This window comes from Pseudochaenichthys georgianus, chromosome 3, assembly GCF_902827115.2.
Source record: "Pseudochaenichthys georgianus chromosome 3, fPseGeo1.2, whole genome shotgun sequence".
Classification (NCBI taxonomy): domain Eukaryota; kingdom Metazoa; phylum Chordata; class Actinopteri; order Perciformes; family Channichthyidae; genus Pseudochaenichthys; species Pseudochaenichthys georgianus.
Genome location: NC_047505.1, coordinates 43431445 through 43503533, shown reverse-complemented (window position 1 = coordinate 43503533; position 72089 = coordinate 43431445). Strand labels below are relative to the sequence as shown.

The 72089-nt window shown below is 41.3% G+C and overlaps 2 protein-coding genes and 1 long non-coding RNA gene across 5 annotated transcripts in view; all 3 read right to left on the bottom strand.

Annotated features, from left to right (window-relative positions):
- Positions 1 to 30505: 30505 nt before the first annotated feature.
- zfand3 (zinc finger, AN1-type domain 3) lies at positions 30506 to 54589 on the bottom strand. 2 transcript variants are annotated; one of them, XM_034075933.2, is made up of 6 exons: positions 54225 to 54589; positions 40096 to 40136; positions 39422 to 39619; positions 38128 to 38193; positions 35128 to 35334; positions 30506 to 32540 (listed from the first exon to the last, which is right to left on the bottom strand). In XM_034075933.2, the coding sequence occupies exons 1-6, from the start codon at positions 54305 to 54307 to the stop codon at positions 32386 to 32388; spliced, it is 750 nt and encodes a 249-aa protein (XP_033931824.1). In that variant the 5' UTR covers positions 54308 to 54589; the 3' UTR covers positions 30506 to 32385. The 2 variants fall into 2 exon arrangements, with proteins under 2 accessions (XP_033931824.1, XP_033931834.1); XM_034075943.2 differs by having other exon boundaries at positions 39434 to 39619.
- A 1075-nt stretch (positions 54590 to 55664) lies between these two features.
- LOC117439895 (uncharacterized) lies at positions 55665 to 56626 on the bottom strand. The gene is made up of 2 exons (XR_004551199.1): positions 56271 to 56626; positions 55665 to 56182 (listed from the first exon to the last, which is right to left on the bottom strand). It is a non-coding gene; the product is annotated as an uncharacterized lncRNA (long non-coding RNA).
- Positions 56627 to 71987: 15361 nt separating this feature from the next.
- Positions 71988 to 72089, bottom strand: part of LOC117439790 (b(0,+)-type amino acid transporter 1-like) — a 12516-nt gene continuing 12414 nt past the window's right edge. For both annotated transcript variants that reach the window (XM_034075869.2, XM_034075877.2), the window contains exon 13: positions 71988 to 72089. This exon is cut by the window's right edge and continues 272 nt beyond it. The gene's annotated coding sequence lies outside the window, so the exon portion shown is untranslated.

Here is a 72089-nt window from a genome sequence, read left to right as displayed (position 1 = left end):
GTCACGCGCATGCGCAGTGCCGGCTGGAGCCGTAAGCGTGATATCTCAGCTGGCTCTAAGGAGCATACAGCAGGAGATACTCACGACATCTACCTGGGCTTCTCAAAACAGTTATACTTTATCTGTTCTCACAAGCCCAGAGAGAGTCAACCCATATTCTGGAGAGAGAGGCTCTCTCTCTCCTAGAAAGAAGGGTTTTATCTATAATGCCCGCAGAGCAGAGTCAGATTACGCAGACAAATGTCCTCGTAAAACACCTGCTCAACATGGGTCTCATAATAAAACTAAACCCCGCGCGCCACGGCGTGCGGAGAGTATTGGTTATTATGTAATGCGTAGTGGCACTACACCCGACTTTTCTAGTGCGGGACGCGCCTACGGGTGCTGTCCTTTCACGGAAGGTGGTCACCACGGACGCATGTCAGACAGGCTGATAGGGTATTTACGAGGGTCGCCCGGTGAGAGGTCTCTAGAGCAGAGACCTCCAGCGGGCGCACGTAAATTACTCGGAGCTTTTAGCGGTGTTCCCCACCCTAAAACGCTTCCTGCCTTCTCTCAGAGGACACCATGTCCTCGTGAGGATAGACAACACGATATCGTGTATGAACCGCCAAGGGAGGCTGCGTTGTCTCCAGTCACACACACTGGCACACAAACTGATCCCTTGGAGCGGCAGACGTCTCCTCTCTCTGAGAGCGACACAGGTACCGAGAGGGATGCACCTCGGGACAGAACTACTGTCCAAAGGTGCACCACTCTATGCAGACTGGACTCCACATCCAAGGATCGTGAGTCCGCTGTGGGTGCGTTACGGCGGAGCCGCGTTAAATCTGTTTGCATACAGAAAAAATGCTCAATGACAGCTGTTCTCTTTAATGCACGATTTAAACGCACTGTTAGGCAGGGACGCACTCATACACGATTGACCTCCGGGTCCTCTGTACGCGTTCCCACCTCTGGCTCTGTTACCCCCAACTCTGGCCAGAGTGAAGGAGCAACGCCACACACTTACTCTGATGTTTCCGCCCTAGCCCGCAATGTACGGGCTGGCGGAGATATATCAGCTGTTGTGCGGGCAGCCATGGCAGCCCCCACCACGCAGGGACAGATTGTCTCAGGCGGGGAGGGCGATCCTTCACCCACGCCCAGAGCACGCACGGGGCACTATGGGCCTGACCCGTGAGTGGTACAATCTGAATACAGTGGGACTCCCTCAGAAGGTGATAAACACTATTCAGAGTGCGAGAGCTTCCTCCACCAGGTCTCTTTACGACTGTAAGTGGAGGGTGTTTGAGGATTGGTGCCTTCAAGAAGGACACATCTCTTTTTAATGTCCTGTCGGGGTGATTTTATCATTTCTATAGGACTTGATCAATAAACACAGAGCTTTCTCCACGATCAAGGTGTACCTGGCTGCTATTGCTGCATGCCATGTGGGCTTTGAGGGTAAGACGGCTAGCCAACATCCTTTGGTTTGCCGTTTTATGAAGGGAGCTCGCAGGCTCCTCCCTGTCTCCAGGTCGCTGGTGCCCTTATGGGACCTGGCAGTGGTTTTAAATGGGCTCAAAATGACCCCATTTGAACCCCTGGAAGGAGCTGACATGAAACATCTGTCACTCAAGACAGTGCTGTTACTGGCCCTGGCATCCACCAAGCGGGTCAGCGATATTCATGCACTGTCTGTACATCCCTCATGCACTCAGTTCGCCCCAGAGCAAACGAGAGTGTTGTTGAAACCCAACCCTGCCTTTACACCAAAGGTGGTTGGTTCGTGTACCCCAATTGACATTGAGGCATTTCCTCCGCCGCTGGTTTCCTCCGGGGAGCAGCAGCAGGATCTGTTGTGTCCAGTCCGGGCTTTACACACATATATGGACAGATCAAAAGAGCTTCGTCTTAATGACCAACTCTTTGTGTCCTGGGCTAACCCTCACAAGGGTAAGCCTGTTACTAAGCAACGGCTCTCCCACTGGATTGTCGAGGCAATTGCTTTGGCCTATACGAGTCAGAATTTGCAAGCACCTTCGGGTCTGCAGGCTCACTCGACTCAGAGCCTGGCTACATCCTGGGCTTTGTTCAAGGGTGTTTCCATCCAAGACATCTGTGCAGCGGCAAGCTGGTCTTCGCCGCTCACTTTTGTCCGCTTTTACAGGCTAGACGTCTCCGCTCCAAGCGTGGCCCGAGCAGTGCTGGGCACCTTGTTGAGTCGGGACTCCACCTGTTAAATTCTGGTTGATCGGTGATCTTCGAGATAAGCTCGTCTGGCAATACGGGAGCTACAATATCCCATAGTGAGACATCGAACGAAGTGTTATGAATGAGAACTATAGGTTACTTACGTAACCCCAGTCTTCAGAGTAACATGAAGTGAGATGTCTCACCAGACGGCCCTCCTTGTGAAGCGAGAAGTGGTGCTTATTTTGAATGACGCATGCGTTGTGGCGCAAGCTACTTATAGGGGGTGATTTCCCCTGACTCTGACGTCAAGATCACCAGCCAATCAGGATTGGCGTAATGAGATTGATGCTTCTGTTTGCTCCGCGATGAGGCGCATCCCATAGTGAGACATCTCACTTCATGTTACTCTGAAAACTGGGGTTACGTAAGTGACCTATACTTTTGGACAGTCTGCCGTGGTTCCATCCCATTTCAAAGTGCTGTTCGACGCTCGGCGTAACCCTCGGCGCACACTCAAACATCTAATCACAGAGCTTGAGGACTATCACGGGGTTTGTCAAGCGAAGCGGAGAGAATACTTACTTCCGTATGTAAAATTCTCTAAAGCAACTACTATGAGCTGCTCCGACCCTCGGTCCTGACGGACTCCAACTTGTGTTTATTAATCAAACAAATACATAAACACAAGGATAATTATGTGTTATTGTTGAGTAAATAACAGTGTGTGGTTTAGAAAATAATACAAAATTAGAAGGAAAAACCGATGAAACAATACAGATTTCAGTATTCTGAGCCCCTACTCTCCCCATAACTGACGGCAACAAAAGTCCTACATTATTCAATTAAAATAAAGACGTAAAAACAATAAGAGTGGCTTGATATTGTGTAAGAAAAAGGTTGATAAACGCTGTGAGAATGAATCTGCGGAGAGCATTTCGCCGCGATCCCAACTCGTCTATTACCAACGTTCAGGGAGCGCTATGCAAGTCAATGGGACGCCCTGCCCGTTGAAAACTGACTCTCAAGGGGTACCCTGTGCGTAATATGGTGACGGGGAGGGGCCCTGACCGCCCGTCAACATGTGACAGGTTGGGAGTGAGAACGTGTTGCTTCAATACATAATTTTTCCGAAATAAGGTCCCATGGACCGGAAGTAGATGGGTGTGACTTCGCCACTCTATAGTGTGTGCTGCCTGTGATCTTTAGTGTGAAAAAGCCTAAACAAGCAATAAAACACAACTAACCATTCCTCTGTTTAATGGTCAACATCAACATCCTGTTTTGCTTTTCCATGTTTACAGTTCAAGAGCGCTCTGTGCCTCTATTTGTCAAAGCCGCTGTCAGTTGTCATCAACAACATTATGAGGAATGAAACAATCGATTGACAAAGCACACGCCCATTGCCATTCCTGTTCGGAGCCAACACACATTATAGCCGAGTCAGGCTGCTATATTGCGATTCTGAACCACCACGCAATAAAGGCAGGCTCAAAATCCTGGCGCAAAATGTTTTAGGTTATTGAAATTATAGTCCATTACTTATTATTACTTATTACATATTTATATAAGACAACAGCCTGCTCACACACATCCTGAGATCCACACACACGCAAACTGCCTTCTCTGTGAAACCCAACCTGGATTGAGATGTCCCATATCAGTGATCACTCTGGATAAATAAATGTTGCTTTACCACTCCCGACTTAATCTCGTCCACACACACACACACACACACACACACACACACACACACACACACACACACACACACACACACACACACACACACACACACACACACACACACACACACACACACACACACACACACACACACACACACACACACACACACACACACACACACACACACACACACACACACACACACACACACACACACACACACACACACACACACACACACACACACACACACACACACTACAGGCCTCTGCAAATTGTTAGCACCCACTGCCTGTAATGTGATATTACAACAATTAGCAATTAGACATTATACAACACTGGTACATTGAATTTATGTTTCTGTCTACGCCTTTTGCAGATGCGATGGTGCTGGGTGTCATTGGGAGATTTTATCACTGCCTGGGTAATGGAATCGGGGAGGGAGGTTGGAGGGTCTGAGAGATTGTGTTGTCAGGGCTTCCTGACAGACGAGCAAAGCTTTCCGCTGCAGACCTTTCCACCCTCTCCCCCCCCACCATCCCCCCGACTCCTGCTCCCTCTATTCACTTATAATTTAATGAGCTTTATTAGTATTAAAGTTCACAAACAATATTGCCAAGGCAATTACATGCAATTGACATATCATGTGAATAATGATTAGAACTTCTCAGAGTGCACGCTTGTGGATTTTTGTGTGCAAGTAAGAGCAATTAAAGAAAAAATAAAACGATATAATAATTACAGCAAGCCATAGCTCATGAGGAAGAAAATAAATGAACAAATAATGTTGTTTCATATGTTGTTAAAATGGTTTTCTCATAGAAAATAGAAAATATAATATTCAGAAAAGACAAAAGCAACTTTCTTGGGGCAGCCAGGTTTGTTTTAGTCTATAATAAGATTGTGTTTAATTAATCTCTTGGGTTTTTATATCAGTTTAAATTGGTTCCACTGGTCAGGTATTCTGCTCTATGTGGGACATGAAGATATATAGCACTGAAGTTTGCGATGATTCATTGTTGATCGATTGTGCTTATCTTTGTTTATAATTTGAATGGGGCAGTTTGTATGAGGCTTGTTGGTGGAGGTGGACTCAGGTTCAAATATAACTGTCACTGGAAAATAAACATTTGCAAACAAAGAAAATGTGTTCATGTATAAGAACAGCAGATAATGATCTGAACTTCGTCTAATTAACAAACCAAACTTTCCCAATAAAGGGTCTAAAATCAACGTTTTATTTCACTGACTACATCATCTCATACCTTTATCGTGCAACAAGCAGCTGTTTTCAGGAAAATAAAAGCTATGACAGACCCCCGGATATTACTTGATCAGCAACAAATGGCAGACAGACGCAGTTTCTAACTTTCTTGTGAATATAATTGAAGAGTTTGCAGCTAAAGAGATATATATTTCCCCCAGGAGTCAGTAGAGACCAAAAACAGAGTTGAAAGAGAGTGGATATTCGTCGTACATTTGTTATTTGAAAAGAAACATAACTCGAAATGAGTGATGATGTTAGTCTTTAGCCGCTTGTTATGTATATAAACAAATGATTTGCCTATCCTACTTGTTAATGTTGCTCCCAAGTTGCCAAGAAAATCGTTATTGGATGTTTAAATCACAGAACACTCAATTCATTCATTATTTGGGCCATCCACATCAGACTTTCAAAATAGCCCGGAGTGTAATCTGCAGTGAAACCGATTGCCAGAGGCATAATGCCAACTCATATTATTATGATCGAGGGTCATGAACGTTACCTGCTGAGCAAGGCTGAGTAATTTCTGGTGATTACAGGGGAGTAGTATTATTCATGCTGTTTCAATCACATTGGTATACATGAAAAGTGACAGGTGGACACGCCCCCAATTATGCAAATGAGCTAAGTCCCGCCTCCCATTGTTCGAGATCCTTTGATGTGAGTGGGTACAATCATGTTAATGAGCTAAGTCCCGCCTCTCATTGTTCGAGATCCTTTGATGTGAGTGGGTACAATTATGTTAATGAGCTAAGTCCCGCCTCCCTTTGTTCGAGATCCTTTGATGGGTGTTATAACAGGTAGGTGTGAAAAGCCCCCCCCTGTGTAGTGCCTTTGTTGTCTAATTCTTTGGTGTGTTGATTAACCCTCTGGAGTCTAAGGGTATTTTCTCGATTTTTAGATGTTTTCTTAAATCACCTTTTAAATGTATTTCTTCTAACATGGCACCCCATGTGTTACATATCAAAATGTTCAGGACAATCTCTGGTCTTGCTATATATGCAAATTACTCACCTTAGAGCACTGTTTGATGAGATAAGTAGCTCAAAAGCTTAAAATTTGACATCCGATTTTCGGAAAATCTTCAAAACTGTTGTGAAAACACAAATGTACTCATGTGATCGAATTCTTTTGGTGTTTTAGATTTGGTTACCAAAGTCTTAGGATCACAAAAGCAGTGAAATATTTGAATTACACTGTATAGAAATATGTTATTCATGTCTAAAATGAAAAGAAAATCATTTGAATTTTGAGTAAAATAGGTGTTTATCACTCTACTTTCACCACAGCAGGGACTGCGATACATTAGGACTGAATAATGACTTCATATTACATACCAAGGTTCATGTGATATGTAAAAATACAAATTGAGCATTCAACCTTTTTTTTCAACCAACAATTTATTATAAATATGTTTTTTTCAACCAACTATTTATATAAATATAAGAAACTGGAAAATCTAACTATTTACAATATTGAACATCAGAACTTTCAACCAACTATTATTCATTATAAATGTCAAGACAGTGTCAAGGTCTTTGTCTGTCTTCCAAGACAGTGGGTCTGGCTGCTGTGTAGGTGGAGTGATGGTGCATGGGCTGCTGTGTAGGTGGGGTGTACAAGTGCTATACAAGACCTCCACGAGACCTCCTTGCTGGCTGGGTTGATCGTGATGGCTGTAGTGGAGCCTTTATGCTGAGGTGTATCTTGACCTGGTGGCAGCCGCAGATGGAGGTGGAGGCAGCTGTAGTGATGCTGGTCTGCTGGTCCTTGGTGGTGAAGGCTCTGGTGAAGGCCCTTGAGCCACAGTAGATCTTGACCTGGGGGCCGGCACATATGGATGTTCTGGCTGCTGGATAAACGCTGCCTGTGGGCCACTAGGCCCAGGCAGCTGTGAAACATCTCTGTAAAACAAATTAAAATGTAGGACAATAATTACAACTAATTTCATTGAAATAAAGTTCAAGTAAAATGTTACTCAAGCACAAATAACAATGCACACATAAAAAGAAAGTTTGGGAGGTTGGATAAGGACACACACACACACACACACACACACACACACACACACACACACACACACACACACACACACACACACACACACACACACACACACACACACACACACACACACACACACACACACACACACACACACACAGGTATTTCCAGTTACTTTACATTCAGTATAAAATCACAGACACACATATACATAGGCTACATCTGATTACAAAGTCTCATCTGTACAGGACGGTAAAATAACAGGCACACATATAAATAAATCTATGACAAAATCTCATCTGTACAGAACAGTATGATAAAATAATCGATGGCAAAAACATGTCACTGTAAATGTCTCCGTTGTGGGACGAATAAATGATTAATTTAAATCATCTACACATGTAATCTCACTTTTACACACCAAAATAACGTTAACACAGAGTAAACGTTTGCTAATGGAGAGTCTATTTTGTCCAATAAATAGTTCATGACTATCGATAAAAAATATATATCAATAAACCTATTGTTCATTTTCGCGGTATTCCCCACACATTGCCAGTTGACACTTACCCATGTCCAAATGGATCTTCTTCAGAAGAGTCGAAGACTTCAGGTTCTGAGGCTCTATCTTCACTGCTGCTAGCGAAAAAAATCTCTAGCGAAGTCGGCAACTGTAAAGTTTTTTTTTAGCCATTTTCTCTGTCTCTCTCTCTCTCTCCTCATAGACGTAAACTGATGGGAGACACGTGGTTTATGTTTTTTTTACTTGGTGGGTAGGTCCTTAGTGATTTCTCAATATCCATTGGTCATTTCAGACCATGATGGCAGCCGGCCGAGATTTCCTTGACGGACACACGAATCCACCAATCCCACACAGTGTGAAGTCAAGCTGCTTTGAGCGGCCATATTGGGTGCTGTGCCCTGGTTACAGTCTCACAGGAGATACCGCTGGAAAGCTACTCTTCCAGCGATTCCGCGGATATCTGAATCATATTTCTATTCCTTATAATCGAAAATATATGATTAATTACGTAAAATTATGCGCACCTGGACACGCCGGCGCGTCCACCGACTCCAGAGGGTTAAGGCAGTCTCTTTGAAGTTATGCTGTCTGGCCCCTGTCTCCTCACACCCCTTTGTAGTCTAATCCTTTGATGTGAGGTGTTATAACAGGTAGGTGTGATATAAGCCTCTGATGTTAATCTAGGTGTTGATTAAGGCAGTCTCTTTGAAGTTATGTTGTCTGGCCCCTGTCCCCTCAGAGTTGTCTAATCTAATTAGCCTTTGATGTTTGCCCTTTGATGTGAGGTGTTATAACAGGCAGGTGTGATTTCACACTGGTGTGTTATAAGCCTATGATGTTAATCTAGGTGTCTTTTTGAAGTTATGCGTGAGACTGTCTAGCCCCCCTCCCCCTCCCAGCCCAAGCCTCTCCCCTTTCTCCACCCCTTCCTTTGGCTATGACACCAGCAGATAGTGGGGGGTGGAATTAGGTGAAAATAGAAATATGCTCAAACTAAATAAAAAGCCAGTCATTTCCACTTACCAAGTCACCTTTTTAAAAAAGAAAAATGGCCAAGAGACGCCTCGATATGGGTTTAATTAGCGAGAGGCCTGTGACAATTTACCGCCATCCGTCTGGAGCGCCAGTCAAGAAACGAATGCAGCATCTGTGCGGGGTTCAGACGCATACAGCCGAAGATCTGTGCACAAACTTATCTCGTGCCCTCTTTTGGTCATGTGCGCACGTTCATGTGTGTTGGAGGAGGGGCTCTGTGAGGAAGTGGCAGATTTTTCCCGGTTGTGTATTTTCTAATTCTAGCTCACTCGAGCTGGTTTCTCCAAAATGACCTACCCCTACCTTTAAGAACAATTAACACACACACACACACACACACACACACACACACACACACACACACACACACACACACACACACACACACACACACACACACACACACACACACACACACACACACACACACACACACACACACACACACACACACACACACGTTGGAGTTGGCCTTTGATGTGAGGGTTTGAGATAAGCCTGGGATGTTAATCCACTGTCCATGTTAATCCCACTCTCTGTGAGGTGAGAAGCGAGGGGATGGAGTTAGTTTTTAAAAAATAAATACACTCAAACTAAATAAAACAGCCATTATTTTTCACTCACTAAGACACCTAAAAACGTTATTGTCCTCTCTAGATTTGATTCAGGGTTTGTTTTTAAATGATTTGTGCTTGCTAAGGATGTTTCTTTTCAAGTTTTTGTGAAACTGTTAACTACAAGGAAGTATCTGTTTGCAAAGAGGGTATTCATATTAATTTTTGAAAAGATCTTATTTAGGTTTTAATAGTGATAACTAAGGATATTCTCTTTAGTTGTAGGGCTTGTGAACAAAGAAAAGCTGTAAACACCTTAAAACAGTCACCTTACACTTTTAGTTGTCCTCTCTAAATTAGATGTAAGGTTTTTTTAAATGACTAGTGTTAATTAAGGGCTATTGTTATTTTGGTTTATAAGGGGATAGGAGTTCCACTTTTAAAAATTACACAGGATCATTCTAAGAAGAGTGAGAGGGCTAATGAGCCAGCACCATACCTCCTCTATGCATTTTCTTGACCTGTATCTGATCTTGAAAAACTCTGGTAAGTACTTTTTATTTTATAATATCATGTCATTATTAAATGTTGTTTTTTTGGTAGGGGTTAAACTAGTATATTATGTGGATAGTATATTATTAGATACTTAAAAATGTTATCTTTTTTCTGTTTACAGTAGAGACCCTGTGTGCTGAAATCTACTCAAACAGAGTACTTCATGGTAGTGGTCAGCTTTTATACACAAAAGTGTATCTTTCAGTAACTTTCTGAGAGAATTTAAACATAAATCTGTCAAATGTTCAAAACAGCCTTGTTTCACTGAAATAGCCTCAAAATCACAAACTGCCATTAAGAGTCAGAATCTTAACGAAATCTCCTCAAACAGAGTACTTCATGGTAGTGGTCAGCTTTTAAACACAAAGTGTATCTTTCGGTAACTTTCTCAGAGAATTTAAGCATAAATCTGTCAAATGTTAAAAACAGCCTTGTTTCACTGAAATAGCCTCAAAATAACAAACTGCCATTAAGAGTCAGAATCCTAACGAAATCTACTCAAACAGAGTACTTCATGGTAGTGGTCAGCTTTTTATACACAAAAGTGTATCTTTCAGTAAAATTTAAGCATAAATCTGTCAAATGTTCAAAACAGCCTTGTTTCACTGAAATAGCGTCAAAATCACAAACTGGCTGAAACTGTACAGTGAATCGGAGAAATTACAGCACAGAGTGTTTCTACTACGACACAGATAGTATAATCTATGTGACAAGACAGGGGCAGTGTCCAGTATTTTCATGGTAGTGGTCAGCTTTTAAATACAAAAGTGTATCTTTCAGTATCTTTTTGAGAGAATTAAGCATAAATCTGTCAAATGTTCAAAACTGCCTTGTTTCACTGAAATAGCCTCAAACTCACAAACTGCCATTAAGAGTCAGATGCTTTACGAAATCTAATAAAACAGAGTACTTTCTACAGATGAGTCTTCCCACTCAACGCAATAAGTCCCACCCCACTCAGCAAATCATATAAAACTAAGGACCCCACTAAGACGACCGTTGAAAACTAGCCATGGATCTGAGAAAAACCAAGTCTGATGTAGCCTCCCCTTATTATCACCAGGATAACGGATATGGGCTTAATGATTGGATGTTACAAAGTAGGGGAGAGGATGTTCCCAAAAAAGAGCTCTCTATATCATACCCATGTAAGGTCTTTAGGACAAAAGAGGACCATGATAACATGACATATGAAGAATATCTTTCTTTAAAAGATGGTATTATAGATAACCTTTATAGAAACAGTATATCTCATACCACTCGCCAAGATCGCAAATGACAATTAGCAGAAAAGAAAAGAAAAAGTTAAAAAAAACGAAGAAAAAGAAAAATGAAAAGGAGAAGAAAAATGAAAACAAACGCAGAATGCGAATGAAAAGAAAAGGGGCAAAAGGACGGAAAACGAAAAAGACAAAAAGAAGGAAGGTGAAAAGAAAAAGGAACAAAGTGAAGAAATTTAAACTAGAGGATGCTGATGGTGTTGTAGAGCCATTACCGGATCATAATAATCTTATAGATCATCTACCGCTAATCGACTGCTGCGAATGTGTTGAACAAATACCAAAGGCAATGGCAGAGCTTTGCTTCAGTATAATGAGAGAAAAAGCGCATGGAATTGCCCAAATTGGCGACAGTGCCAGCACATGTATTAAAAGACTGTTGGAGGATCTCTATTCTAGTATCGGTTGTCTTTACATCGAAGGATACGCCAAAACGTGTGATGACATAGACAAAGCTTTTGAAGACAATTATATGGTACCTGTCCTTACAGCTAAATAAATCCTATGCCAGGTATTCAACAGACCACAAGAAGCACAAGAAGCCCCAGAAAGGATTACATTCAGAGCTAATAATGGTGAAACTGAAGAAGAAGCAAAGCAGATTATAATCGTTGCGGGTGAAAGGATAGAGAATTTGCATGTGATGTTAATGCATTTATCTGATATAAAAAATGCATTCGTATACTTCCAAGAGACTCCTTTGACACAAAGATGCATTACATCTAAAAACAGAGCATACAATGAGAGCACATGATACACTTTAAATGTTTCGTTTACAATACTATTACTATATATGAAAGCAACAAATAAAACACATTTTCATTTTGTAATGGTTGTTTAATTGAAAACACAACATTCAACACATTTTCATAAAAAACACATTACATTTTACCAAGTTAATGTCGTAGTGCATACAAGGTAATAGACTTAACGATTTTCACTGCTGCTTCTCTCCGCCTTTCATTTACAGTGATCAGTTTATCGTTCAATTCACACTGCCCAAGTAGATGTTTAGGAGTCTCTTGGTAGTATACGAATGCATTTTTTATATCAGATAAATGCATTAACATCACATGCAAATTCTCTATCCTTTCACCCGCAACGATTAATATCTGCTTTGCTTCTTCTTCAGTTTCACCATTATTAGCTCTGAATGTAATCCTTTCTGGGGCTTCTTGTGCTTCTTGTGGTCTGTTGAATACCTGGCATAGGATTTGTTTAGCTGTAAGGACAGGTACCATATAATTGTCTTCAAAAGCTTTGTCTATGTCGTCACACGTTTTGGCGTATCCTTCGATGTAAAGACAACCGATACTAGAATAGAGATCCTCCAACAGTCTTTTAATACATGTTCTGGCACTGTCGCCAATTTAGGCAATTCCATAGTATCGCGCTTTTTCTCTCATTATATTGAAGCAAAGCTCTGCCATTGCCTTTGGTAAGTTCAACACATTCGCAGCAGTCGGTTAGCGGTAGATGATCTATACGATTATTATGATCCGGTAATGGCTCTACAACACCATCAGCATCCTCTAGTTTAAATTTCTTCACTTTGTTCCTTTTTCTTTTCACCTTCCTTCTTTTTGTCTTTTTCGTTTTCCGTCCTTTTGCCCCTTTTCTTTTCATTCGCATTCTGCGTTTGCTTTTCATTTTTCTTCTCCTTTTCATTTTTCTTTTTCTTTTTCTTCGTTGTTCTTTACTTTTTCTTTTCTTTTCTGCTAATTGTCGTTTGCGATCTTGGCGAGTGGTATGAGATATACTTTTTCTATAAAGGTTATCTATAATACCATCTTTTAAAGAAAGAGTCCGCAGAGAAGAGGGAATTCCCACGCCCACAGCGTCAGCGATGACTCAAGGGGAATCCCAAATGGCCACACCCCGAAAGAGAAAGAGGGATTTGTCAGAGCTACAGCGGGAACTGACGGAGAAAGAAATCGTTCGTGTGGAGGTGGAGACCGTCAAATTGAGAGCGGAACACGAACAAATTGAGCTGGAGAAGGAGAAATTGAGACTCTTCTTAATGCCCTTTCATTGTTAAAAATGTAAACAAGACGCCCTGCCATCGTTAATATCCTTCTTGGCTGTTTTACATTACTGTAGATACTAGTCTGTCTTTCCGATTTACGCCTGCTCCATACTAGGCGTAAAAGTTACACCCGGGCGCAACGCATACAGGGCTTAAGTCTAAGTGGTACACTAGTCATAACTTTAGTTTGGTCTTAACCTTCGGTTCTACGTCGGACGTAGAGTTACGCCCAGCTTACACCCAGCTGGTGCACTCCACTCCTGACTCTTAATAGCAGTTTGTGATTTTGAGGCTATTTCAGTGAAACAAGGCAGTTTTGAACATTTGACAGATTTATGCTTAATTCTCTCAAAAAGTTACTGAAAGATACACTTTTGCATTTAAAGGCTGACCATTACCATGAAAATACAGGAGACTGCCCCTGTCTTTTCACATAGATTATACTATCTGTCGTAGTAGAAAACTCTGTGCTGTAATTTCTCCGATTCACTGTACAGTTTCAGCCAGTTTGTGATTTCGACGCTATTTCAGTGAACCAAGGCTGTTTTGAACATTTGACAGATTTATGCTTAAATTCTCTCAGAAAGTTACTGAAAGATACACTTTTGTGTTTACAAGCTGACCACTACCATGAAGTACTCTGTTTTAGTATATTTCATTAGGATTCTGACTCTTAATGGCAGTTTGTGATTTTGAGGCTATTTCAGTGAAACAAGGCTGTTTTGAACATTTGACAGATTTATGCTTAAATTCCCTGAGAAAGTTACTGAAAGATACACTTTTGTGTTTAAAAAGCTGACCACTACCATGACGTACTCTGTTTTAGTAGATTTAATTAGTATTCTGATTCTTAATGGCAGTTTGTGATGTTGAGGCTATTTCAGTGAAACAAGGCTGTTTTGAACATTTGACAGATGTATGCTTAATTCTCTCAAAAAGCTACTGAAAGATACACTTTTGTGTATGAAAGCTGAAAAGTAGATAATGAAGTACTTTGTGTGATTAGATTTCGTTAAGAATCTGACTCTTAATGGCAGTTTGTGATTTTGAGGCTATTTCAGTGAAACAAGGCTGTTTTGAACATTTGACAGATTTATGCTTACATTTTCTGAGAAAGTTACTGAAAGATACACTTTTGTGTATAAAAGATGAAAAGTAGATAATGAAGTACTTTGTTTTAGTAGATTTAATTAGGATTCTGACTCTTAATGGCAGTTTGTGATTTTGAGGCTATTTCAGTGAAACAAGGCTGTTTTGAACATTTGACTGATTTATGCTTAAATTCTCTGAGAAAGTCACTGAAAGATACACTTTTGTGTATAAAAGCTGACCACTACCGTGAAGTACTCTGTTTGAGTAGATTTCGTTAAGATTCTGACTCTTAATGGCAGTTTGTGATTTTGAGGCTATTTCAGTGAAACAAGGCTGTTTTGAACATTTGACTGATTTATGCTTAATTCTCTGAGAAAGTTACTGAAAGATACACTTTTGTGTATAAAAGCTGACCACTACCATGAAGTACTCTGTTTGAGTAGATTTCGTTAGGATTCTGACTCTTAATGGCAGTTTGTGATTTTCAGGCTATTTCAGTGAAACAAGGCTGTTTTGAACATTTGACAGATTTATGCTTAAATTCTCTCAGAAAGTTACTGAAAGATACACTTTTGTGTTTAAAAGCTGACCACTACCATGAAGTACTCTGTTTGAGTAGATTTCAGCACGCAGGGTCTCTACTGTAAACAGAAAAAATATAACATTTTTAAGTATCTAATAATATACTATCCACATAATATACTAGTTTAACCCCTACCAAAAAAAACAACATTTAATAATGACATGATATTATAAAATAAAATAAAAAGTACTTACCAGAGTTTTTCAAGATCAGATACAGGTCAAGAAAATGCATAGAGGAGGTATGGTGCTGGCTCATTAGCCCTCTCACTCTTCTTAGAATGATCCTGTGCAATTTTTAAAAGTGGAACTCCTATCCCCTTATACACCAAAATAACAATAACCCTTAATTAACACTAGTCATTTAAAAAAAACCTTACATCTAATTTAGAGAGGACAACTAAAAGTGTAAGGTGACTGTTTTAAAGTGTTTACAGCTTTTCTTTGTTCTCAAGCCCTACAACTAAAGAGAACATCCTTAGTTATCACTATTAAAACCTAAATAAGATCTTTTTAAAATGAATATGAATACCCTCTTTGCAAACAGATACTTCCTTGTAGTTAACAGTTTCACAACAACTTGAAAAGAAACATCCTTAGCAAGCACAAATCATTTAAAAACAAACCCTGAATCAAATCTAGAGAGGACAATAACGTTTTTAGGTGTCTTAGTGAGTGAAAAATAATGGCTGTTTTATTTAGTTTGAGTGTATTTCTTTTTTAAAAACTAACTCCATCCCCTCGCTTCTCACCTCACAGAGTGTCTTAATCAACATATAGATTAACATCCCAGGCGTATCTCAAACCCTCACATCAAAGGCCAACTCCAACGTGTGTGTGTGTGTGTGTGTGTGTGTGTGTGTGTGTGTGTGTGTGTGTGTGTGTGTGTGTGTGTGTGTGTGTGTGTGTGTGTGTGTGTGTGTGTGTGTGTGTGTGTGTGTGTGTGTGTGTGTGTGTGTGTGTGTGTGTGTGTGTGTGTGTGTGTGTGTGTGTGTGTGTGTGTGTGTGTGTGTGTGTGTGTGTGTGTGTGTGTGTGTGTGTTAATTGTTCTTAAAGGTAGGGGTAGGTCAATTGGAGAAACCAGCTCGAGTGAGCTAGAATTAGAAAATACACAACCGGGAAAAATCTGCCACTCCCTCACACAGCCCCTCCTCCAACACACATGAACGCGCGCACATGACCAAAAGAGGGCACGAGATAAGTTTGTGCACAGATCTTTGGCTGTATGCGTCTGAACCCCGCACAGATGCTGCATTCGTTTCTTGACTGGTGCTCCGGACGGATGGCGGTAAGTTGTCACAGGCCTCTCGCTGATTAAACCCTATCTTTTTTAAAAAGGTGACTTGGTAAGTGGAAATGACTGGCTTTTTATTTAGTGCGAGCATATTTCTATTTTCACTTAATTCCACCCCCCACTATCTGCTGGCGTCATAGCCAAAGGAAGAGGTGGAGAATGGGGAGAGGCTTGGGCTTGGAGGGGGAGGGGGGCTAGACAGTCTCACGCATAACTTCAAAGAGACACCTAGATTAACATCAAAGGCTTATAACACACCAGTGTGAAATCACACCTTCCTGTTATAACACCTCACATCAAAGGGCAAGCATCAAAGGCTAATTAGATTAGACAACTCTGAGGGGACAGGGGCCAGACAGCATAACTTCAAAGAGACTGCCTTAATCAACACCTAGATTAACATCAGAGGCTTATATCACACCTACCTGTTATAACACCTCACATCAAAGGATTAGACTACAAAGGGGTGTGAGGGGACAGGGGCCAGACAGCATAACTTCAAAGAGACTGCCTTAATCAACACATCAAAGAATTAGACAACAAAGGCACTACACAGGGGGGGGGGCTTTTCACACCTACCTGTTATAACACCCATCAAAGGATCAATCAATCAATGTTTATTTATATAGCCCAATATCACAAATGTTACATTTGTCTCAGTGGTCTTCACAGTGTGTACAGAATATCAGTATGACAATACGACACCCTCTGTCCTTAGACCCTCACATCGTACAAGGAAAAACTTCCAAAGAAAACCCAGTTTAAAGGGAAAAATGGGAGAAACCTCAGGGAGAGCAACAGAGGAGGGATCCCTCTCCCAGGACGGACAGACGTGCAATAGATGCCGTGTGTAAATTGAAAAGATAATACATTTGCAACATAGGTAGTCCAAATGTTTGGAAATGCATGTGTGTATAATAGGAAGATGAATCCACGAGGATATCCATCCAGGACCTATGATCCAGGACCACAGCCACGACTCAAGATCCAGCGCTCGCGATCCAGGACACAGGACCGCAGGATCATCCATGACTCCGGATCCCAGCGTATATAGACACCAAAAAGAAAGACATTTGGGGAAGCTGGGTTAATCGGAACATGAGTGTACACGGGTATAGACAGAGAGAAGGAAGAAGGAAGATGTCCCCCGACAAACTAAGCCTATATCAGCAAAACTAGGGGCTGAATCTAATCAGCCCTAACTATAAGCTTTATCAAAAAGGAAGGTCTTAAGCGCACTCTTAAAAACGGATAGGGTGTCTGCCGCCCGAACACAAACTGGAAGCTGATTCCACAAATGTGGAGCTTGATAAGAAAAGGCTCTGGCTCCCATTGTACTTTTAGAGATTCTAGGAACAACCAACAACCCTGCATTCTTGGAACGCAATGCCCTAGTAGGACAGTAGGGTATAATGAGTTCTTTAAGGTAAGATGGCGCCTGCCCATTAAGGGCTTTGTAGGCGAGAAGAAGAATTTTAAATTCTATCCTGTGTTCTATAGGGAGCCAGTGTAAGGCAGCCAGAACAGGAGTAATGTGGTCCCTTTTCCTAACTCTGGTTAGTACACGAGCCGCAGCATTTTGAATCAGCTGAAGCGACTTGATTGACTTCTTGGTACTCCCTGATAATAAAGAGTTACAATAATCCAGCCTAGAAGTAACAAATGCATGGACTAGTTTCTCTGCATCGTTTTGAGGCAAGATATGCCTGATTTTTGCAATGTTACGTAGATGGAAGTAGGCGGTCCTTGAAATTGATTTTATGTGGGCGTTAAAGGATAAATCCTGATCAAATATAACACCAAGATTCCTTACAGTCTCACTGGAGGCCAAATTAATGCCATCCATAGTTAGTATGTCTTTAGATAATTTGTTTCGTAGATTCTTCGGGCCAAGTACAATAACTTCAGTTTTGGTCGTGTTTAACATCAAAAAGTTTAAGGTCATCCACGTTTTTAAGTCCTTAAGGCAGTCTTGAATTTTATTTAGATGATTAATTTCATCAGGCTTGATTGATAAATATAGTTGAGTATCATCCGCATAACAATGAAAGTTTACAGAATGATTCCTTATAATATTGCCTAACGGAAGCATATATAATGTGAACAAAATAGGTCCGAGCACTGAGCCCTGTGGCACTCCATGGCTAACTTTGGTTTGCGTGGAAGATTCATCGTTAACACGTACAAACTGAGAGCGTTCAGATAGATAGGACCTAAACCAGCCTAAAGCAGTTCCCTGTATGCCAACTAAGTGCTCTAGTCTTTGCAATAGGATATCATGGTCGATAGTATCAAATGCAGCACTGAGATCGAGCAAAACAAGAATAGAGACAAGTCCCTTGTCTGAGGCTATTAGAATATCATTTGTGACTTTAACCAGAGCTGTCTCTGTGCTATGATGTGTTCTAAAGCCAGACTGAAAATCTTCAAATAAATCATTGTTTTTTAAGTAATCACACAACTGTTTTGCGACCGCTTTCTCAAGAATTTTTGAGAGGAACGGAAGATTAGAAATAGGTCTATAGTTGGCTAAAACCTCTGGATCGAGGTTGTGCTTTTTAAGAAGCGGTTTTATCACTGCTACTTTGAATGATTGTGGAACATAGCCTGATAATAAAGACATATTCATAATATTTAATAAAGAAGTGCTAATTAATGGAAAAACTTCCTTCAACAGCTTAGTTGGAATTGGGTCTAACATACACGTTGATGGTTTAGAAGAGAGAATCATTGAATGTAATTGTTCAAGGTTAATGGCTGAAAAGCATTCTAGTTTACTATCTAGTGTAATATTAGAACTTACGTTTCCGGGAGCTGTTGATAACACTATACTGGTCGAAGGCAAGAGGTCATTAATTTTGTTTCTAAGAGTAACAATTTTATCGTTAAAAAAGCACATAAAATCATTACTACTGAGTGCTAAGGGAATAGAAGGCTCAATGGAGCTGTGGCTCTCTGTCAGCCTGGCTACAGTGCTGAAAAGAAATCTTGCATTATTCTTATTCTCATCTATTAATGAAGAGTAGTAGGCTGCTCTCGCTTTACGCAGTGCTTTCTTATATTCATTGAGAGTAATATGCCAAATTAAACGAGATTCTTCAAGTTTAGTGGAACGCCATATCCTTTCAAGTTGTCTAGACTTTTGCTTTATTTTGCGGGTTTCGGCATTATGCCATGGAGCTAATCTATGTTGTTTTATTTTCTTCTTTTTCAAAGGAGCAACAGAATCTAATTTTATTCGCAGCGCATCTATAGCACTATCAACAACATGATCAATTTGAGGTGGTGTACATTTTGTATAAGTTTCCTCCCCTACATGCAGACATGCTATCGAGTTAAGTATTGGTTGAATCTCTTCCTTAAATGTGGCTATAGCACTAACAGATAGGTTTTTGCTGCAAGAGCTTTTGACTAATGCTTTGTAGTCTAGTAACAGTACTTCAAAAGTTACTAAGAAATGGTCGGATAAAGCAGGATTATGTGGTTCGACTAATAGTTGCTCAATTTCAATACCATAAGTCAGAACAAGGTCGAGAGTGTGATTATAACAGTGGGTTGGTTTATTTACACTCTGACAGAAACCAACAGAATCTAATATAGAGTTAAATGCAACAGTAAGGCTATTTTTATCATCGTCAACATGAATATTAAAGTCACCTACGATAATTACTTTGTCTGTTTTAAGAACCAAAGTTGATAAAAACTCAGAGAATTCTGATAAGAATTCTGAATAAGGACCTGGTGCACGATACACTGTAACAAATAAGATTGGCTGCAAAGTTTTCCAGGTCGGATGCGTAAGACTAAAAACGAGGCTTTCAAAAGAGGTCTCGAACAAAGGGAAGCGGGACTTAGCTCATTAACATAATTGTATGCACTCACATCAAAGGATCTCGAACAATGAGAGGCGGGACTTAGCTCATTAACATGGTTGTACCCACTCACATCAAAGGATCTTGAACAATGGGAGGCGGGACTTAGCTCGTTTGCACAATTGGGGGCGTGTCCACCGGTCACTTTTCATGCATAATAATGTGATTGAAACAGCATGAATAATACTACTCAGCTGTGTTATTATTTGTGACTCTCAATCATTCTTGAATACTTGTGCGGGCAGCTGAATAGCAGAACAATATGTCAAAGACAATACTTGTTGTGTTTGATCAGCTTTAATGAAAAACAAAACAAAGATGTTACAAAGGGTAATACTACTACTACAATTTGTGAGCCATGTTTATTAGTTTGCATTATCAAAAAGGATTAGACTTGGAGTTGCTCAAAAGCTCGATATTGGTGGCCAAAAATACCAAAGTGGGGTGGATGAAAAGCCCAGAAAAGAGCAATTCTGCTCTCCGATTATATGGTTTAGACATGGTCTTAAAAACACACTGTGGTTGTCTCTCTTTCTGTCCTATAAAGTTGCAAGATCAGCAGCAGATAAGGGGAGAAGTGTGTGAGAGAGATTATGGTGAATATGAAAGGTAAAGTGTGTGTGTGAGTGTGGCGTGAAATACAGAGTTTTAGCATATAATTTGATATGCAAGATTATTAGTGGCCAAATTTCCCCCAGTACAGGATGATGGGGTTCATACTGTAGGACGTGTTTGAGACAGAGGAAAAGGTTATGGATATATATGTTCGTCATGGTGTCTTTGTATGCATAGTTTTGTCTGATGTCTTTTATAATCTGGGTTTAATGGAAAGAAAATGCTGCCTCTATTGATGGTAGCTTGGCTATTTGAAAATGGCTGTTTTGTGCGGGAAGCCCCGTGTCACACTAGTGATGATTTTCTCTGACCAGTCGGTGATCTGAGTATGTGTGTGCCAGAGTTCCTGTTAGAATATTTTTTCGCCGGTCAACATGTCCGTTAAAGTTTAAATCTTCCGGACAAAATGAGAAAAGTGCCGGTCAAAGGTCTTATTTGTTATTTATTGTGCTATAAAACAAATTGATATGTTTCGATATTAAACAAACTAATCATAGTAGATTAACTATTCAAAAGTGTACAGTAACTTATAATAACACGGGAATAATAAACGGAGCGCTCTCTCCTTCTCCTGACAGCCTGTCAGTATCATGCAGCTCGCGGATCAGTAATGAGTGACCCGACAGTAAAACTAAACTTATCTATAATTAGTTTAGGTAGTTTGAGAGGTCATTAAAATAGCTACGCGTGTGTTATTCTAACCTGAAGTGTGTGTTTTGTTCCGCTCACCGCTGCAGGTGATTATGCAGAGCTGCGTGTCGACTCGTCAGCAGTGCTGCTGACGAGTCGACACGCAGCTCTCCCGCCAGTTTAGACTTTACTCGCGTTTATGTCCATATCGATCAGATCTAGCTAGTTCTAGCTAATGATAGGACTACCTGCTTATTAAAAGACACCTAAACAATAAGCGTGGCTATGCCACCGGGCGAGGCCATAAAGTATAGCGCAGCATTATGCATTTGTTTACATGCCCACCGGAACCCCGAGGCATTACCAACAGATCAACGCACAATCAACCCATACAGGACATCTCTTTCTCCACATTAAGTGTTAGACATTAGAATGGACTATTCTTGTCTGTCACATACTCTTTTGTCTGTCACATAAGTGGTGCAAGTTGCGCAACTGATGCGGTATTGCACTAAACGGAAATTATTTTGAACGGACACTTTGACCGGAGAGATTTAGATTTGCCGGTCTTCAGCATATTTTACCGGTCGTAGTCCGGTAATTACCGGCTAACGGAAACTCTGGTGTGTGCGTAAAGGTGAGGTGGTGGGAAATGGAAGTCTTTTAGATGGAGCTGATACTGAAGGACTCTTGACATGATGTAGCAGTGTGTGTGTGCAAAATTGCGTGAGTTTATCCGGTTTATCCACTTCTTTCATTCAGCTCTTGCCAAGCTTCTTCTATCTAAAGAGGGAGTAAAAGTAGGAAAGCCACTCTGTTGTGTCTGCATTGTCAAAGGACATCAATTCACAAGAGCTTAATTTGTCCCTCTCACACAGCACAAATACAAAGCTTAAATCCTTGTGATTGGACATGAACCAACAAAATGCCAACGGCGCAATAATTGGTACTGTTCTCCTAGTATTCATATTTGAATTTAAGTGTAATCAAAAGTAACCACACGCATTAAAATCAAGTTATGGACTTGATGACAGGTAAGATATGGATTGTGGTGTGCTTGATATTTTTTGGGAGAGGATCACAAGAAAGGTCTCAGAAGGGACTGTATAATATGGTAATATAATAAGGATTTCATTTGGTACAAACATATTTTTGCAGCTGTGTTTTTGTAGGCATGCAATACTCCACTAGTGGGGTTACTCAGGACTTACAGTAACTAAGCTATAGGTATTTTGAAGCCATTAAACACCAGCTGTGCTCAAAGGAACACAAAGCAAAACACCTTGTGAGACTGAACATAAATGATGGGGAAAGTATGCAGGCATTTCACTAAATGGTTTTGTAGACGTTCTAAAGCATCTTCGAATCAACATTAGATCACTTCAACTTGCCAGTCTACTGCAAAAGAAACATGTTCCCTTAACTGCAGCCCATTGTCCAAACAGTCCCTGGCTGGTTCTGATTGGATCAACACTACACAGAAAGTAATGAGGGATCTTTAACAGGAGTAAGTACTCAGAATAAAATGTAGAAATATAGTCAAACTCTCACTAGTAGGAAATTAAAGTACATAAAGTCAGATAAAGCCCAGTCAGCGTGAGATAGGAAGTGTTTACATGGCAAGAGGGACACTTTCGACCGTAAGCATTCAATGAATAAATGATGTCACCGTGCTGATGTAAAATGGCTGTCCTTACGATATTGGATATGTGTTTTTAGCACTTAAAAAAGCACATTTAAATAGTTTCTAAAACTGGAGTCAGGGTATTGTTTCTTTCACTAAGCACATAAAGTGACTGAGTAACATTATCCGTTCTTTCAGCAGCTGTTGGCATCCCAAGCTGCTGCTATACCTTAACTGACTGGTGTGCAGCAGTGTTTACTCTGTATCAAATATGTATGAAAATTATCCAAATAGCAATGGTAAACAAAGTATTCCTTTAAGTTCACTGTTGTGGCTTGTGATTTGCATATACCACAAATGGGGCGAAGCAGGCATTCAACGAGCACCAATGATATATTTACACGTGACGCACCTCGTCCCTCTTACAACCAACCAAACACATTCTCCTACAGTAAATCTACCGCTCCATTTAAACTGCCAGATCTGCTGCCTCTGACTCGCTATTGCTGCTGCTGCTACTGCTAGATAGTTATCTAATCATCACTCAATGTTCTATGTAAATATGTGGAGTGATGAGGCCCGAGCCTAAATGCCAAACTCAAACTATATGCTGCTTCTAATAAACATATCAAAGAAACACGTGAGTTGTCTGACTGAAATCCCAGATGTAAGCTAATACCGACTGCACAGTATTCTTTCACACACACATACGGGTATTGGGTCGAGCGTGACACCGTACTTCCGGTATCCGCCGTTTTACACGAGGTGCAAGCAGCCGTACACCGTCTAGGTGTAGCTAAGCTTCCTGTACTGAATATCATAGTATATTGCCTTAATCAATAAAGTCAACTCTAAAATACCACATATATGCAATGGCATGATAATATTATTGTGACAAGTGGGGTATTCACCTGGTGTTTCCAGAAATTAGACGTAGATGCAGCCAAAATCGACGAAGGCCACTGTCGTTTTTCCATACATCTGCAGGCAGTCTGTAAGGGCAATCCGACAACCCACACAGCTCTAGTTTATGCTGGTAACGACCTAAAACACACCTCTCAAGTCCAGAGATGTAATCCGAAGACATGCAGCGATTTCTTCGGTCGTTAATTCAGAAAAAAAACCTAGTGCGCTCTGCCTGGCTACGTTAGCTAGCTGTTTATATTTGCACTTCCAGGATATTTGCACCTCCAGGAAAATGGCGTATTTATATATATATATATGGCGCGTGTTGCATTGTGGGTAGCTCGTGACGTCACTGTGTGAAAAAATCTCCATAAAACATTTACCCATAACTGCCAACCACGTACTAAATGGAAAACAAACTAAAAAAGTGTTGAATGCACACGTCTTCCATTAGATGAAGTCCAACTTTTTTTATCATCTTCACAAAGTTAAATATTTGTTTAAATATCAAAAATGTAATATACGACGTAATGTGTACGTTTAGTAAATAGGATATCTATAAAAAGAAAATTGATGAATCTGTAATACATGTAATATGCATGGTAAGAAATGCAAAATACATGTCAAGCGTTTATATGATCAATCATTCATGATGTATTATAATTTGTTGTTGAAACAAGTCTTAAAGCATTGTAATTAACAAGTAATTACATTTTGTGAATAAATGTAGCCTGCTTGGTGTAAAGTAAACCCTTGCTGTATGTTACGTATGAGCCATTGTACATGTTTGCTGCTCCTCACGTTTACTACACAGTAACACAATGTCCAGATCTAACACATGAACACATCCTTATTAAACACAAATTGTCTGATGAATATGAGCGAAAGAAGAAGATAGAAAAACAGTTGTATTATGAGATTCTCTTCAATCAATCAATCAATGTTCATTTATATAGCCCAATATCACAAATGTTACATTTGTCTCAGTTGTCTTCACAGTTTGTACAGAACATCAGTATGACAATACGACACCCTCTGTCCTTAGACCCTCACATCGTACAAGGAAAGACTTCCGAAGAAAACCCACAGTTTAAAGGGGAAATGGGAGAAACCTCGGGGAGAGCAACAGAGGAGGGATCCCTCTCCCAGGACGGACAGACGTGCAAAATATGCTGTGTGTAAATTGAAAAGATAATACATTTGCAACATAGGTAGTCCAAATGTTTGGAAATGCACGTGTGTATAATGGGAAGATGAATCTACGAGGACATCCATCCAGGACCACAGCCACGACTCAAGATCCAGGGCTCGCGACCCAGGACACAGGACCGCAGGATCATCATCTTCAGTTCATTGACATTCATACTCATATTTGTTTTAGTTATTTTGAGACAAAAATGGGTCTCAAACAGCCAGTTATCTCAGTCAGTTGGAGATGTTACTTTAACGAGGCTGTTAACGAGATGTTACTTTAACGAGGCTGTGACTCACCACATTTCCACTTTGAATGTCTGTCATGCTCTTTGAGGATGTGAATGATGTCTGTGGTTTTGGGATCTACAAACAGCATGATGGCTGTGTCCTGCCGGTGTCAGAGTGTTTACTAAATACCAAACCAACATAGCCTTACTTAACATGAGGCAGAAATTAAGCTTCAAAAAATGTGTCCTTCTTTATGGCAACAGAAAGAACACTGATGTTCATGAAGTTATGAAAAATGTTTTCTAATGATAGATATCCTACGACTGATAATGCTTTATTCTGCATTATGAAGATGTAAAGCCATGATTATTGTCCCTGACACATTATTACAACCTACTAAATTGGTATAATGAATACAATGGGCTTCATATTGGATGTTTCCAAAACCTTTAAACAGTAAATTAAGTTTTAATAGAGGGAAGAAGAGTACTTTTTTTATAATACATTTGCAGGGTGTTGTTGTTCTTAACCACCATAATGAAAACTAGATTGTGCTATGCTAACGCTTGTGATGATAGCACGAGCTGCAGCTGACAAATTACAATTTTAACACAAGCGCACAGTTCATAACAATTAAGCTGTTCTTCTGTATTGGAGATTGTTTAAGGTCCAGTATGTAGGGTGTAATGGCATCTAGCAGTAATGTAAGTCATTTGATACTGGTCCCCAAGGGGGAAAAAGCAATAGGTTTATCTCTTCCTTTGTTCGAGGTACAATAAAGGCACGCCATTTGCACTGAACTTTGACTTGACTGCAACGCTTAGCAACACTTTATCACGGCTGTGATTACAATGGTTTGATTTGAACAATACATTTTTTTCTTTACTTATTTGTTTGTTTTAACTGTTATGATTAACGTCCCCATTCTTCTTCTATGTTGTGTTTTTGCCCTCTACCGTAAACCAATCCCCTTGAGAGACAATAAAGATTAATTGAACTGATTGCCACTGAACTGAATATCCCTCCGCTCACCCTGCTCGACTCTGTGTCAGAGAATATAAAGTGGCCTTCAGGTAATGTAAACACACAAAGGCTAGATGTCTAGACCTATTATTTCGTTTGTCCATTATGGGCTACTATAGAAAATGGCAGTGTGGAAGAGGACTCTATCTCTATATGCGAATAATGCTTAGTTTCAGCTGATAATATCCTATTGAAAACTTGTGAATACGGTATTTTATTTCTGCAATGAGATTAGGCTAAATCCTAAACACTGGACCTTTAAATGCATTTGTTCAAAGGAAGCACTGCATCTAAAAATATGGGAGGACTTGGAAAAAATGTTGCTTTCAATGGTCAAAATGTGTCAAGGAGAGGCAAGGTTGTCCTTACTTTTAGCCATGGATAATTGGGTCAAGCTTCAAAAAGTCTTGATAGATTTCATAAAGCACTAAGGCTAGCACCACCAAAAGAGATCATACAATTGTTTTCAGACGCTGAGTTGTCTCGAATAAGCAAATGTAAGTGTAGAAAACCGTGCCCCTTTCATTTTGTACCTCTTAGCACATGTAGTTTTTACTGAACAATGTATGAAGAGTCATATAGCACTTAAAGGTGGGGTAGGTACGTTTGAGAAACCGGCTCGAGATCGCTAGAATTTGAAAATACACAACCGGAGAAAATCTGCCACTTCCTTATAGAGCCCCTCCTCCAACACACACGAATGCGCACATGACCAATGAGGGCACGAGATAAGTTTGTGCCCCGGAAGGCTGACAGGCAGGTAGGCCATCCAATCTGTTTAGCCGGCCCGGCTAAACGGATTGGATGTACTTTTTACAGTATTACGGCTTCTACAGATGACATTTTTTTATGGATTTTTTGTCAAAGCACTTAAGATATTCATTGCTATCGGGATGTTAAGAACATTCCATGGAATATAACAAAAAGTGTATCTCGAGCCGGTTTCTGAAACTTACCTACCCCACCTTTAATGTTGTTATATAGCAGTTTTAAATGTTCTTCTCATAAGATGTAAGAAAGTTGATAAAGGGGGTATTTTGCATACAAAAAAGTCAATGTGGTGTTTTAAATCTACTGAAGCAAAAACTGCAGTATGTTTGTCTGCTTGTTCTGCTGCAGCTGTCAGAGCTGTTGCTTCAGTCCAAACTGGATTCAACTTTTTTTAACCTCTGGGTCCTAGCATACCAGGACAGAAGTAGAGCAGAACATCACACCAATGAGTAAGAAAGAGGAGAAAGCTAAGAGAGGACAGTTCAAAGATAAAGATTAGGAAGACAAAGGATAAGTGAGAAAGACAGTTGGGGAGTGAGAGGCAGAGAGAAACAGATAGAGAGAGAGGAGAGATCCATAAGCTGCCCAGTTTGGCTTCAGTTTAGAGAATTGAAAAACAGGAAATCAATAGTGGAGGCCACCCAGGCAGCCAAATAATGGAGGCTTTAGAGAGGCAAAAAGGAGAAGATGACCACACATTAATAAGGACAATGCTATTTGGGGGGAATGAGACGCTTTGGAATGTGTGGCTTGGGTGTGGGATGAGAAATAGACAAAGAATGGGTTCTCTACAAATGTGCATGCAATGAAAACATCTTCACATTAAAAAAGACTCATTACTTCGTGCAAGTAATTAAAACATAACAATGTAATGTTGTTTTCCTTTTGGCGTCAAGTCATATACTGTAGCTCTAATGTGAAATCAATATTACTATGTGCAAGATTGAACTGAAGGAAATGTAAAGGAAAATTAAAAGGACAGAAAGACTTCACAGTATCTGCAACCTATCCATAAATGTCTGCAAAGTCTTGAACTATTTGAGTAAGGGTCTAATTTGACTAATATATAATGTTAGTTGTAATGAATGTGAAATTGCATGTGTGTATTGTTATGACAGTGTGTGAATCAGGGCATTCAATCAGGTAAATAAGAGCTGTGTGTATAATATCTCTCTGTATACCTAACTGTTTAATTGACACAAAATCAAACCAGAAAGGTATACACACAGCCGGGAACACTCAAGATAAAAGCTGTGAAACCGGCAACCCTCTCTGCTTGTATCCTTTACACTCCTCTCACTCTGTAATAGAGACCTCCCAATTCGTCAGTAATTCTTCATTCAAGTCTCACCCTTTCCGCTGGTTTTCCTCTCTCTGTTGAAGTCATCCAGTAATTGAAGAGAAGTGTGCAGTCAGCTTCCTCCTTAAAGGTCACATGGAAACAAAAAAAATGTCCGACTGACAGTAATGACTACGCCGGGATTGGATCCTGCGAAGTCGCTGCTAATTTCCCCCTGAACCTGACCAAATGTCAGCAGCACGTCTGTCTGCTGATGGCAGTCAGGACTGGAGTCATTAGATATGGTATAACAGGGGATTATACTTATGTGTCTCACAGAGTTACACTCAAAGAATATTAAATAATCTCAACACAGGATGCATGCTAATAACAAATAGGATGGAGAGTGATTATTTAATGACACAGTATAGTTAACATAGGAACTTGTACTTTACCACTGAACAAATATGCAGTCCTCTTAAATAGTGAAAAGTGGAATTCAACCGCCTTTTACTTATATGGTATGTTCATGGCTTATTTCCAATTGTTGCCACATTTGAAGCATAACAGTATTTGTTGTGTTTAGGTATTTGGTGTTTTGTGAAGATCTGAGGTTCTTGTGATCTATTTGCATCATAAATCATGCATATTGTCTGAGTATAAGTGGATGTACAGTAATGCATCTGATGTCATTACAAGGGCTCAACATATTAAATAACACTAATACATTTCACATGGGTTACACCAGCGCTGCCTGGAAATGTGTGTTTTATGACACATGAGAATGAAACTGATCCTGTGATTACTTTGGACATTGTTACCTTCTATTGCATTTACTGTATATCTGAGATCAATCTCCACTAATGGATGGTTCGACATGGTGCAAAGTAGGAACTAACACGTCATAGCTTTCCTAACAAATGTTTACCCACACTTGTACAGTCGAAGATGTAACAGTTATAACAGTGCGGAGAATCAAAGTGTCAAATAAAGCTACAATGACGGTGTGTATAACTGGTGTAAGCCAATCGAGGCAGTAAGAATGGCAGCTTCCTTGTTTGTTGAGCTGTAAGGAGATTACTTACCAACGGCCACAACATCTTGTCCTCAAAATCCCTCTCTAAAATAGGCAGCCTCCAGCAAATACAAATCTCAGCCTCCTTGATACCACCCAATCCGGCACTACTCCTTCCCCGGTGTCAGGATAGAATCAAGACAACATAAAACACAATAGATTGGAGATACTGACAACCACAGCAAAGAGACAGCTCTAAAAAGACTGAGGGGGATTTCAGAGATTAAAAGGAAAACCTTACTGTATTTCAGCCGACCCAAAGAAGGAAAAAGAAGGATCACATAATCTTTCTAACTAACTGGGAGACAGTGCAAGTCAAGAAAAGTCCCTGTATGTCCACATATTGCATGTATTATTACCATGAAAACATTGATGGTTTATATAGAAATGATACGATTTAAGTTTGTTTTTTTAATCAAGATTTCTGGATCTATTTTTGGTCTATGGGTCTCAGGAGATGTCCGTGTGCATCTCAAATGACCCAAGGATGTGCAAAACCAAGGCTCAGAAACTCTGGAGGAAAAATCGACATTGGATGTAAAACGAGCATTACACAAGGACACACAGGGCAGGTTTTAAGAGATCTAAAAGCTGTCTGTAACACAGCAGGGCTCTTCAAAGTTTCAACCACCTTGACAGAGGAGACACTTCTTCACATTTAGATGCTAACTTCCTTAGTTTTGTCTCACTTTGAGCAAGGAGGAGGGTGAGAGATTACGTTCAGCCTGGCAGCCGGACAATTTCAGTGATTGAAGATGTCTTTTGATCATCGCTACACGTTTTCCTTTGCACAACATTAATTAGTGTAGCCGGCCCACAAGACTCTCTGCTGCCATGTGAAGCCTCTTCTGTTACATTTCTCCATTAGCGAGCAAACATGATCACATGCAAACACACACCCAAACACTCTCAAACACATTTGTTAAAGTAAATGAGATTAGCTTTATAGCAGCCCTCTGTGAGCAGTAAACAGACGTCTGCATTACTTTAAAACATCAGCAGGATGTTAAGACATGGCAGAGAGCCAGGAACATGCTGTAAGAAGACCGCTAACCAACCTCGGCTTACACTCGCATCCATTGCATTTAAACAAAAAGTGTATCATCTGATTCTCATGTCTGCAAAATCTAACACAGTAGAAATATATAAATAAAACCTCTCTGCAAACAATCCTTCAACTTTTCATCCATCACGTCAATAAGCCCACTACAGGTGTTCACACTTTGTCTAATCCAGTTTATTCTTTCTCAGTAAAAGAAACTGTTGGAAAGGGTAAGCATTAAGTAAAGCAATGGAAACAAAAATATAGAATTTGTCCACGTTCATCTTCCCATATTATAACCACATTACAACCAAAAACAAAAAAGCAGCTCGACAAAAGCAAAAAGGAGTTAAATAAGGTTTTCTTTAAAGATACAGAATATTCATTCATTATGCATTTTCTCTTCATCCCTTCCATAGTCCACCAGGAAAACATTTGGAAAGTAATTATTTGCTGATTTTAACTTTCAGTACTCTGCTCGCCCTATCCTCCTCCTCCCTCTCTATAGCAAGAGAGAGAGAGGAGGGGAGACAGAGCGGCTGAAATAAGGAGAAATAGAGCAATCAATAAGGGGCGAGGTGAGAAAGGAAAGTGAAAGGCAGGAGAAGGAGAACGCATGTGAGTTCATCATGCTGGCTGGAAATGAAAACATGGGGCATTGAAGTACTGAAAACCCAAGAACAGTCTTGTGTTAAATCCCCTTCAAAATGTGGATAATTGAAGACAATATTAGAAACCTGAACTACAATAACCATCACCCATCTTAAAACAGGAACCTCTGAGTGACGCTCTGCCAGCTCAGCTTCAGCCCAAACTCAAAGTGTACAGCAATGTGTGATCTTGCCCTCAATGTGAACCGCTGAGAACAAAAAACATAAAAAGGTGTGTGAGTGTGTGTGTATTTGGAAAGCTCTAAGATGTGTGGAAGTGTACAATACAGACATTTCAGGTCCAGTCATGAATCATACGCACACTTTAATACAAGACATGCCCTGTAAATGTTGTCTTCCTGTTTGTTTGTACACACCAGCACATGGAAACCTCATGTTGCTGGGAACAGAAGACATGTCCTTATGTAAGAGGGAGTAAAGAGAGAGAGACAAAAAGAGGAAGACAGAGGAAATCTGCGACAAATCAAGCCTCGATAAATCACATCCGAGCATTGAACACAGATCCGTGTGCGATCTCAGGACGCCAGCTCACTCCCACCAACATAATGTGTTTGAGTCCATCTCATAATGCAAGTCCTGAATATTGGAGTTACCGACGCGGTTTCATCGTCCACAGAGAAGAAACCTTTCCAGAGTAATCTTAAACCAAACAAAAGGAGTACAAAGGTGTGGAAGAGAGAGGGATGCAAGTCAGTGAGGAGAGGGTTTAATATCCTTATAACCTGAGGTGGATGATTAACAGGTCTTTCTAAAGGAGTATGGGTAGTGGACGGCCAGGGGGTAAGACACTGACTTAAACTGAGTCTGGCTTGCTTCACAAAGTCCATGCTTGGAGTACAAAGCAGCTCTGTCTGATTTTGAGGTAAAGAGCACAGCGCCATAGCAGAAGTGTACACAAAGGGTAACAATCCTTTTCTCCTCCTTCTTTTCATTCTTTGTTTTCATTTTTTGAGGTAAAGAGTATAGTTATATAGTATAGAAACTGGCTTCTGGGACAAACACCTGTATAAAGCATTTGATATCTTCTCATCATCCTTTTCTTCCTTCTTACTCTGCTCACACTTGAGTTGTCAGGAGTTGCAAAAAAGTGAAGAAATGGTATATTTCCTGTTGCTCTGTATTGTTCTGTCATTCCTGGGTTTGGATTTTCCAAAAGGCGTCTTAGCAGCAGGGATATGATCAAGCAGAACAAAAACGAGTGTGGGTGACAGGGGCAATTCAAAGGAGCGAGCATAATTTAAAAGCAAAGTGTGGAGGTTTGTATCCAAAAAAACCTGCAAAAATGTTGATAAACAAAATGAGAAGAAAACTCTAATTTAAAATCAGATCCCTGTTGGTGCTAAGACACCGTCCGACCACGGAGACTCTTCCGAGGGAGCAGCTCAGGAGCACTCCTCTCCGATGCGCTGGCAGGAGCGGCCCACCTTGCGGTCGAGCTTCACCATCTTCAGGACCGCCTCCTGGCGCCCCCGGCCCAGGTGGTCGAACAGACACTCGTGCTGCTCCGGGAGCCGGTGGAGCATACAGAAGACATACCCTGTGGGGCGGGGCGGGGGGTGTAGGAGAGGGAGAGTGTTAATATGCTTAATGTCCATTTACTAAATTAACTAACTGAATTTTACTTACCGCAATTAACCGTATTTCATTTTGTCTTAATTTACATTATTTAATTTCATATTCTGTTCTTGTACATATCCCATATTCTATTGACTTTTTGCACTACCTTTTATTTTGTATTTTATTATTTATGTTGCATTGTTGGAGGAGATCAGGTCAGAAGAATTTCATTGCCATTTCTACACTGTAGCTTTGTGCATATGACAATAAAACCTTTGAATTGAAGAAGGAGACACCGCATGCAGAATAGAGAGTACGATATGTAGACAGTACATAAACCATGCATCTATACATATTGAAAAAACTGTAGTTAATACAAAACGTTAAAAAACAACCCTGTAAATGCAAATACAGGTTGATTTTGCAAGTCTTTTTCAATAGCCAAGGGCTGATAATATGTATTGCTTTTCAACCATTAAAAGGTATTGTAACCAGAGAAGACTATCGTTGATAGCCTCCTCTTTTGACTCAGTTCCACAAAGCAGAGTACCCTCATCTCTCTCATTGACTCCCTGTCTCTACTGTATCACTCTAAACAAAGGCTCTGCCGCTGTAGGAGGCTCGTTAAGCTCACAGAAGCTCGTTAGCTCGCATCGTCTTAAATTCATTCATTAATACACATAATAACACTGCTGGCACTCAATGAGCGGTGATTAAAAGCCCAGTATGACAGCTGGTTGCTATGCAATTAAAAAACGATGTCATTACAGCGCACACACATGGAGTGGAAAGTTGTTTAACATTTCATGGTTTAAAAATGAATGCTAGGCACGGTAATAAACCATGTAAGGGGTGGGCAACAGTCGAAATCGGAACTTTGTGTTGCCTATTGCAATAAGTGTACAGAAAAATGCTTTGATGACAAATAATGATGATTCTTAAAGCACTTTTTATAGCTGCCTGAAACTCATTTCCATTACACCATTTGTCTCAGAAGTAACTGCCCCCACAGAAATAAACTTCCTTTAAAGGCACTGATAAGATATTTACCACTATTTAACTACACTATTTTCAAAAGTAAGGAAGAACAAACTGTGATTCCTCCATTAGAACTACTTTTAAAACATTTAACACCATGGTCACTTCGGATGATTTATTTAACTGAACCAAGAATCCAGCCGAGTTGTAAAACATCAAGAGGAAATGTGGTGATCATTGGAATGGGATTTATGCCTAAACTTATGTGTGTTCAGTGAGCTTCAAGTTTCCAAAGTTTTATTGCATAAAATCCAAGCTGTGTTAAATATTTATTCTACCTAAGGTGAAAATGAAGAAAAGCAATTTCATAAAAGTAGCTTAATAATGCACACACACACGAATGCACACACACACACCCACACTGCAGAAAACCTTTAAACATAGTTATTTTAGGAAAGACATGAATTAATAAACGTGTTATGTAATTGAGCATTTTTTGTTGTTGTGTGATAACATTTAACGGTGATTGAATGATAACTTACTCAATTTACAATGCATTCAAAATACCACAGCTTAATATCCCATACTGGAGTCAGATAAGCAACACAGTTTACTGGTTATTGAAAATGAATTGTAGGGTTTTTCTTATTTTAGGACCATTGCAAAATGAAAGAAATGGAAAACTGCCAGGCCAATGCAGACTTCTGAATGTCAGAGGAGAATCTGTATGATCTAATGAGCTTTTTAAGTCTTTGTGCCTTCCCTCTCTGACATACTTACATCTAGTCAGATGAGTATTATAGTCACTGTGTAACAGCAGAAGTCACCGGCTGTGACAACATTGGATCAGATACTCTGCTCTATTTTTTCCCTCTCATTTATTATCTGAGAATCGTTCGTGCTTTCAACTCATTATCAGACCTTCTTGGCTTACACTGAGAAACATTTTGCAGACCCATTAGCAAAGTAATCTGCAATTACCGCAATAGTCAGAAATCACTATAATTGCCACCATTTCCCCTTCAGCGTGTAAAAAGCATGTTTTCATTTTTTCAGTATTGGGCTATTAAGGATGGATGGTGAATTAGGCAGCGCCTGGTGGAAAAAAAGGAAAGTCAATTTCCAATTTAGAAATGATTGCGTGGGTTTAAGCAGATGGTCTTTAAGAAGTGAAGAGTTGTGACTTTTTAAGTACTTTGATTTGTATGCAAACAAGTTGATTAGCAAGCCAAGTATTGCTTTCAACTGCATTAGTGTTCGTGGTAATTGGCTTATGTTTTATGTGCTATTTGGAACATTCAGGCTTTCTGTAATGCTCCCCTAAGGCTGGCAAAGGCACTCTGGTCATCGATGTTTCCATCAACAGACAGGTAGGAGATGCATTTCATTGCACTGGATGTAAAATGAACTAACCTATAACCAAAATTAACTAACATCTTTCATGTATTTGAAACAAAATAAAAGACAATAATAACTACCAAATGCTCTTGTGTGTGAGTGGGCCTGTGTATGGAAGTGTATATATCAGATCATGAGTTAATATACGTGTTATAAGCTATGCTTATACGTGTAGAGTTGTATCATCGTACCACAGCGACAGGAACCCAGCTCTTGCTGAACCAGCTCCAGTTTGGTTTGGCAGCGATGGCAACGTTTGCGGCTCCGCTGTTTGGAGCCACTGCGAGACGAGGTTGATGATGATGCAGACATAGATGACGATGAAGACTCCTCACCCTCTGGCACGTCCCCCACTCTTGCTCGCTTCTCGGGTGAAACATCGCTTTCTGACTCTGAGGCTAAGAGAAAAAGAGAAAACATGGCTGTTAGCTGCACGTGGAGCTCCATAACTGCAACTCTTAAATTATGTCTTGGATTAAGATTGCGCTGAAATGTGTCTACAATGCAAAAGTCTGTCACATCTCTTTACTCACTACTGATAGAGAAAAGATGGTCTACTGAAGATTTGTGTAATAATGGCAACAGAAAATATCTATCTCTGGCAGAATATACGTAAGTAATGTGTTAGAAATTGACCAATTGATGTCACCCCAGCATTACCATGCGGCAGTGTTAATCGAAACAGCCAATTATGGTTTTAAGATTTAAGCAAATAGATAGCTATGAAGAAATCTGTATTCTGTTGTGGAAAGATATAAAAGCATGTGAAGGTTAGTGTTATGTTTTGCATGGGGTTTTTGTTGTTGTGTTTTACTTGTTGTTTGCTCCTTTTATCCCTCACTACTCTGTCTCTCCGTCTCTGCAGGGCTGGTGTGTGACAGGGGGCGTGGCTGGTAGACTCCTGGCTGCAGATGAGGCACACCTGTCCCCACTCACATGATCAACCTGCTCTTTAAGAGCCTGGCCCTCATCTCACTTACATGCTGTTCCGTGGTCCGGAGTGCCTTACTGCAGCCTGGAGTCTGTTTTTGTTCACTTCACAGTTTGTTAAGGAGTTTTCTTTTGAGTTTTTGTCGGGAACATTTTCCCGCAGCTTTGTTTTTGGACTTACTACGGCCAGCCAGCTCCCTGTCGTCAGTACCTGCCTTGGACTACCTTCGTTTATTAAACACATTGAAACTTTATTTTTGTCAGTCTCTGCTTTGGGGTCCAAGTAATATCCAAACGTCACAGTTAGTCGACCTCCAAGAGAATGTTTTAAATAATGAATCTAGCAATATACTTACAGCCAAAGCTTTTTAACCTCTTATTAGACCCCTTTCCCATATAATAATCTTAAAAAGCATTAATCTCCTGTGTGTCCGGGATAGCAGCTTTTAACCAGAATTTAAAGAGAGAGACACTGACGACCTTCATAAATAGGCTCCAAAAACTTCAATTTAATATAAACTAGGAGAGAACAGATGTTGGCACGCTGGGGCAAAAACAAATCTTTATGTTAAATAAAAAGGTGCTTTGGAGATGAATGATTATCCTGCATTAAATTACATTCCACCTCGCACCTGAGACAGTGAGAGTGTGTGGCGAGGTTCCACTGGTCGGCTGGAATTTAAACTCAGCGTTTCTCATCAATCCTGCAGACTTTTTCTCTGGCCCGGCCGAATGCTGATCAGCGCTCAATAAATCTCTGAGAACTAGGCCAACCTGAGCAGCCAGATCCCCCCAGCCCCCCCATCGATCCCTGTATGTGTGAGAGCATGTGTGTCGGTACATGTGCAAGTGCGTGTTGTGCACTGCCTCCTGTTATCCTACTAAATCTCCGTGGCCAATTTACACCAGGGGAAATGTCAACAAGTAGTTTTTTCTGTGTGTGTGTGAAATATTTGAGCTACAAACTGATTTAATAGTGTAATAGCTTGCACAAAGGTGTATGCAGGCTTTCAACTCAAATACCTTTAGATAGTCTCAGGCACATGGATGCATGTGCTCACAAGATCCGGCTGCATTAGACAAGGATCAGCATGTTCACACACCATCGCTGAGCTTTGCCTACTCTGCACTTGTCCTAAGGCATGTGCCAGTTTTTCACGTGTGTGAGTGCAGTAGGTTGTGTCACCCTAGGGTCAAAGCACAATCAAATACATGTACACTAGAAGAAAGTGTGCAGTGTATAAGGTTAGTTTAAAGAGGCCTTTGATGCTTTCGGAGCTTTTCCCTTTTCCTGTAATATGTAATGAGCAGGTCTCCCTTGAAAAAGAGATCAATGATCTCAATGGGATTTATCTGTATAAATAAAGGTTTGAAATGAAATGAAATGTAATATAGGGCATGTAAATGGTCTGCAGAGGCTCAAATCCCACAGTTCCCTCCTGAGGGAGTTTCTCTCCCACACACTCCCCCCCTGCTTGAAACGCCTTGATTGAACTCCTTAGTATACTTCCGCGACATAGTGACATGACTAAGTAATACTTGCGCTTCTATTGGCTAGCGCTCCAACACATTATACGTGATAGGCTAAGGGGCGGGACATCTCTAATCACAATACAGCCGGCCAGCTAACCAATCAGAGCAGACTGGGTTGATTTTCAGACAGAGGGTGAAAAGAGGTGCAGCAGAACAGCCAGTATGAGAAAAATAAATACTTTTTTGAACATTACAGCATGGAAACATGTCCCAGCAGAGGCACAAAATACACATATGAACATTTAACCCTTTTTTATTTATTATTTCAGTTCAGATCTCTGCATGCTCTATGTTTTAGCTCTCTCAGAAGTGTGTCACTTGTTCTCTTAAACAATGACAAATATTTCTTAAATGTTTGGGAAATGGACCTTATTGTGGTGAAATGACAGTGACAACCATTGAGCTACATTGCTCCCATCTGTGTGACCTTCACAATTTGTATCTGTATTGTAAGTCTATTTTATATATGTACTGTATGTATATGTTTATATATTTGTAGCCAACATTTCCCCTAGTAAGCACTTGATTAGCTTTACACATTTTCACAGATACACTCTATTGCGTCCCCAATATCCTTCCCTCTGCTGTTTCCACTGGAAGTACAATTAACCTGGCTATTTGCGATCGATCCACTGGCGTTTATGCTAATGGTCCCCCAGTCCAATACCTTAAGTGGACATGGCAAGCAGGCAGTGAAAACACAATAATGGACGTTGTGCCATGCCTACCTGACTCAAAGGAGCGTTTTGTTGGAGTGGAGAGTGAACTGAAGACTGTGTCTGTGCTCGATGCTTCTGAGAGAGAGAAACAGGGAGAAAAGGGAAAAGAAAAGGAGAAATTATGTGAAGAGAAAATAGAAGAAAAGAGAGGACCTAGGAACATTAGTTTCTTACTTGTAAGACTTTGTTGTAATTCATATCACAGGTGTACAATAATATAAAATGTGCTCTGGCTTTATTGATTTAGAACAAGGCAATAAATAACTCAACAATAAATCATCTAAAGAAACAGATTAAATTGCAAACTGCATAAAAGTCCTGAAAATTCAAACTTGAACCACGAACACCAAAAATAGAAGCAAAACAACGGTATAAAAACATGATACCTCTCACTGCCACTGATTGACAAATGAAGTTGAGTTGTTAGGTTACTCTAAAAAAGGGACACAGTTTATAATTGTTACAGCCAGAGGACAGAAATGCTTTGAGAGTCTTCTGTTGGTTGCTTGGATATTTTCTTATTGATTTCCATACGGTAAAAAAAACATGACTGGGTTGTGTGAAATCCTTAATAATGCTGTGAGCAATTTTGTTTTGTTGTTGAAGTTTTTTAAAGAGAATGTGACAGACACAGACACAGTTTGAATGTTATCAGATTAAAACAAGCAGAGGGACGGCTGACCTATTCTTTAATAGAGTTTAACTTGAAAAAAGATTAATGTGTTTGTCAGGTTGAAAATTAATTACGATGAAGGTCTTTTTCTAGCAAAAAATCAGCAACAATCACCTACTTTGTAAAAAGCCTTTGGACCCTTTTAGTATGGGCACATTTGTTTAGTACATTTATTTGGTAGCCACTTTATTGTCTTGTCCTGGAACGGCCTCCACAAATAACCTTGTCATTGTACAGCAATGACCGATGAACTGGCAATTGCAGGTGTCCTCTTAAAACCTTCACTTCTGAATGGATACCCTTTCCTATCATTCTCTCTATCTGTGCCATGAGGACAAATATAGCCGGAGCAGGGGCACTGCAGCTGCTGCTCGTAGAAATTGGTAGTTACACAGAAAGGTGCCCTGGACTGAAGCTACACTACTCTACTGGTTAGACCTTTAAAATGAAAGAATATACATTAAAACACACTTCAAACTGTGGAAGCAAGTATTACACACCAGAGATCGCATGACATAGACCTACAGTTCTACAGGAGACCATAGTTTAAAAGAAAAATGGAGGCCGCCAAGATGCCCTTTTCCTAAACAATTTCAGATGAAAAGACACATTTTATTCCTGTCAGATTACCTGCTGTCTTACCGTCCTGAGTGGGTAGAGATGGCGCTCCCGTCTCCTCTGGCGACGGGTCCTCAGATGCTTTTGGCATCGACATCAGTGTCTGACTAATGCTGCTGTTTGGTTCATTACAGAAGACGTCTGCTTGGCTACTGGAGCTTGAGGAGGCCTTTGGGGCACAATCATTGTCTGGCTGTTTCTTCTGAATGTCTGTGAAAAAAAGTCAAATGATAACACATTTGTGTGCCTCTCTGAAACATTTTTGAGTGCATCTATCAGATATGGGGTATGGATTGTTTATTTATTTGTGCAGCAGATCAGTGAAGTGTGGCATATGGGGAACTCGGGGGCACCTTTCAATTTCATTTAAATATTCTTATTTAAATGGACATAGTTTTCTACTTATATTGCAGTTTGTGATTTAGTAAGAGAATTAACTATAGCAAACTGAGTAAGACGGGACAACATATTCTGATGTGACCGACATGAAAATGTTTCAAAGAGTATTGAATTAGTTAGAACCATGGTTAGAACATAACACTCCACTTTCTCTCTCAGACTTTCTCGACTTGTCAAGGTCTTTTGGGAACATCTACAGCGGAAAACATTGTTGACCCCGTCCACGGCACACACATTAGACACAGAATAAGGCGACCAAACAAGCAAACAGTAAAATAAGTACATACCTGAAAAGCATTTTGAGCAGAGATTCTTAGTTTTGCTCGACCTGAGAAAAAGAGCAGAGGGGAAAACAAATGTGTTAATCACAAAGCTTGTATAAGATTTCCAAAAAACTTCAGAGCAGGATGCAAAAAAAATGCATTATGCCTTTTGCTGGTGGGTATCCACACAGCAAGAGTAACATGTTTCAACTTCGAGGCTCAGACTTAATTTTTCATTCGGGATCTTGGAAGGGAAATCCAAGATGAAGGGTGTGATCCAGGCTAGTGTTCAATTATTCACTGAATCCAAAGCTGCCATGCTGGATGAGGTTGTCATGGTCTAAGCAGCTACTGGCTTAAAGGCTACATTAGCTAAGGTATGACTTTTCTGCAAATCGTATACCAAACAGGAAAATCAAATAAAAAAACTCAGTTTACATATTAAACACTATACAGTTATTTCTCCGTTTTCTAAGTTGTACGCAGTGAACACAGTTATTACAGATTAGATATACAGCAATCACTTTGAACCAAGATCAAGCACCTTTCAATATTAACATTCAATCAGATGAGTGTCATTGTTTGTTCAAACAGGCTCACAAATGCTTTCTCTAAATGTGAGAGTCATAGTAAACTAGTGTTTAGTGAAGAATGACTAGCATCGACATTTTATAGCAGGGAAATAGTGTACGTATATCACCCATGAACCTATAATCACTATGTATGTGGTGTGTTTGCTGGTAGGTAAGTGAAGCAGGTTTGCTAACAAACCTGATAAACCAGAGCTTTGCATTTGAACTTTTCAAAACGCAGACTCATTGGAGACCATGTTTTCTCAACTCTTTGTGCCCCTGCTTATAACCTTAGAATGAGTTGAATTAAAATCACATGTTTCTGCATGTTTTACTGTAGTATAGGAATTAGTAGTAGTGAATATACTGTCTACAATAAGTCCACAGTTATCGGTAATATTAAGAATATTCGGTTGTCTCTGTATAATAGGCAATGATTCTATACTCTTAATACTTTTAAATCCAGACTAAAAACTATAGGTTACTTACGTAACCCCAGGTCTCAGAGTAACATATAGTGAGATGTCTCACTATGGGATGCGCCTCATCGCGGAGCAAACAGAAGCATCAATCTCATTACGCCAATCCTGATTGGCTGGTGATCTTGATGTCAGCGTCAGGGGAAATCACCCCCTATAAGTAGCTTGCGCCACAACGCATGCGTCATTCAAACACCTCTTCTCGCTTCACCATAGCAAGGAGGGCCGCCTGGTGAGACATCTCACTTCATGTTACTCTGAAGACTGGGGTTACGTAAGTAACCTATAGTTCTCATTCATAATACTCCGTTCGATGTCTCACTATGGGAAATTGTAGCTCCCGTATTGCCAGACAAGCTTATCTCGAAAATCACCGATCAACCAGAATTTAACAGGTAGAGTCCCGACTCAACAAAGTGCCCAGCACTGCTCGGGCCACGCTTGGAGCGGAGACGTCTAGCCTGTAAAAGCGGACAAAAGTGAGCGGCGAGGACCAGCTCGCCGCTGCACAGATGTCTTGGATGGAAACACCCTTGAACAAAGGCCAGGATGTAGCCAGGCCCCGAGTCGAGTGAGCCCGCAGACCCGAAGGTGCTTGCAAATTCTGACTCGTATAGGCCAAAGCAATTGCCTCCACAATCCAGTGGGAGAGCTGTTGCTTAGTAACGGGCTTACCCTTGTGAGGGTTAGCTCAGGACACAAAGAGTTGGTCATTAAGACGAAGCTCCTTTGATCTGTCCATATATGTGTGTGTAAAGCCCGGACTGGACACAACAGATCCTGCTGCTGCTGCTCCCCGGAGGAAACCAGCGGCGGAGGAAATGCCTCAATGTCAATTGGGGTACACGAACCAACCACCTTTGGTGTAAAGGCAGGGTTGGGCTTCAACAACACTCTCGTTTGCCCTGGGGCGAACTGAGTGCATGAAGGATGTACAGACAGTGCATGAATATCGCTGACCCGCTTGGCGGATGCCAGGGCCAGTAACAGCACTGTCTTGAGTGACAGATGTTTCATGTCAGCTCCCTCCAGGGGTTCAAATGGGGTCATTCTGAGCCCATTTAAAACCACTGCCAGGTCCCATAAGGGCACCAGCGACCTGGAGACAGGGAGGAGCCTGCGAGTTCCCTTCATAAAACGGCGGACCAAAGGATGTTGGCTAGCCGTCTTACCCTCAAAGCCCACATGGCATGCAGCAATAGCAGCCAGGTACACCTTGATCGTGGAGAAAGCTCTGTGTTTATCGATCAAGTCCTGTAGAAATGATAAAATCACCCCGACAGGACATTGAAAAGAGATGTGTCCTTCTTGAAGGCACCACTCCTCAAACACCCTCCACTTACAGTCGTAAAGAGACCTGGTGGAGGAAGCTCTCGCACTCTGAATAGTGTTTATCACCTTCTGAGGGAGTCCCACTGTATTCAGATTGTACCACTCACGGGTCAGGCCCATAGTGCCCCGCGCTCTGGGCGTGGGTGAAGGATCGCCCCCCCCCGCATGAGACAATCTGTCCCTGCGTGGTGGGGGCTGCCATGGCTGCCCGCACAACAGCTGATATATCTCCGCCAGCCCGTACATTGCGGGCTAGGGCAGAACTATCAGGATAAGTTGCTCCTTCACTCTGGCCAGAGTTGGGGGTAACAGAGTCAGGGGTGGGAACGCGTACAGAGGACCCGGAGGTCAATCGTGTACGAGTGCGTCCCGCCTAACAGTGCGTTTAAATCGTGCATTAAAGAAAACAGCTGTCATTGAGCATTTTTTCTTTATGCGAACAGATTTAACGCGGCTCTGCCGTAACGCACCCACAGCGGACTCACGATCCTTGGATGTGGAGTCCAGTCTGCATAGAGTGGTGCACCTCTGGACATTAGTTCTGTCCCGAGGTGCATCACTCCCGGTACCTGTGTCGCTCTCAGAGAGATGAGACATCTGCCGCTCCAAGGGATCAGTTTGTGTGCCAGTGTGTGTGACTGGAGACAACGCAGCCTCCCTTGGCGGTTCATACACGATATCGTGTTGTCTGTCCTCACGAGGACATGGTGTCCTCTGAGAGAAGGCAGGAAGCGTTTTAGGGTGGGGACCACCGCTAAAAGCTCCGAGTAATTTACGTGCGCCCGCTGGAGGTCTCTGCTCTAGAGACCTCTCACCGGGCGACCTTCGTAAATACCCTATCAGCCTGTCTGACATGCGTCCGTGGTGACCACCTTCCGTGAAAGGACAGGACTCGTAGGCGTGTCCCGTACTAGAAAAGTCGGGTGTCGTGCCACTACGCATTACATAATAACCAATACTCTCCGTACGCCGTGGCGCGCGGGGTTTAGTTTTATTATGAGACCTATGTTGAGCGGGTGCTTTACGAGGACATTTGTCCGCGTAATCAGACTCTGCTCGGCGGGCATTATAGATAAAACCCTTCTTTCAGAATATGGGTTGACTCTCTCTGGGCTTGTGAAAACAGATCATGTGTAACGGCCCGTCCACACTACAGCGTCGACAACTCCAATCTGCCCATTCACTTTGAATGGGGTGACTCACGTTACCTCGCTTTTTCGCCGAACTGAATTGTGGGTAGCAGAGCGGTCCGTCTCCGCCGGAGTAGCCAGCGCCAGCCAATCAAATCCCGTTTCGGAAAATCTGACAGCTCAAGCCGTAGCCAATCAAACCGCGTCTAAGCTGGGAGAGATATCCCGCTGTTCATTTCTATATTTCAAAAAAAGTTGGAGGAGAAACTAACTATCGCTGTAGCAAATCACCCGGTTTTGTATGACCAGACCCTCTTCACCTACCGGGATACAAACCGGAGGAACCAGGCATGGAGGGAGGTGGCAGAGACAGTGGGTGAAACTGGTAGGTTTTCGCCTGTTTGGGGAGTTTATATATATATATTGCTCCCATAAAATCCCCGGGGTTTTTTGCTTTGTATGTCGGGGGCGGGAGATTCATGTGATTGGTTGTTGGTCGTGTTGCTTGAATAAAATCCCCAAGCTCCAGACACTCCAAGCTTTTTTTGAAGCTGTAGTGTGGACGCTCCGTAACTGTTTTGAGAAGCCCAGGCAGATGTCGTGAGTATCTCCTGCTGTATGCTCCTTAGAGCCAGCTGAGATGTCACGCTTACGGCACTGCATGCGCGTGACAGTGGTGCCCTTACAGCTCCAGCCGGCACTGCGCATGCGTGTGACGGTGGTGCCTTCACAGCTCCAGCCGGCACTGCACCTGCGCGTGCCGGTGGTGCCTTCACAGCTCCAGCCTGCACTGCGCATGCGCGTGACGGTGGTGCCTTCACAGCTCCAGCCGGCACTGCGCATGCGCGTGACGGTGGTGCCTTCACAGCTCCAGCCGGCACTGCGCATGCGCGTGACGGTGGTGCCCTTAAAGTCCCAGCCGGCACTGCGCGTGCGGTGGTGCCTTCACAGACCCGCCAATAATCCGCCTTTTGAGAGATGCCGTAGCTACTCTCAGAAGGGGAACAATTGACAGGCTGTTTATTGGCTTCATTGATTTTCTTTTCATTTTTTGAGCCGCTCGCTTCTTCTTCCTCGACTGCTGGCCGAAATTCTGGGTTGGCTGAGCCTGAGCTGCAGCCGGAACCGGAGATTTTCCCGGCCAACTTGCCCTTGTCTCCAGCCTGGGCTGGGGACTCGGGGTGGGATGCGACCTCTGCTTGTCCGGTGCTTTAAACCGAGCAGAGTTCGAGACAGCTTGGGTGAAGGACTGCTGCTGCGAAGGCAGCGGCTGGACCCTTCCAAATGTCCGTGGCCGCTGCCATCTCGTCCAGAGTGGCTGCTCCCGGGCTACCCGACAGGTCCTCGCAGAGCTCCGCTTGGTAGGCGGTTAGCAGCGAGGACACGTTCAGGGCCCTGACGGACAGCGCTGCCGCTTTGTAGGACTTTTCAGTCCTTGTAGACTGAAAGCGGTCCGACTTTGCTGGCAGCGTGGGGTTTCTGCTTGGTGACGGGCCCACCTTCGGTAGAAGGTGGGCCGCTACCAGCGGTTCCATGGGCGGTATGCGGAGCAGGCCGAGCCTCTCCATCCCGTCACAGTCTAGGGAGGAGGCACCCTGGATTGGGACCTTGTTGCTGAAGGGCCGGTCTCTCCACGAGACCGACACTTCATCCAACATTTCCGGGAAGACCGGGAGGAGTTGCCTCTTTTTGCCTGCTGCTTGGGGAAGGTGTTTCCCCTCGTAGCGGGACCTGGAGGTCTCCTTGGCCATTTCAGGCCACGGAACGTTGAGTCTGACCGCAGCGCGTTTGCACATGGCCTGCAGGTCCATGCTCAGACCGGGCGAAGCTGGTGTGCTATCGCCCGGGAGAGCAGCCCTCGCTCCAGGCTTTGCAGCCTGGGCCGATGACATGAAGGTGTCCTCTTCTTGTTCATCCGACTCGGACAGGAGGAACGCCAGGGCGTCCTCCTCTTCGTCCTCCTCGTAGTCCAGCTCGAGGACATCCTCCACGGGTGAGACCATGGTGAGGTCTAACCGGGAGCCCCAGCTTGGTAAAGTGCGGGAATCCGTTCCCACGTATCTTGTCGTCACCGGGTCCCGGCCTGCCAGGGCGCGGGATTCCGGTTCTGTGGCCATAGCGGATAATGAGCCCCAGACCGACACGGAGAGGGGTTCACTCTCTGTGGCGGACGCCCCCGTGTCTTGACTGCCGGTCGGCGGGTCCATGGACATGGGGGGGTCCTGTTCCGACAGGCTAGCTTGTCTTGCTAACCGTCGGCGGAGGCTCTTAACGGTGAAGCGGACACAATGTCCGCATGAGCCGGGGTGGTCGATCGGGCCTCGGGCGTGTTCCAGCCCGAGGCAGGACGAACAGACCTGGTGTGTGCCTGTGCCCGAGATCTTCAACCAGCAGCCGCAGAGTCGAGCCACCTGACTCCTCTGGTGTGAGGGAGAGGGGCGTCCATCCTGGTCGCCTCGCGGCGTGGAGAGGGCCCGCTCTCGACAGGTGGGACGGGAGAAAAAGGTATTACCACCTTGTCCTTAATCCGGAGAAAAAGGACGGTGTGGGTCTTTTATTCCCGGAGAATACTGACTGGTGTGGCAGTATGCTCCTTTTTAATCCTTTTCCTCTCCGTGGAGAAGAGAAAAGAAAAAACTTCCTCGATACCGTGGTGTCGGTAGAGAGGGAGCGAGTTAGCAACAGGTGTGCTGCTAGCTTAAAAAATCGGACCTACCTTACTTTCTCGGGTAAGAGATGGGCGAGGTCGATTTTAAATACTAACAGCGTTAGTACTACCGTCTTCCTGCGAAGCAGAAGGAGTAGCCGGCGAGCGCCCGTCGACCGAAATGGGTATTTGGGTTTAGTCTGTGGACAGTGAAGCTTGCCCGGCTACAGTAGAGATGTGCTCTGAAGCGAGAAGACGTGTTTGAATGACGCATGCGTTGTGGCGCAAGCTACTTATAGGGGGTGATTTCCCCTGACGCTGACGTCAAGATCACCAGCAAATCAGGATTGGCGTAATGAGATTGATGCTTCTGTGTGCTCCGCGATGAGGCGCATCCCATAGTGAGACATCGAACGGAGTGTTATGAATGAGAACGTATCTTGTTGCCGCTGCATTTGAGTGAGCTGTTTATATCCACTGCAGTATGGCTTTTATTCATGTATTGTGTTTATTTTATTATCTTTCCTTTTTAATGCCTGTTTTTAAATGCCATTTTATAATGTGTTTCTGCTGTATTTATTCTTAAATGTCTTTTATTTTAATTTGTAAAGCACTTTGAATTAGCATGTGCTGAAAGGTGCTATATAAATAAGCTTGCCTTGCCTTACCTATACAATGTAGATTAGCGTAGTGTCTGAACATATCAGTATGGTGGGACAAGTTGGTTCAGTTTTGCAACAAACAGTTGTTCTCTCACAAAAATGTGTGGCTTTTCGCATGTGTGTTGGCTGATATGAAAACTACTTAGCTGGTCTAAAGGAAGTAAGAGGTAGAAATGGAGAAAAATGCCCAAATTCCTTAACTTAGGATACCTTCCCCTTCCAATGTATGGATTGAGATATTATTTTGTATAGAATATGTTGTTATGGGACTGATCACTGAAGCCTTGCTGATTCCAGCAGCACAGCTCTATTACAGCAGATGGCTCTTTCTTCTGACAGGGCTCCTCTCTTTTCCTCTGTAGCCCTTGTCCTTACTGTCTGTGCATTGAGCGTGACGGTCGCTGCCATCAGTCACATTCTATTTATTTTGGGTGCTTCGTTGCACACCGTTGTCCTCATTTCTAAATGTAGGGTCCTGAGGACTGTCTGTCACTCTGCCGGTGTGTGGTCTTGAGTATAAAAGATAAAGTAGAAAGCAAGAAGAAAGGGTAGAAGAGAATCCTCATCATGGGACTCGATCAGGGAGGAAGTTGGTGCTGAGTAAACAAAGTCATATCCTGTTGCCATCCTTAAAAATCAGACGTAATCAAATCACAGGTTAATTAACGAACAAAACGGGTGAGAAAGTATGAGGAAAGATACATGCAGGAAAGAAACTGCTGAGTGAAGTTTGCACAATCAGTGAATCTCAGAGTTGGCCCACTGCTGTTACTAATGACAATCTCTGATTGGAACATAAAGGAAGATGGGCTCAGACTTTGAGTGACAGAAAGGAGCATGGCTTGAGTGGAAGTTAAATGTTTTGAGGGAATTAAGTTCAACTAAATTCATCTGACATGAGCAGTAAAAGTACAAAATAACTTTAGAAGTACAGATATAAGTCTATTAAGAGAGCATTCACAGTCATTTGGTCACCCACACACATGGCTGACAGTGATAGATCTATGAAATAAAATAACAACAGTAGTGATCAGCTCTATTATATATTACAAGGGATGAACACATCAAGTAGTTTTGGCCCCTCAATAAAAAAGGCAGCACAAGTGAGTCCATCAAGGATGCAAAAGATGCAAAAACCAATTCATTCAATACTAAGCAGTTTTGTTGTGAATAACAATGTCGGGCTTAGTAATAAACTAATTGATAATGGAATTGCTTTACCAATCCATCAATTACCCACTGCATTTTCAGTAAAGATCTTTGTTACTTTTCAGTGCCATACATATTTCAAATTAGTGCAGAATGCACTAATTTGAAATCCTTACAATAGTTTGGCCCTGTATTAGTATGGATTGGATTTAAGAAATAAACATCTTTATCATGTATCCAACACAGCACATTTCAAACAGGAGACACAGCACATTACAGAAAGTATATTTTGTCAATATCATGAATGGATTTGCTTTAACAGATGTTGCTAGAACGTTATAGAGATAACTAACCCTTTAAGATCTCTAGGCCATTGCCACCAATGCTATATTGTACATTATTAAACATAACTACTTTATGCCAAATTTGAATTATTTTAGCTTTATCTTAGGTTTTGTAACCCCCGTATTGGCCAAAATCTAACAGTAGCAACAAACAGAAACTGTGTATTTAGCCATGGGGGTTGTTTGTTGTTGTATTGGTTCATGGAGGAGATTACAGCCCCATGTTTCATTTACTTTGTGAGACAAGTTCTAGGCAAGCTACACAGACACATACACAAAACTAACAGAGACCCAAACAGTCTACACCTGCTGGGAAAAGGAACATAACACTGATAACACTGAAAACTAGCACAAGCAGATCTTAAAGAACTAGGCTTCCCTCAGATACATATCATCCTATCTGCCAAAAAGAATCATCTTCACATCCATCAAATAAGACATCTAAAAAAGGCATTTAATGAAATTGCGTTATGGTTAATTTTAAAAGCCACAATCTACAGGTCTTCCAAATGTGCTATTACCCACATTTTGCAAAAGCACTCTTCAGTAAGATCATCATTAAACGAAAATTGCTGATTCCATAGTTAGAAAAAGTAAACATGTCCTTTCCCTATCTTTTTTGCTTCCTCTTTTAAAGATCACTTTGAGACATTCAAGCCTTCTGTGCTAAGGGAGAAATAACAAAAAGGTAGAACAAGCATTAATCTCTTGCTAAATGTCAAATGCTATTATGGTCTATTAGCTACAGAGCACCAATCACAGACATAAATGGTGTGCCTGAATGTGCCTCTTCAAACAAGTTTGAGGCGGAAAAAAACATGTGGAAGTCAAAAAGTCAGAAAGTCTGCCTGATGCTATAAAACAACCTGAAGGAAGTTGTTCTTCAAATGTAGTCATACATCATTCTGACAAGTCTTGAGCTTACAAAGCAACTCACAGGTGATTCCAGCCAATTCCCATTTTTACCCGTCCTAAATCCACTGACATAACGTAATAGTCCACCAGTCCGATGGGTGATCCAAGGACACACACACACACTTTTTTAACCACAAAGCCTGAGAAGGAAAACATCTAACTTAGGAAATGGATTCCTAAACAAAATCCATCAATCCCATAACAGGGCTGCCCCATTTCAAAGGCCTATGCCTGCAGAAGTGAGAGAAATCTAACTATCTTTTGCCAAAATTTGGCAGGCACCCCTAAATTCCACATTCCATTGTGATTTGTTATGAGACAGCCTCCTGTCAACTAATAAAGTCAGAACATATCATGTGACCACACACACTGTAACAACCAGAAATGTAAACAACATTATTTATCGAATGCCCTGGGTGTTTGCAGTGAGTTGTATACACCTTTGTGCAGTACCGACTTACTAAACTGTGACAATCAAAACTGTGACTATGAAAATCTTAAATGTCAGGAGAGACACCTGACTGGCACCCCAAAAGTAAATCAATAAACCTACAAAAGTAAGTCAAACTGTCACAATACGTATAAGGAATGTGTTCAGATGCTCATTAATTAATGGTAAATGTTTCACTTTGAGAGGATCATAGACGTGTTCCCATGGGTGCACTGTATGGATATATTAAACATTAGCCTGGTACACTGTTTGACAATTCTTGTAGTTAAGAGACACAACTTGAACTGAATCTTTTACTCTTCAAACTTCGCCCAGGTTTCCAGGGTCAGTGTTGATCATAAACTTTTAAATGTTGAACTTAATGTGTTGATGTATGACTGCAGCATAAGTACAGAAGGAGCAGTTTGGCCCTCATATCCTCTGAAGTAAGGTGGTAACTAAAAACAATTGACATTATCAGTAAGTCTGCAGATTATGTATTTAATTGATTAATTTCCGGGTCTTTTGAACATTCATAGATTGAGAAAAAGTGGAAGTTATCTTCTTATGAAAATATCTTATCTTCAGTCCAAAACCCACTGATATTTAGAGATCAAGAAAAAAAGTGTTTTACATTTAGGAAAGTACAATCAATATACTTTTGCCATATTTGCCTGTGGCTGCACATACATGTTTTTCTCCAGATCAGCACATTTTTAAGTCAATTTATCGGTCCAGGTTTTGTGTTGCTCTAGAGAAAATAAACACATACTCAGTGGAAAGCACCTCCAATGCCAATACAGAAGTGGACTTGTTTCTTATCATCAATGATGGAGGTGCATTTTAGGATCAGGCTTGACTAAGATTCAGGCAACACTATAACTGATAGCAGCTCAATATCTCTGCTCAGTAACACAGATGACCCTGAGCTGCACCAACAGGCTGTAAATCAGGTGGTCGAGTGGACTACAATGCTCTTGAGATCAACACCAAGAAAACTGAGGAAATCATTTTTGGCTCACCATCTGACACCCATAAAGTCCCCATTGTCATCCATACAGATGAAATCAAGCAGGGAGTTTCATACAAATACTTGGGTGTAATGATTGACCATCTGCTGTCATGGAAGGATCACATTGAATATCTGTGCAAAAGGACAAAACAAAGAATGTATTTTCTCCGCCGTCTTAGGTCTTTTGGGAGCGAGCAGAGAAATTCTTCTGTTGTTCTTTACATCTGTGATCTTGTCTATTCTGCCGTACTGCAATACTACCTGGTACAAATGTTTGTCAGCAGCTTTAAAATCAAAACTGCTCCACCTGTTAAAAATCTGCTCAAAGATTGTTGGTCAACCCTGTCAGAGACTCTATGACTCAGCCTATCATACACTGAACAAAAATATAAATGCAACACTTTTGTTTTTGCTTCCATTTTTCATGAGATGAACTCAAAGATCTAAAACATTTTCTATATACACAAAATAACCATTTCTCTCAAATATTGTTCACAAATCTGAAAAAAATCTGTGATAGTGAGCACTTCTCCTTTGCCGAGATAATCCTCACAGGTGTGGCATATCAAGATGCTGATTAGACAGCATGATTATTGCACAGGTGTGCCTTAGGCTGGCCACAATAAAAGGCCACTCTGAAACGTGCAGCTTTGCTTTATTGGGGGGGTCTGGGGGGGTCCGAAAACCAGTCAGTATCTGGTGTGACCACCATTTGCCTCACGCAGTGCAACACATCTCCTTCGCATAGAGTTGATCAGTTGGTCCACTCCTCTTCAATGGCTGTGCGAAGTTGCTGGATATTGGCAGGAACTGGAACACGCTGATCGTATACGCCGATCCAGAGCATCCCAAACATGCTCAATGGGTGACATGTCCGGTGAGTATGCTGGCCATGCAAGAACTGGGATGTTTCCAGCCTCCAGGAATTGTGTACAGATCCTTGCAACATGGGGCCGTGCATTATCATGCTGCAACATGAGGTGATGGTCGTGGATGAATGGCACAACAATGGGCCTCAGGATCTCGTCACGGTATCTCTGTGCATTCACAATGCCATCAATAAAATGCACCTGTGTTCGTCGTCCATAACATACGCCTGCCCATACCATAACCCCACAACCACCATGGGCCACTCGATTCACAACATTGACATCAGAAAACCGCTCACCCACACGACGCCACACACGCTGTCTGCCATCTGCCCTGCACAGTGAAAACCGGGATTCATCCGTGAAGAGAACACCTCTCCAACGTGCCAGACGCCATCGAATGTGAGCATTTGCCCACCACTCAAGTCGGTTACGACGACAAACCGGAGTCAGGTCGAGACCCCGATGAGGAGGACGAGCATGCAGATGAGCTTCCCTGAGACGGTTTCTGACAGTTTGTGCAGAAATTATTTGGTTACGCAAACCGATTGTTGCAGCAGCTGTCCGAGTGGCTGGTCTCAGACGATCTTGGAGGTGAACATGCTGGATGTGGAGGTCCTGGGCTGGTGTGGTTACACGTGATCTGCAGTTGTGAGGCCGGTTGGATGTACTGCCAAATTCTCTGAAACGCCTTTGGAGACGGCTTATGGTAGAGAAATGAACATTCAATTCACGGGCAACAGCTCTGGTGGACATTCCTGCTGTCAGCATGCCAATTGCACGCTTCCTCAAAACTTGCGACATCTGTGGCATTGTGCTGTGTGATAAAACTGAACATTTCAGAGTGGCCTTTTATTGTGGCCAGCCTAAGGCACACCTGTGCAATAATCATGCTGTCTAATCAGCATCTTGATATGCCACACCTGTGACGTGGGATGGATTATCTCGGCAAAGGAGAAGTGCTCACTATCACAGATTCTTTCAGATTTGTGAACAATATTTGAGATAAATGGTTATTTTGTGTATATAGAAAATGTTTTTAGATCTTTGAGTTCATCTCATGAAAAATGGGAGCAAAAACAAAAGTGTTGCATTTATATTTTTGTTCAGTGTAACAACCTAGTGAGGCTGTCCAACAACATCATCTCTGACCCAAACCATGTTCTGAACAGTGAATATGAACTGCTACCATCTAATCGGAGATATAGGGTCCCACGATTCAATAAAGTCAGACTGAAGCACTTCTTTGTGCATCAGTCAATCCTCACAGTAAACACAGGACTAAATCCCAGATCAAATGCACGCTGAAGGCTCTTTGACCATGTTTTCTCTCACTGATTGTGCTGTTATGTTAAATGTTTGTTGTTTGTGTTTCATGTATTGTCTGGATACTTGTCTGTTGATGTTGGACATGGAGCTACTGTGACGCAAGTAAAATTTCAGACTTGATCTGACAAATAAAGTATTATCGTATCGTTATCGTATCGTAGCTCTGATAAATGAGGTTAACATTTTAATTTTAACAAATAATCTCTGACGCATAGTCTACAATGTGAGTGACACATCATTAACTAACAACTTAATTCAAACAACACTAACAACAACTGCATGAGCATTTATTCTGCATGTGATGCGGTAAATGCTGGGTAAAAAGAAATCAAAAGGACAGATAAGACTGATATTATATTAAGAACGGTAGTGAGAGAAAATTGTATTATCAGTGTCAATATCACACATGTTACCTTCTGTCTACAACGTAGCAGTAGATTTGCTCAAAACGGTTGCAAATATTAGGGGAAATAATTAAAATGGCCTGTTGTAAATGTGAATGATGTTTGATAAAGAAAAGATGAGCTAATAGAATATATTCATCCAAATATACTTTAAATACCAAAAGGGAAAGTACTCCTTATACGTAATATATATATATATATATATATATATATTATGTATTTATTGAGTTACTATTATATCACAGCTAGATAATGTAGAGCTCATTTGAATAACTTTATACTGTTGCTGGATATTTTTAACCTATACATATTTGAAGTGTATTTAATAATTGATTTACATTTCTATATTAGCTTATCATCTAAATAGTAACTAGTAATTTAGCTGTCAAGTAATGTACTGGAGTAAAAAGTACAATATTGGCTTCTAAAGTGGAGTAGAGATTGAGAGGAGCATAAACGGAGAATACTAAAGTACAAGTACGTCAAAATGGTACTATGTACATTACTTAAGTGAATGTACTTTGTTGCTATCCACCACTGCCTGGTATCCACCCAGGTCCAGTTTATGGATTAACTGAGCTGTCTTCTGTGATGTCTGCTTATCAGTGTATTAAACAGTTTATTAGCTTTGTCACACATGGCATATTACCTGAGGAGCTTATCCCACACCTAGCCTGCTTTCTACCTCTTTAGGGGAAGGTTACCGAGGCAGCTGGTGTTAGCAGCTAATGCTACAAAACAATGGGGAAGGGGTAATAACAAGAAAAGCAGCTCATCCCTGTTTGAGCTGCTACTGCTAGAGGCTAGCGACTCTGCTAGCAGTTGACAGGCGAAAAATAGCATTTGCTAGAAAGACATTTGATGTGTATATGTGCTTACCCCCAGAAACCACAGTGGCATCGCGGGGGAATCACGTTAACGTTACTCGGAGGTTTGCTGCCCTCGCGCCCAGTGTCCCCCATATCGGTCTTCCGCGTGAAGCTCTCCGCGTAGCAGGTGAATCCGGGGATGGAGTGAGGGCCTTTGCGTTCAGATCCCCCTGTCTTTGACACGTACAGAGGCAATACCACAGCCAGATTGTCCTTCAGATATGTTCACTAGACGGGGAACGATTTGCCGACACGAGCGGCCACTGCCTCCGTTAGATTATAACAGTTTAAATCGACGGTGAAACATTGGAGTCGCCGAAGCCAACGACAGGCAGAGCCACGGGGGAATCCTGGGCCGATCAGCTGGAGTGAGGAGCGAACCACTGCCGAAGAGGGGGGCTGTGTCGGTAACGGCAAAGATAAAAGATAACTAACGGGACAGAGATGAACAAAATAATACAGTTTAAATGATTTTATATATTATACAGGGTTAAGTGTATCTTGGATTCCGTAAAGGTTTAATTATGATAATTACTTTAGCTAACTTGGTATGATCCGTACACAACTATCTTCCTACAACTAGAAAGCCCACAACTCCGTGGTTCAGCATTCAGTACTGTAAACAGGCATACATTTAAAGAAGCATACGATCACATTTATATTTGAACTTCTTAATGAATAAAACGTTCTCATTATGCTATTGTTAAACTGGAACCATCATTTAGTAGTAATAACAGTCCAGTTTTGTCATTACTGATGACCGGTGCTTTAAATAACATGTTTTGCTGCTAGCTTGAAGCGGATTTATATTGAACATTTTTTTTATCGTAATTCTGACATGTCACAATACACATGTGACATGCATAACAAAGTTTAATTACGATTTACAGTAAGTAACCCAGATAGCAAAATATGAGTGAATCAATGTTGAAATATGGTTAGGCAGAAATATTGAATCCATGTTGAAACCCGGACATTGAAATTAAACAGAAAGCGCAAACTGTTTTAATGTTGAATAAACATTGGACTTTCAACCATAACTGACACTATCAACATTGATTCAACCATCATCCAAATGGGAATCTACATGTAAATTGTAGTTGATTTTATATTGAATCAGTGTTAGTAATCAACATTGATTCAACCATCATCTAAATGGGAATCTAAATGTAAAACTTACATTAAAATATTCAACTTTTCTAAGCATACTGTAACACATTAAAAAAGTGAATGTTTTTCACCAATGAGTTTTCTGTGTATAGGTCTACATCTTAACAGACCATTAACAAGTGCAACATCAATACTGTACTGAATGAAGTGGTCCAAACTTGTAAACACACACTACACCGTGTATTGTTGGCAGACGGTTGTTATTAGCTTGTTCAAAATTACCTTGAATTACCATATTTCCCCAAAATGTATGAAATCAAACAAAAAATGACAGAAAACATGATTTTAATATTCAAATTTATTTTAGAAAACAGGCAGCAATGCGTCCCTGAGAAGACTCTTAACCCGTTATTGCTCTCCAAACGCTGTGGAATAAATGCAGAGGACACATCGTATGTGCAAATATACAGTGACACAAGATACCCCCATCAAAAAAAAAGAGGGTGTGTAAGAACCATTGGTGCAACTCCAAACAAGAACAGCCTGAAGCTTCAAGTCTTCCATGATGAAGGCGAAGCTGTAAACATTTGACTTATTTTTGACTGTAAGAACAACAGTCTATTGTCCATGAAAGAACAGTATTGTCTATGAGGCAGTAACCTTTGTACTGTATGCACAAGGAAAACACAGAGTGTGGCGGGGTACCCTAAATTGGACTTGCGTTTGTTTCACTTGTGTTCGTTTCACTTGTGTTCCTTGGGATGCCTCCCTCGCGCTCTGGAGCATAACGAAGCCACCTCTTCACAGTTTCACTGAAGCCATTGTGGGTCAGCTTGCGGTCGAACTGCCGAGCAGCAGCTGAAAGACAAGATTACAAAAATAAGTGTGAGGAAGAGAGAGTGTGTGTATCCCATACAACTTCTGTTATAATAAGAAAATCACTCACTCTGTACAGTAACACAAGCTACAGTCAGCAGCCAGTTTGCTAAAAGACTGGACTGGAAAGAGGAGCAAACGGCTGGCCTGGCTCTATCCAGGTAATAACATTTGCATCCGAGCACCTCTAAAGCTCACCAATTAGGTTGTCTTTTTTTGGTTTATTTCTTATAGATTCACCATCACCTGATTCCAACCTAACCTTTTTTGTTAGATTAAGTTCATGCTTTATTCTTCAACAGGGGATTACAGAGAGACATGAAACAAGGGCAGAGAAGAGACATAAAATACATTATAGGAGTTGGATTCAAACTCAGTAGTCGGTACTATATGGCTCACAAAGAGCATAATTATGTTCTGAATCACCATCAGTCACACCTCACTAGGGTTGGGTATTGTTTGAATTTCCACGATTCCGATTCTACTTTTCGATTCCGGTTCTTAACGGTTCTCAATTCCGATTCTTTGAGGGGCAGGGTAAAAAAAATGATTAAGTTCTTGTTGAGAAAAACAAGCATATCTGCCTTCTCAGACATACCAGGAAGAAATGTTTGAACATTTTAAAGCAAAATGCTTCAATCTGGTGTACTTTAAGCAGAATTACTAGAGAGTAGATCTAGGGGGTACATAAACACCCATATGAAAAAGATCGGTTTACATTTGAATAATTAAATAAGTATGTGAGCATAACCAATAACCCATAGCCAATAACAAATACATGTAACGTATTTTATGTTTGTTGTTCATTCATATCTTATTTTACTATTTTATTTATGCATATTTTTTTATCTCTCCAGTTTAAAACGATATGTCTGGTTTACTGTCCTATAGTATACATTGGAATGATTTAAAACCTGTTGTATCCCAATAATTATAAAGGAGTGCCTTGGAAATATGTGTTTACATAAATTGTGATCAAAACGTTTGAGACCCACTGAGATAACTTAGACTAAAGTGAACTATCTAAACACTCAGAGTCCTTTACCTCACTGAGCTGTAATTATCAGCCTCAGTCTGACTGGAGAGGACTCTCCCTCCACATCATAGAAACATCTTCTTCTTCCGTTAGAGCAGCTAGCACCAGATGCTAATAACAACAGCGCCGGTTCCAGTGCACCCTCCCTTTCTCCCTCGCTCACTCGCACTTTGGCTGTGAGCTGCGGGTGCCAGATAAGCCAACATCCCCCATTTTCTTCACTTACAGCGCCCATCGTACAGGGCGAATGAAACGTGTAACCGGGGTGAAAAAGGGTGTTACATTTACTTAATTATGAATGTTGTTACATCAAGGCCGAAAATTAGGATGAGCACCAACGGTCAAAACATTTTCCCTCCCAGAGCTGACAGCGCCTCCACAGATCTGGCGCCCTAGGCGAACATCTATAATGCCAGTGCAACGGGCCGGCCCTGGTCTCAGGTTACGCTGTAGGAAGTGTAGGTACAACGCTACATTTGCCGCCTCGCCGCAGTCATACAGTAGGCTACGGAGAGAAACATTTCCTCAGGCATCGAAAAGTGGAACCGAAATTCACATTTCTAAATGATGCCGTTGGAATCGAAATGTTGGAACCGGTTCCGAACCGGAACCGGTTCTCGGTACCCAACCCTGCACCTCACTCCCTAAACTTAAGCTAATAAGTAGTTTGCAGAAAATAACAAGATTTACAAAATGGCGACATATGTTCACATTGTCAATTTGAAGGAGCAGTGTGCAGGATTTAGTATGTCTAACAATGGTAGGTTCCAACCAATGGATAGCTTGTTCACTCACCCTCCTATCCCAAGTTTGTAGGAGAATGTATGTTGGCTGCAAAAAACTTGAGGCCCAATCATGTTTCCTCTGTCCAATCTGCGCTCCTGTAGACGTGGCAGTGCAACCTAAAGGACAAAAAGATCAGAATCAGAAACGGGTTTATTGCCAGGTAGGTTCACATGTATGAGGAATTTCACTAGGTGTCGTGGTGCATACATACAAATAAAAAAATAAAATAAAAAAAAGTACACAGATAGCGAACTATATTAAGAACACTAATACAAATATAGTAAGATAGCAATAAAATAAAGCAGTAATTTACATCGAAATAGAATGCAATAAATTATAGAATATAAAATATGTGCAGTAAGCAATATTTAAACATTGCATTATTTACCATCCTGTGATCTCCATTATGTAATGCATAGAGTCTGCGTTGTGGCTGAGGTAAAGTGTCAGTGGGGCGGGCCTTGTTGAGGTGGCGAGAGGTTCTGGTCCTGGTGGAGAGAAGTGTTGGTCCTGATGGAGAGAGGTGTTGGTCCTGATGGAGAGACGTTCTGGTCCTGATGGAGCGCGGAGTGGAGGGGGGAGAACAGTTTGTGTCCAGGGTGGGAGGGGTCGGCCACTATCTTCCCGCCTCAGGGTTCTGGAGGCATGCAGGTGGTGGAGGGATGGCAGATTACAGCCGATCGCCTTCTCTGCAGAGCGGATGACACGCTGCAGCCTGCCCTTATCCTTGGCTGTGGCTGCAGCGTACCAGATGGTGATGGAGTATCCTCTGCTGGGCTTTTTTGATGAGGGAGCATGTTCTGCTCCCGTTTGAGGTCCTGGGCGATGATGGTGCCCAGGAAGCGGAAAGACTCCACAGCAGTTACTGGGGAGTCACACAGCGTGATGGGGGTGGGTGGGGCTGCGTTCTTCCTAAAGTCCACAACCATCTCCACTGCCTTGAGAGCGTTCAGCTCCAGGTGGTTTTCCCCACACCAGGTCACCAGATGGTCCATCTCCCACCTGTAGGCAGACTCGTCCCCACCAGAGATGAGTCCGATGAGGGTGGTGTCGAACTTCAGTAGCTTGACAGACTGGTGACTGGAGGTGCAGCTGTTGGTGTACAGGGAGAAGATCAGAGGGGAAAGAACGAAGCCTTGAGGGGAACCGATGCTGATGGTCCGGGGGTCAGAGATGTGTTTCCCCAGCCTCACGTGCTGCTTCCTGTCAGACAGGAAGTCTGTGATCCACCTGCAGGTGGAGTCGGGCACGCGCAGCTGGGAGAACTTGTCCTGCAGCAGAGCCGGGATGATGGTGTTGAAGGCGGAGCTGAAGACCACAAACAGGATCCTGGCGTAGGTTCCTGCTGTGTCCAGGTGCTGGAGGAGGAAGTGAAGTGATAACTATTAGTAAACCATAATGATGGATGTTATTATCAGCAGCTGCCAATAGATCCCCTACATCTTGTATGATGGACCTTTGAAGCAGGGTTACACAAAACACACACACACAAAATTGTAAAACAGTTATTGAGAGCATCCCAAGGGCATTGATCCTATGCTAAACCTTCCAGAACACCAACTTTCTAATACCTTAGAAACGACAACTAGCCGTTGGCACGAATGTAATGCTTCAGCTTCCTACAACTTTAAAGCTGTGTGGACGTGGCTCTATGAAGAGTCGTTCATATTTTTCTCATTATTTCATAAGTTTAGAAGGGGTAACAACAGTTACCTTTTGTTAATTTTACCTCGAGCCAAACTTGTGCGACTTGTTTCTGAAATCCCTATCTCTTAAAGTGAATACATAAAATAAAAAAACAGTGGAGCTTACCCTAAAACTAACCACTGGATAGGGTTAACCATATAACCCATATATATTTTTGTATTGTTATATATTTTTTTAAATATATATAGCACCAAATTGCAACTAATCTATATCTACGGTCACTTTTCACATTGAACATGAGCCCTTTTATTAAATAAACTAAACGCTTTCATTTTAAGTTGAGTTTAGTGTTTTTGACCCTAAGAAACACTGATGCATTAATCAATAACAATAATCCACAGCTCCTCTCTCTGCTCCAGAGGATTTAAAGAATATATCAGCAGTAAACCTAGGGGAAACACTGACATTCAATATTATGTTAGAGACAAGTTAGTTATTACTCACATATCAAAGTCTTTTCATCTGCAAGATGGAAGAATAGCTGGGTGCTGCCTGGAGAGACTGATGATGAGTCACCGGCTGGCTTCAGCAGCTTTCCACACAAAGCCATCACATGTTCTGTTCCATAGTCTTCACTGTCCACTGGTACTCTGTCAAAAGAGTGAACATCACAGCTGTCATGGTAACCCTTTGTTACACAACATACAACCAACATGCGTCAAAAGTGACCCAAATAAGTTTAAATTGTAAATATCTTTGCAATAAATTACCTCCAGGAATTCCTCAATTAACCTGTTTTTGATCAACACCAATTCTAATTTTCATTTTAACTTTCTTACTTTTTTTAATAAAAATCATGTGTGTATCACTACACTTCTAAGGCACAACATGGGTAAAAAATTATCCGTATTATTTCCTATGTTATTCCTAGTGTTTCTTTAAATACATTGTTTTTGATTACCACAAATCATTATTTTAATTCTCCAGTTCTAATTGATGAACTAAAATAGTTTATGCCAAGTGTGATACAAATGCAAAAAAATAAAGATACTTTAATGATAATTTTGTTAAAAATAATAATTTTAGCAGAGATTTGGCAGAGATTTGGACCAAGATGTAGTAATACAACAACTATTTTAGTTCACACAGTGTGACATTAGCTTGTCACGTTAGCTTGTAATATATAGAGCAGAGCTAACTAGCAAGTAAGCCAAACGTTAGTGGTTAGCAGATTATGCTATGATAGCTGTTGGCTACTGAACATTAACAAACTGGATTCCGCAGTAAAAAAGCTGTGAAACTTTACAATAAGATTGGCGACAACACTGTGACACCCTGCTGCACGTGTATGTGTAATGGTCCCGCGTTGGAGACAAGAGGATGGCGCAGCAGCACTGCAATAAGCTGTAAGCTAACGTTAGCAGCCACCTTGTTAACCTGTATATAGCCGATTGTCCCGCCGGTGGGACATCTTGCAAGAAACAGCATCTCAGGACTTCTTAAAATGTAACAACCTATTAATGATGCTTACCCACTTAACGGGAAGAAACTCAGCTAACTGACGATATTAACCATTTTTAACTAAACGAAACACAAGTCTAACAGCTAATGGGGCTAACGCTACTTTAGCACATAACTGGCAAAAGCGATATTTTTTACTTCATGCTATATGCAAAAACGTATCATATGAAAGCTGAGATTCCACAGATTCCCTTAAAATATATGTCTCATCACTCAAAACGCACTGAACTAGAAGAAGAAACGTAACCTTAAATACACAATTAAACATTCATAAGGATAGGTTGCATATAGGTTTCACATATATGCACATATAGGTTGCACATATATGCACATATAGGTTTCACATATATGCACCAAGCGGAAAACTCTGGGGAACAGCCGGGAAGCCAATACGGAAGTGCCACACACTGCAGTTCATATATTGGCCGATAGGCGATGGCTGCAGAAAGGAGCAATTTCCATAGACCCCCATGTTAAAATGCCCAACTTTACAGCAGAAAAAAACATGTTTCTATCCCTGGCTCCATACATTTTTATTATCGATATAGTTAGATTCCACCTTCATGATTATGGATCTGTGAGTGAATTGTTTTCTAACACGACCCTTTTATTTATATTAGGTCTTAAAGTTTTTGCATAATTAGGGCGTGGTCACATTGATGGACACATACATGCCTCACTGTCAGCTAACAGCAACTTGTCCACTCTGCTAGGCTACAACCATAGAGGCTACAACGTTAGTTAGTCGTAGTTACTGTACTTCTACTCTCAGCTTTTTTCGGTGAGTAAAATGATAATATTATACATGTTAACCCCGTTAGCAGGTGTTTGTGTGCTTGTTAGCTTAGCTTGTTATGTAGCTTATTAGCCAGCTAAGGACGTAACTCTTTATACATGTGTATATATATATATACAGTTTAGTTTATGATTCATCCTTGGGTAAGCCTTTTATAGTCTATGGCTATGACGCCCATAATGCTAAATGGGAGCAAATGTTAAAAGGGGACCCAATTATCCCAGTGGTGGCCGCCGGAGTCCGCCGCCGAAGCTAACCGGAGCCGTAGCTAGCCCTTTGCGGCTCTGTTAGCTTCGGCCAGCTAGCTAGCACCAGTTGCTAACAACAACAATGCACGTAAGGTCTCTCTCTCCCTCGCTCGTGCCACACATACACACACCCTCCCGGTCCTCCCAATAGCCAGTCGGTGCCTGCCGGTGAGCGTGGAAGTGTGGTCTGCCACAAGCAGGCGGCAGGAGCGGGGCTGTCAGCATCAGCTTGTAGATGGTATTTTAAACTCGATGCGCTCTGAAACTACGGGGCGGCCGAGGAAAAAAATACACATGCGTTAATCGCGTTAAAATAATTAGTGGCGTTAATTCTTTTTTGCGTTAACGCGTTATTAACGCGTTATTAACGCGTTATTAACGCGTTAACGCGTGACAGGATAACACCGAGATATAACGCAAAATGGAAAGCCCCTTGACCCCAGCCAATTAAGCAGAACCGTAAGGCCGTGTGTGACGAAAGTTATATGGGCACGTTCCGGGCAGCGCGCTGACCCATATGGTGTTTGATTTTGAAAAAATATTTTTCAAAGCCTTTGAGACAGTTATGTATGATTATCTTGGCCACTAGGGGTCGTACAGCTTCGAGACTGGCACCGTTGTTGGATTCAGCGTCAAAAAGTAAGTCGGAATAGATATATTTTGATAAATGACAAAACAAAACAAAAAAACATTTTTTTTACAGGGGTCAAACTCCAATATTTTCGGTGATCTTTGGTATTTCCCAAGAAAATCGAGACCTAGCCCATTCAATTCAACGTCCTTTAAAAAAGCAAAATCTGCAACAATTTCAAAAATCTGTAACTTCTTATTGAAAATGTGTAGACCATTGATGTCACCTACCATTCGACTCAGCGAGTGGGGGCGGGGGGGAGTCCCTAGCTCAATGAATGTTAGGGACCCAAAATAGTGTCATTGCCTGAAACGTGCTCCTAACTGTGCTTTGGGTGGTCAATGTTGGCCTCAACACTTTAATATATTTAATGTATACACCTACATTAACACAAAGCAGAGTCTCTTCCAGAAGGAATGTTTTTGGTTTATTAATTGATCTTTGGCTCTTCCTTGTTGGAACTAGGATGTCAATGTTGGCTCAGCCGGTCGAATGGGATGTCCTTCAGTCTGTTTGTCCAACAATGTATTACTCTGCAGAGTAAAAACAACTTGACAACTGTTGGATGAATGGCCTTGAAATTTGGCATCCGTTTATCAAGTATCATCATTCAACAAGGAAGAATACCAATAACTAGTGTTCATTCTTGAAATGTAATTGAGCAATAACATCACAGGTAACAATTTCCAAAAGATACATTGAAAACACTTCTAAGCCTGTACTATACTAACAGCCTGCTTACATAAAACATGTCACATGCTAAACATCAGCATGTGCTGTTTCAATGGCCCTGGCATTGTTCATGCTTGCTCACTGACATGTCTTTCTAAAAGGCTCTAAATACAACAGAGCACCTATGCACCTATGCTCTTCTATTTTGACAAGTTAAAAATCCTGCTGTTAGTAACCATGCATTTTAATCTGCCTAATGACTAATAATACAAAAAGAAAATACACACAATATTTTGAATGTGAATTGACTCTTTTTCAGGTAATGCCAAATGCAGGCATGTTTGTCTAACACTAAACCACCCCCAAATGTACACACCACAGAATTGATGGCTTTTCAAATTGAATTATGAAACATCAATTTTGAAAAGAGTATGTTTTATACAATAGGTCACGAAATTGCTGCTTAAAATCATTCTCAATCAATACACGTGAGACAATCATTTACTCCTCAAAACATCTGCAGCTTGTTATGACTGAAGAAACTTAGATTTGGTATTTAGCAGACATCACAGATGATTACAGCTGTCTGTTTTGTAGCTTGGGAATGAGGGCTGTTTCATGTTCACAGATATTGATGGTGCTGTCTGCGGCAACAGAAATAGCATCAATGAATCCTGTTTTTCACCTCAAAATGACTTTCACAAGAATGCAACACTTTACTTTAGTGCCAGGAGGTTTGGATTCCCCTCAGCAAGACCTGCCAAGAAGCAGCTTCTGTCTGCAGGGAAGGACAAGTGGGCCCTGGGTGGAATGAAGATAGATAGCTGATAGTTCATCATTAGCTATAGGCACAGGGAGGGGTGTTCCGCAGAGGATTGCAGAGTCTAATTTTTCAGTGGCGCTAAGAGCCCAAATTCCAGTGCAGGGCCAAACAATGCAAAGGCTTAGCTGTTGTTTGCATCTTGATCTCAATCACATATTTTTTCTATTAACCTCTTTCCACCTAAAGACATTGCATTTCTGAGGGTATATTCTTACAAATAAACAGATAACAACAGTAATTCGGTGTATATTGCCATGGTAAGACTTTGGCCCCACAGTGGAGAAGTGGTTGTTGCTTCTCCCCACAGCCTGAGTCCAGCCTCGGGCTTGGTTGTCCTCTAGAGACTTTCAGAACACCACTTCAAAGACAGATCCCCTCTCCTAACATACCATACCCTCTCTCCTCTCCCCTGCTATAAACACAAGAACTTAAGGAATTAATTAGACACTAGATCAATCACGGGTAAGTAAATTCAGCTCGCTGAAGAAACCAGGAATAGTGTAATCACATGTTGGGTGTTGTATCACTTGTCATGTGTGATATCTTTAATATGTATGTGAAGACCTGTATTATATTTTAGATCTAGCATGAGAGGTAACACTTGACAGGCTCTTGACCCTTCTCCTATTCACTAAGGGACATGGCTAGGGATATGTTGCAGGCTTTGTTCCTCACACTAAGGGACAGCACTACAGCTCTGTGAAATTGCTGTGAAAAAACGTCTTTGATATAGCAACTTCTCCTGGAAGACCTTCTCTCTAAAGAGAGTTTCTGCCATAAGGGCAGCTCCCAAATTCATTTCTCCATGGCTCACATCAAAGAAGCAGAAGTTCTGATAATCTGCGAGACACAATTCTGTTTATGTTAAAGGTGAAAAGGTGCGGTAGTTTTGCAGTACATTTTATTTATGTTGGGACTAACTCAGTATGGCCTAATCTCTATCCAAGGTGTTACTTCTCCATCCAGCCCCAGTGTTACAAATATAATATCTTTATTTATAGTAACAAATCATAGCCTGCTCTGAGCATGCTCGAAACCCAGCTGCACTCGCATTACTCCATGTGTCGATAAAGACAGTTGATTCATGGATGCTAAGATGAGAGGCAGCCTCTCTGCAACAAGATGGATTGTATGGGAAATCTATGTGAACACATTTGTCCATAAATAAGAGTCTGTCTTATCTTTTAATGCCATGCCTAGATAGGCAGGCTGGGTGTTATTGACTGGAGGACAAGCAACATGTCACAGCTTGTAGATTTGCTCTGGGGGGTATATCAGAAAACCGGATTACCTATTAGTCAGTTAAGTGTGAAAACAGCATTATTGATTTGAATAAGAGGGCTATTTGGACTTTGGATATTTGCTCTTCAGTATATATGAGAGTGAAACATCCTGATGGCCAGGTTCTAGTTATATTCCATAAAAACTAAATGGCATATCAATCCTGTCGGTTGAAAAGAAAAACTAGAGTGGAAGACAGCTGATTTTGCCTGCTTTTTATCATGATTCAAGCTCGGTCCTTTTTATCATTCCTCTCGCTTTTTCGCAAAACATTTGGCAATGTGGTGTAATGTATTGCACTTGCTGTGTGTAGATTCAACGCGGATGATGATAAGTACACATGCTTTTTTTATAAATATGAGTTGCCCAAATGCTCATTGACAGATAAGAAAAACCACGTTTGACAAGACGCGACTGTGAAGCAACAATGTTCAGAAGTACACACAGGCTGGATACACATCAGAGAGGACCCTGCCAGGCAGCCAGTAAAAGCTGTTTGCACTCCCTCTGTCAAGACAAAATTCCCCCCTATTCCCTCTCATTGTCTTACTCTCTCTTTCTAATCGACTCTTCTTTCATCTCTTTCACCAAAAACATCTGTCTTTACCTCTGCCTGCCTCTTTTTCTTCCCTCTCTTTCTGTCTTTCTTTCACTCTTAAACACACACACATATTCCAGCCTCCCACTGTTAGCAGAATGTGTAGTGGAGCCAACCGTACATCATGCGGGGGAGCCTGCCTAACTAGCCTCCCTACCATCTCACTATCTTCTGATCAAAGGGCCGCTAAACAGCCAGAAACTACAGCGGGTGCAAGAGCGGAGCATGCACAGCAACACAATTAGCAAGCAGCACTTTTTATATATTTATTTCAATTCCGCTCCCGATCCCTGACATCACAGCCGTGCATATGTGTGCATACAAATTTGGTATGTATACACAAAAACATGCAAATAACTCTACTTATATTAAAGACTGTTTATGATAGCATCAGCCACTGATCTCTAAGTTGCTCAATTCAAGTTAGTGAAGAGCCTTAACAGGGCAAGGAGAGGAGAGGAGAGGAGGAGGATGATCAAAGGGAATATGGAGAAAATCCTGGCAGGAGAAAGGGAGAGAAAGGAAGAGGAAGTGTGAGAGAGTGCAAAGAGACAGGGTGTGATGGGGAGAAAAAGGCTGAGAGTGAGGAAGACAGTGAAAGAGATGTATAGTACAGGAAGAGAGACATAATGCAAACAGAAATTAAACGGATGCACAGCAAGCATGGACAAAAAACGTTCATCTGAAATTCCGGTTTCTGTTGTGATTAATTCGCTAATGAATTTATATTTACTGTAAAACCCCCGTAAACGTACAAGAGAAAAGAAAGAGACAGGGCAGCTCAGAGGGCCAAGTTGATACATTAATGAATCATACATGGATAAAATAAATATGTGGCCTTTTTGGGCGGTTCTCCGACACAATACTGTAAATTAAAGCACCACTATGTGACTTTTGCAACACTAAAGGACACATTCATCTTCTCACAAATTAAATGCTACATTTATAGGCAATAAAACACTGTGCTGTGCTTCAGCCTAAATAGGTTCTGGATCAGCAGCGTACAGCGTAGCCACTGTTCGCAAACTTCAGATAAAAATGACTGTGACTGAAAATAACAAGTTTCCATTTCCTACTTTTGATACTGTTACACTAGATTTTAGCAATCGACATTATCCCATAAATGCCACAAGTGATGTTATTCAGCAAACATGACATAATCTCTCTTTAAGAAAATGAGCACGAGGCCAGCTTGAAAAAGGGAGACAAACAGGCATTCAGAGCGGCAAGAGAGGCTGTCAAACACAGTTATTAATGAGACATTTGTGAGAGAACAGTCATTTGAAACATAATAATTCAAATGAAAAGCATTTTTTCATAATGTTCTTAACACTAAAGTCAATGCCAGAAAATGTCTGGGAGCAGTGCCAGGTGGGGGTGAGCTACAAATCTGGGGAATGTGTCTGGGGAAAGATGGGATGTGGATCCTCTCCTGTAAAAGGATCACAGTGTACATGACACGGCTCTGGCTCACTTCACTGCCACTGCTTATTCAAGTGTGCCCTCCAATGGAGGAAAACAGGTCATGTTGACAAAACAGACTGCTCTGCATGAAGTGTCACTTGGTTCTTTCCCCCCACTTGTATGGGCTCAGCAGGAATTTTATTTCTCACTGTGACTCAATGTTCTCTGCCCTCAGGTGCCAAAATAAGCTGAGTATATTTACAGTTTGACTCTGAAATTATAGGTTTTTCTAACCAATAAGTTTAATATTGCTGAATTCTCAGTGGAGCAAAACAGTGGGTAAGTCAAATGGATGACAAATAAACCATGAGCTATAGTTCAAGAAATATCAAATCCAAACTTGTGCAGGTTCAATACTTTACTAAGGTCTTGAAGCATTATTTATAATAATTCAAAAACAATCAGAACAGTGCAGATTTCATTTATAGCATATGTTCATCAGTGACACACTATGAATCAGTTTTGGAAAAGGTCGCTGAATGATTGCGTAGTTCTTTTCAAAATGCTAATGCAGTAACTGATTGGAAAAGTGCAGTAATGTGATGATAATAAGATGTAGATGAGGGCTCATCAGAGCTGTCTATCCATTAAGAGGATTTGAGTGTACTGTAAGTGCATGTGTGCGTCCATTCAAGGCTGCATGCATATGTGCAGAAAGTGTGTGTCTAGTGCACATTCACCTTCATCAGAATATTTAGCATATATTAATGTTCAATCAATTTCCCACTCCACTAATGCAAAGTTTGATTAGCTATAATGTATTATAAACAGGAATCCATTGAACTTGAATATATCAGAGCCAGCTTACATGACCAGTTCATCTCATTTTAGGAACGTTTTGAAATAAATATATACTGTCTGAAAAAGGGTATATGTTGAGATTGTGTGCATTCAGGATTGGGCTGCAGGTTATCATTTTTGTTATGTCCTTTTCCTGCTTAAAAAGATTGAACATAGACATGAACAAATTGATTCTAACTCCAATAACCTGTTTGATACATCTGATTATCGGGTATTTCATTGCACAACAGACTTTTTGCTCCTGAACTTTGCTACCGGCGGGTGAGTCGAGTTCACAATGACAAAGAGCATTCCATTTTTGGGATACTATCTAAAAAATATTTTACCACGTTGGCGGACTTTGAGTACGAATTTCAGGTACAGTACTTGTACGTCAATAATTGGATGCCATTAGGGTACTTTTGGGACTAGTAAGAGGCCAATCACCATCACTGAAACACCTGAAAGACAAAGAGATAGTGATAGACTTCCTCACTAAGACAGAAAGGACAGGAAAAGATTCAATAAACTGGTTAAGAGGGCTAGTTCCATCTTGGACTGCTTAATAGATTGCATAGGTGGGTGGGATGAGGATATTAGTCAAGCTGACGTCAATCATGGACGAAACCTCTCACCCCCTGAGACTGTGGGGGCCTTAAGCAGCTCCTTCAGTCACAGACAGTGACAAGTCACTTCATATGACACTTACTGTGTATGTCAGCATCACTCACCGCCACTTATAACATGACATACCGTTCTGTGGAACTTCCTGCGTGTATCATGTGCAATTATATGTATATATAGTACAATGAGCCCATGCCCCCCCCCCCCTATTATTTAATGTAACACAGAAATGTTGAATAAAAAGAAGCTCTTATCTCATATCACTCTCACTCACTTTTGGTTACTTGATATTTTGTTTTACTGGGCAATAATGTGCTTTTTACTTTACATTTATTTGGCAGATATAGTCACAAGTGACTCTACAGACTAATATTTTTGAATATTTAAACAATTTATATGATTATCTTATAACATACAACAGATTTGTTAAGGTTCAACCAGTAGTTTAAACAACAGCGTGAGGTGAAATTATACCATATTTTATAAACCACATATTCCAAACAATTAATGAATAATTATTTTATTCTTTGCTCTTGGTACTAGGGAGGCTGTTAGCACAGTGGACTAGTGCGTTGGTGTTCGGCGGTGTTAGGGGAGCACAGGTTCAAACCCCACTGCAGTCAGCATGTCGTTGTGTCCCTGGCAAGACACTTCACCCCAAATTGCTCCTGTGGGAATTGCCCACAGTATTGAGTCGCTTTGGATAAAAGCGTCTATCATGTAATGTACTGTAAGTCGTCTTTCTGATGACATTTCTTCACCTACTTGAGTAGGATTTTGAATGCTTGAATTTATTTGTAATGTATGATTTAGTTTTTTTTATAACTTTCTGTACTTTTTCTACCACTGATCCAAAGCAACAACCTATCCAAATAGATTTGTGTGTTTTTTCCTGACATTGTGAAACTATTTATACACAATCTGTATGCATCCGATTAATCGAGCAGTAAACTGCTTCCTCTGCCCGACACCACACAATCAGCAGCCGGATGAATGATGCCTCCTACTGTCAGGCACACTGAGTCATTCATGAACATTCACCCACATATCCCACACAGCCACAATTCACACTTCCTTGTGATCTACTGAGTTTATCTGTGAACATGAATAGTCACAACTACAAAAAACGTACTTGACTAATTATTGAATGTCATCTAATCCCTGAACTCCCCTGACAATAAATAGGGAATTATCTTTCATCATCTTAAAAGCACCAACACCAAAACATGCAACAAGGCTTCTCTTTCTGTAAATTCAGAATTTTACTTTTACTTTTTTGTTTTTGTGTCCAAAATTAAAACTGTGGTTTCATTGATCCTGGGACCCAGTGCCCGTTATAGAGTGATGAAACACAATGAAAACCTGCTCTCTGTTCATTGCAACATTTCAAAAAAGCACATAAAACATAGCAGGATGAGATATTAAAGTAAGTCAAGGCATTTATGCTGCAGCTATTTTATACAAATGGAATCACAATTATATCTTTGAGCTGGCCCTTTTCAAGGCAGTCCTGCAACTTGTTAACACATAATCAGTGTTTTTGTGACCAGTTGACTTGATTCTGCATTCTTCACCATGCATGTCTAAAAGGAGCCAAATGCCACAGGCCAGGCAACCAACATGCTGTTTCTCTAAAACAGTTCCGACCTAATTTGGCAGAGGATGCTGAACAGAGTCCATGAACATTTTCTCTCATTCAGCACAGCTGGATTGAGTGAATGTGGATTAAGTGGCACCCACTGGAGAAATTCTTCACTTTTACACCACTGGATTTCATATAAAAGATGTACTTTGTGTGGAAAGACTGTGTGCCACTAGAGGGCAATAAAGACCAAATGCAGTTTTTGTTTATGAAACAACTCATACTTTACAGTGGATGTGAGAAAAAGATTGAGAATTTCCCAAAACAAAGTACCAAAACTGGTAAAATACCAGTATGTCGTACAGCATGTAGTCACATTTTACTTTATGGAAGCTTTTCTTGATATACTAGCAATTTACTCTATATGACAACGTAGTTTGTCATATCCATATGCATGAACCATTACAGTAATGTTCTCTGTCAGTGCAGCTGCAGTACATAGTAAAAATGAATCTATCTGTGATTTTGAACACAGCATTAACCTACAATGTATGGCCAGGGCATGGCACTTTTACTTACATTTCCTCATGCCGTCCTAGGTATGGTGTTCACATATCGCGACAGTAAGGACTATAGTGGTCCCCATCTTCACCATTTGACTACTATTACTCACAATGACATCAAATTCATATTACATATTATTGGAAATATTCAATATTCATGCGTTAATGCATAATATATTACTACTGTATCATAACGATAGCACAGAGACACGCCATGCCTTTACTGTTCTGTTTAACAATGCTGTGCTGACATCTGGTGGACAATTGAGACCTCGGTCATCACAAATCGTATCCCTCTTACTCAGAACTGTGGCCGTATACATAATCAGCCAAAGGTAGTTACCCTTTTATAAGTCTACATGATGATGTTCATAATACTGTATATTCCATAATATTCCGTAACAAAACATACCTGGTATCCATACTTTGTGAGTTCATACTTGACAGAGTACATACAGCTTCAGAAAGCACACTGAGCTCAGGTTAGTAAAACACAGTAGGAATATTTGCTTGACTGCATGTCCAGTTTATGCAACACGATTAATACATTTAATAAACACCAGCTAGCACAATGCAGCACTTAAAAGTGAGAGTATTTTTAAACCATGTTCATTTCAGTTAACAACCGCAGGAGCAGTTCATGCATATCTAAATCATGTAGTAGTTCTAAATCAAGTGATCTTTTGCCAAGAGAAAGTGTATTCTACATTACCTACATGAAGAAAACACAGTTACTAAATGATTGATGCTGTTTATTTATGTTAAAAAAAGACTTTGTCAGTGATTTATTTGTTCATGTGGAGAGAGGCATCATGAGAATATGGTCAAATTCTGACC

Bases quoted from the DNA above. Each gene is read 5' to 3' on its own strand.
- zfand3 (XM_034075933.2), bottom strand. From the start codon at position 54,307: ATGGGGGACACTGGGCGCGAGGGCAGCAAACCTCCGAGTAACGTTAAC. The intron at 38,194-39,421 runs GTAATCTGACAG...TCTCTCTCTCAG, and splicing joins TCAGGACGGTAAGACAGCAG to AAGCATCGAGCACAGACACA. The intron at 35,335-38,127 runs GTAGGCATGGCA...TTTTTCTCTTAG, and splicing joins AAAACGCTCCTTTGAGTCAG to CCTCAGAGTCAGAAAGCGAT.